Genomic DNA, 72,089 nt, shown 5'->3' on the forward strand with positions numbered 1-72,089 from the left:
TTCACTGTTAGATGAAAACCTGATTAGATTCAAGCTAATATCTTTCAACCGTTAGATCGAAAACTTAGCTTGTTACACACAAATGAAATGTACTATTTTGGGTTTACGTGACCGTACCCAAACATGAACATTTGTTAGTTAACAAAATGGTTAGCCAACTTTCATATCAACCATGTTCTTCTTCACCATAACTAGTTCAAATGACTCAAATGAACTAGTTAGAGAGTTGTTCAATTGCAAGGAAATCTTATGTAACTACGCAAGACACAATTGAAGCAAAAACGATTTAATTCACTCGAATCGGTTCATGAACTATATAGCCACGGTTTGCATTTAGCATTCCTTAGTTAATATGAATAAGTTCACAAACAATCGTTTTTAGATATAACCAACTCAAGTTTGCAAACTTAGTTCGCGGACTTAAGTTCCCGGAAGGAGTTCACAAACTCCAGCAGTCGAGAACTTCCGCCAGTTCGCGGAATGGGTTCGCGGACTTAGCTCACGCCACTATTCCGGTTCTCTTGATCAACAAAGTTCGCAAACTTCAGTTCAAGGAAAAATGACTTATACATATATGTGTTACCACACAATGCTTATATCCATCATTGGTTATATAATCTAAACTCTCATTTCAATCATTGAAACATTCTCAGAGGACGTTATATAGTTGTTATTCACAAACCATTTTTCGTCAGAGCAATTTTCAAAGTGATTGAAACATAACATGACTTTCGTCACTAGGTAAAGATGAACTTGGCCAAAGCAAAAGCTTACCAACACATATTTCGAGAAATAGATAGGCGAGATAAACTCGGCTCGAAATAGCAAATGTGTATAATCAAAGTCTATATAGCAAAACGACTTTTGTCTCAAAATAGGAGATAGAGTAGATAGACTTTTGAGTGACAGATAATTTTAAGTCTCCACATACCTTTTAGTCGATGAAGATCCACCAGTTCCTTGAGTAGTCCTTCGTCTTTTATAATGATTTCCATGGAGTTCTTGAGCTCAACTACACTTTCTATCGTAGTCCAAGACTTAGCTATAGTAGACTAGAAATCAAGACTTATAGTTTGATCACTAACATTGATAAACATGCTTGAGATAGCAACGCATGCGAGTTCGACCGAGCAATGCTCTAATAATTTTTGGGCATATGACCCATTTTCCGCAGCAACAAATTGAAGTACTTGAGTGAGTTTAAGTAGGCACTTACTTTCTCAATCGCGACATTTCTTCGGTTTTGGCAGTTTCAGGGATTTCTTCTTTGTCAGCTGTTGTTTTCTTCCTTTTGTATTTGTAGTTACCTAAAATCTGAGAGAGAGACTAGAAGTGGGATTCTAGGGTTTCTGAAAGTGAGTTACGGGAGGTTGAACACGGACAATATTCGCCTAAACCACGCACAATGGCTGTTCAAAGGCTGCTTCAGTCATGGAGAAGAGACTTAGTGCTGGTCTTATAAAGGGAAGCAGATGAAGAGAGTGATCAGAGAATTCTAGGGTTTGAAGAAGAATTGTTCTGAGAGTTTTATGAGAAAGATGATGATAGCTTGAAAAAATAGAGGACCTATTTATAGTTGAATTCTCTAATCTCAAGTCGATGAAGATACGGATTGCTTGTCTTGCCGTGCGGAGCAATTCTCCCATCTCTCCAGGAATAGATAGAGATAAACTAGGTTAAGTTTATCTCATTATTCCACCGCCTTTACTCTCTTATGCGGTGAGAAATAGGCCGGGTATTTCTCACACGTGCCGTAAACCGCCTGACCAAAATCCTAATCGATATCCCCCCATATGCGTGAAGCTGAGTCAGCCTTGGTGATGATGTGTTGAGAGAGAGAAATATTCTCTTTAGCCGAGTTGGCCAAGATAAAGAGATATTTTTTGATTTGTGAGAGTAACTAGGATAAGTCACGTTAAAAGACGTGGAATGTTTCAGAAATCGTGTGCAGAGTGTGAGAGGAGCTAAGGTTAAGCTCCATCTCTCCATGGCCGGTCACATATGTCACGTGGAGACCGTATTATTGCTTGTGGGTCCCTTTGTTGAGCATGGGGAGCTCAAGAGAGCTCATCCACGTTTTTGGATAGACATGTATAGTTCGGGCTCAATTTGCTAGCTGTGAGTGTGTTTGAGAGGCTGAGAAATAGGCTTGAGCCCTAGGTGAGGCATGTGCTTGAGTTTTATGCATGTATAAAACTCTTCAGACGAAATGGCTCAGTTCGGATGAGGCCACCTGAGATTTGGCTGACCCGACTGAGGCTGTCAGAGATTTGGCCGACGTGTTTGAGGCTGTTGCCTGTCAGGGATTTGGCTGAATTTGAGACCGTCGGATATTTAGCTGACGGGTTTAAGACCGTCTGATATTTAGCTGACGCAATGGAGTCTGTTAAAAACTTGGCCAACACAATGGAATCTCTCCGAGGTCAGCTAAGACATGTTTGAGAAAGAAAAAAAGGGAAAAGGAGAAGATGAATTAGGTAAGTTTTAATATAATGAAAAGGGTAGTTTTGTAACTTCACCAATTTTAGTACCTCCTAGCCTAACAAAAAAGTCCACTTGATACTGGGTATTACCCCAATCAAGTTGGGTATACGGCCAATTTTTTTTTTTTAAAAGATACAAATATCCCAAAAACATTTTAAAATCTATCCATAGACAAGCCTAATTAAACCGAACACAATAGGATTCGAGGCATAATTAAACCGTTGAGTGTATGGTAGGTATCACATGCGTATCCATTCCATTGTGATAAACTAGGTCCACTCTCATTTTTGTTTCTTTATGTTTGAGAGTTCAGACTTGAGAAGCTTCCATCAGTTTTTAATACTACTATGCCGTTTTATCTAATCTCAATCAATGCAACGACCACTCTCCATCAACATTAAATACCATTTCTATCCATAAAAGGCGTAATTTTTCCCCTAATTATTATATAACAGTAACTTCTAAAACCCGTTTCCCAAAGTTGCTTCCACTTCACTCTCTCTGCTTAAATTAGTTTCCCAACTACACCGAATGCCTTATCAACCAATTAATACTGTTTATCTCTTTCTTTAAAGACTGTGTGTTCTGTCAAATCTATTAGGGTTTCTAAGTTTCCCCCAATTTCTGTAATTTGATTTTTTTTAAGTTACAATGCAACAGTTCGATTCAGAGGATCCTGCTATGACTTTTGATGAGGCTTCCATGGAGAGAAGCAAGAACTTCGTTAAAGCATTGCAGGTTCATCTTCTTCTGATTTTGTCCTCCATTTCTTATTTTACCTCCATAGGTTCCGGATTAGTACTGTTTTCATTCTTAATTGATTAAATCCCCTTGTTCTTTGGTTGGTTATCTACTTAATTCTATATAGTTGTAGTTTTCATTTCTTTCTTTTGTATCGACAGTTACCAAAATTCTTGTTTGAATTAAGAAACACATGTGTAATATGTTCACCAAAGAGCAGTTATGGATCAGAGTAGTTATCTTATTAGTGTCACATAGCTCACAGTAGAACAATGTGTGTGCAGCTCTGAATTGCTTCAAGTTTGTGAAAAGGAATAAATTCCAATGCCTAGTCGAATTGTGCTGCTAATTTTATTTTCTTCTTGTTTGTTTATGTTGAATGTTCTATTGTTCGTGTTTGGTTGTTTTTCAGGAATTAAAGAACTTAAGGCCTCAACTCTACTCTGCTGCTGATTATTGTGAGAAGTCTTATCAACATAGTGATCAAAAACAGATGTAATAATATTTTCCTATTTAATTTTATCTTGAAATTATGTGACTTGGTTTTATTGCTGACATGAACATTTTCCTGTTTGGAAGCTCGAATTGTTTTTCCGAGCAGCAGCAGCAAACAAAAATACCGATTTTGGCTACTGTGTTTTCACTGGTTTTTCATTTTTATTACATATATTTGCTTCCACAAGTATCTTAAATTCAACAATACTATATCAGGGTATTGGACAACCTCAAAGACTATGCAGTACGAGCTCTTGTGAATGCTGTTGATCACCTGGGTACTGTTGCTTACAAATTAACTGACCTCTTTGAACAGCAAACATTAGATGTCTCGACCATGGAGATAAACATTTCTTGTCTTAATCAGGTAAACTTCCTGACGTTTCTCCTAAGCAATTTTTTTTTCTTTTTTTTTTTCCTGGCATTAATACTCAAAAGCTAAGAGGCTACCCATCTGACAATCAGAAACTTAATACTTGCCAAACATACTCGAAGGAAGAAGGCTTGAGACAGCATCAGTTGTATACAACCGTTCCTAGACATCACAAACACTATATCTTACCAAGTATGATCAGTAGCAGTTATTTTCCTTCATTTTCAATTGATATTGAATTCGAAGTTGCTTGTATTGGATGATTGTAACTCTAATTATTGGAAAAAAGATGAAAGACGTAGAAAAGTTCTGACTCCTTATTTGAAATTCCAACTAGATGCTGTCAACAAGAAGGTGCAATTTAGTCCACAGATACAGACCGATGCTGTGCAAAAAAATATTGCAGCAAGACCACGTGTTCACCCGTCAGGTATTTTATTTTTTAACTAGAGACTTGGAGCTACACATAGTTTCTTATATAGGTAGTTGCTGTTTGCTGTTTGCTGTTTTATTATGTAAGAATGAGTATATATTGATAACTCATTTGCACATGATAACTCATTGTTTAGTTTCTATCAGCCAATATTTCTGTGCATAAATATTCATGGGTCAAAACCAGGCTTGGAATTCGTAAAAGATATGTTTAGTATGGTGTAATACAGTTTGATTTTTTTTGTTTCTATTTTAAGGGTATGTTAGGACTAAACACCCCTTCTTTTTATATCTGATATCCTGGTCCCTGATTTGGAACCTAAACCTAACTAGTGTAGTTGATATATAGTAGAACAGAAAGAAATCTTTTGGCTTTGATGACTGATTAGCAGTTTTAGTTATATCAGATAGATCATAGATGTGTATGATATTAATCCTTCGTTGACACGTTCTAGGTACAAATGCATCACAAACTCTTTCTTGGCGTTTAGCATCGGAAACTGATTCTACCCTAAATGGCTCAAAACATGCGGTGATGCAGTAGTAAGTTTAAACACTTTTTTAAAAATAATTCCAGTGGATAAAGTCGCCTATAGTCGATATTTTAGAGCTCAAGAACTACTCTTTTTATTGCAGCCCTAAAGGCTCAAATGTTTCTGGAACAGCATGTGGAGCTTTCAATATGTTTGGTATCTACCAATTCTTCCATTGATCTTCTATTTGTTTTAATCAAGTGGTGTCTTAAGATCCTGTGTACTTTCACTTGACCACTAGTCCTATAGTGTACCTGAAGGAGTAATATGCAACAATCTTCTAATATGTTTCGTTTTATGTTTTTGTAGATGCTGAAGAAGCTGTATCATCAAAATCCTCATCTGCCCAGCTTCATGCAGGTGGTCGAAGTCCAGCTTATAGCCCCTTGCGGACATTTGGTGTCAAATGGAAGGTAATGTTAGTCCAAAGCTGACCAATTCAGATGATGCCCCATATGCTTTTACTAAAACAAAGACGTGTACTTTGTAATATATATCTTATTATGTTTAGGACCTTTAGGTTGTATTGGTTGCATATTTTCTCAAGTTCTATTGGTGTTGGCCACAAGCTACACAGAGATGAATGCGAGACTTAGTTTTGTACATGGTTTACCCAACGAGATAACAACCACTTGCCTATGTGCCTATTACTGTAGTAGCACATTTAGATATACATGATACAATTGTGTTGGGTTCCAACCACAAGCATGTTTTTCGCTAAATCTCATTTCACTGTATTATTTAAATTTAAATATTAGCGTTGCGCTAAGGAGTGTCAATCATCCATTTCAGCTGTTTAATCATCTCCCTTTTCGCCACTTTCTCTTCATATATATATCTGGAATCTGGATGGCATAATATGGTGATGATTGGAGTATATATCTTGAATCTGGATGGCACCGTCTGAACTGTTATTTTTGTAAATGATGTGGAAGCCCAAACATGTTGTTTGCTTACCTTGGTCAACCATGTTTCTCCAACTCCAATGCTGTATTTAAGATCCAAGTCTTTTTAACTTGAAAGTTTCAAGTTGAAACTGCTCACTTGTCTGTTTCTGCAGGATTCTTCAGAGGCATCCAAACCATTATCACCATTCAGGTCTTTCGATAATGTCGGTCGTCAAGAGCGTGGTCGCAGCCCTTCTCGAAGCAAAAGCATGCTTTCGTCCTTCTTTGCTAAAAGAAAGACATCAAAGATCTAGTCAAGCTATGTTTTGTGAAATTATTTTGTTCTTAAAACTGCTCATATTGCAAGTGCCTATAATCATCGTGGTGTTACATCTTGTCAATCTAGAGGGCATCTGTTGAATCACAATTAAAATTTAAAACAACATCAGTGTCTACCCCCCTAAATCAACTGAATGGCATCTTGTTTACTTAGATTTAAGGTGGCTGAGCAAAATCACAGGCAAAGAAGTTAAGTTGTTGGGTGTTGGACGGTCAAGCAAACTATCTGGTGGCCGGCTGACGTGCACTATTGCTCATCATGGTTAACATCATGGGTGGATACTTTAATCAGCTGGATGTGTAAACAGAGTACATTATACAAGCTATATGGAATTAAGCAATAGATGCAGCTGTATGGTCTATGACTATGAGCCTGGAGCAACTTGTGTAATACTGAAAGCTGAAAACGGAATTAGTTTATTCAGTTGTAAATTATAATACTCTAATTTCGTTAACTCTTTGCAATATTTTAATTTCGTAAATTGTACTCCCTCCGTTACTTTTTAATAGGCTGGTTTTTATAAATAAATGTTTCAAAAAAATAGGCTGGTTTCCGAATTGGGAAAGTCAAATGTTAATTTAATTTTCTGGGATCACTTTTCTCTTAACTTCTTTTGATGACAAGTGTCATGTGGACCATTTCACTTTACTTCTTTTGCTGACAAGTGTCATGGGGACCATTTCACTTCACTTCTTTTATTGACAAGTGTCATAAGGACCACTTTCAATGATTCGTTCTCTTAATTTCCTTAAATTTCTCTAAAAACAAAACCAGCCTATTAAAAAGGAACGGAGGGAGTAATATTCTAATTTTGTTGATCGACATCTCTTTGCATCCTGCGTTTCCGCAAAGTCTTTCACAGTTGAGAGATGACTGGCATAGAAAGGGGGAAAAAAACGGTTTAGTCCAAAACCGGCTCCAAAAATACGCTTTAGTCCAGACCTAGTTGACTAGGTACAGATTAATCCAAGAATTGTGTAAAGACGTTGCTATCCTTCACACGCGCTTAATAAAGCACATGTGCAGCGAATGGAATCAGTTTTAGCGTGGCTGCGACACGTTGGCTTGAAAAAGAAACTGAATTAAAAACTGCGGCGTAACGGACAAAACATTAAACCCATTTTGCTTTTGCAGACTAAAAGCAGAAGAAAAAAATCAAAAAAAACTGAGAAAACATTTTGCAGACACACCCTAGAAATTTCTTCAAATTATTGAAAACATTTAATCAAAACCCTAAAATTTTCATTATCAAAACACCTAGATGATTGCAGTATCAGTAACATCATGTTGAAAGGAAAAAAAGTAGTTTCAAAGAAAAACGCACCAGTGGAAGATTCAACATCAACTGAAGAAGAAAATCCATCAGTTGCGGTAGAAGAAATTCAAAAATCAACATCACGAAAGACGAGATCAAAGTCAGGATTAAAAGATTCAACATCAATTTCATCCCCAACTCCATCAGTTGTAGTAGAAGAAAGTCGAAAATCAACAGTACCAAGGACGAGATCTAAGAGAGCATTAGAAGATTCAACATCAATTTCAGTACTAGAAACTTCAAAAACATCGCCAGCTAAGAAGAAATCAAAGCCTTCAACATCTGTTACAAAAGCAAAAGGTAACAATTCATGTTCAGTTATGTCTATTTTTGAACAATTTTTATGAGATTTGTTGTTGGTGTGTACAGATCTGTACACCACCATGCTGTTGCAGGCTTTGATGTTCATTTATGTCTATTTTTGAACAATTTTTATGAGATTTGTTGTTGGTATGTACAGATATGTATACCACCGTGTTGTTGCAGGCTTTCATTTCCAGTTCTATCTATTTTTTTTGCAATTTTTATGAGATTCGTTGTTGGTGTGTAATATATGTACACCACCATGTTTGTTGCAGTGATTTGTGTTTAGGTTTGTTTGTTTCAGAACAATTTTTTTTTTCAGATTTCTTGTTCATGTGTATATACTACTACACTCACATGTTGTTATACTGATTGGTGTCATGTTTTGTATGTTGTTGTACTGATTGTTGTGTTTTGAAACTGTTTTTCATCACTTGTGGTACCAGTGTACATATAAGTACACCAGCATGCCAGCTCATCTTCATATTGCCTGACTGTTGTGTGTTTTGAAACTGTTTTTGTTAGATTTTTGTAAGAGTGTAAAGACTTTTACACCTGTATTGTTCTTATTTGATTAGTTCTCTGTTAAATAGTTGTACCCATATTTATGTAGACATTGTTGTACACCTATGTGACTGTTTTGTAGTTATCAGTATAATGTATGTATTATTCTTCTTGGTTCATTTTCGTAGATACCAACAAACCGTATAGATCAGGTTTGCGTGCAATCAGTGACTTTGTGAATAGAAACTTTGAGGAAAATAAAACAAAAAGAGGAAGAAAAGTATGGTTCACCGATTATTAATTAAAGAAGCAAAAGGAAGGACCATTCTGGTATGTTGTAGATATCTTTTTCCACAAAAAAGTAGATCAGAAAGATCCAAGTAAAAAGAGAGATGATATATGGACTAAGAATCCAAACTCAATCATGAAAATTGTGAGACAGTACCACCATGAAGTTTGTGACACAGGGGGACATTATTTCATGTTTGGATACTCCCAAGAAGAATAAGAAAGTGGCAGTAAAGAGTGAACCTGAGGATTTGTTTATAATTTATATGGACTTGAGATGGTGGAAACAAAACTTATTTAGGTGTGTACATAGTTGTACACCTATTTTGGGGTAAAAACTGATTCTGCTATTTTTGGTAAATTTGGGTGTGCTGATGAGAAACGAATTCAAACCCTAAACAAATGTACTGCACAAGAGTACTTTTAGATTCGAGAGATTAATCTGTAAGACCCTGGCCTAAACTTAGAAATGGCCGTTCCATATTCAATTAGGTCACAAAGTGAAGGAAAAGGGTTGATCTTAGGGAGGGAAGCGAATAAGGTGTTTGATATCATAATGTTGAATTATGAAGGTGTGGTTGTTTTATGACTTGTATCAGAATGTGGAACTGGCTTGCAGAACGTAAGCTATCAGTTCTTGGTGTTTTCTGGATACTTGTGTTGATAACACTTCTGTTGTTTTTTTAAATAGGTTGAAATCCTATTTATACAAGTCATGTTCGAGCACACCCTGATCTCGTAGGAAGTGGAGGTGATTAAGCAGTGGAGAAGTGGGGTTGTGTAAAAAGTGGTGATCACCACGTTTCCATTACGAGGGAAAACTGGTCACAATTTCACCCACTACTCTCATTGTTGTTAACCGTCCGTCCTTTCCTGAAACTTTCTCGTAATGGGCGCGTTGTACTCCGCATGCTTTAAACCGCCAGACCAATACCCCAGTGAGCATCCCCCAGTTTGTGACATGTTTGATGTCTCGAGTAAATAGGTCAAGTCGTGAGACTCGCCGCTAAAATCAGCACATAGTGCTTTTATGTCAAATAATAAAATTATTTGTGAAATCAATATTTATAAAACATCGCTTATAATCGATGTATATAAAGCATCGCTGTTTTAGAGCTCGTTCAAATTAGTCGTGAATTGGACGTCTCAAAAAGTAGCATGAACGGCCACCTTTGGACAATCGTTTGAGAACCCTATGGGTGAGATACCACTTGGTCGATCGTTCCCTGTGGAGGAGGGGTGGCCGATGATCACAACGTTACCCTGTTGGCCTCCTGAAAATAAATCTAAACCATCTGACTAGGCTAGCGAAGTTGGATGGACGAGATGATATGCGACAGTTGCCTACTGCCGTTGATTTAAATTAGGGTTTAGAAACCGTGTGGCCAACCCCATTTTGGCTGATCGATTGAAAAGCGTTGGGCGCTAATTTGAGCAGGCCGATCGGCCTTATGCAAAGGTGGGTTGCCAGTGAGCGCGCTGACATCTTTTAGGCCACCTGAAATTGAATCTAAGATGTAGCGCCTCCAAAGCTAGTAGCTGACTAATCCATGAGATTAACGAAATAAAGAGGCACTAAGGATCTAATTCATTTACTTAAACATTCAATTAAGAAATCTGATACAAAACTTAACCCAAAGACTAGCCCCTCTCTGCAATATATATATACAAGAACTCCTCTCAAATGATACACATACAATAGTCATTTGGTTTACAAATAAAACATACAACATAATAAACATATCAGAAGTTAACTAACTAACAGACTCAACTCCTCGATGCTTCCGCTGCGCAACTCTGATCTGTCTCTGAAACTGAAAGTGGGAATGTGTGAGCACATCATCTCTAAAAGGGGTGCCCAGTAGGAATAACATTTAACTTTCAAGTAATCACTGGAATGATCTATAAAACAATACATGTTTTTCCTAAACATTAAATGGCAACCAATTCACAGAAATAAACAACCATGTATATGGAACTAACTCCTTCATCAAACAATGTATAATATTTGTGCTAACCACACTCAATAATAATATTGCGGTGTATCGCCCTAGCCATGTGCATAAAAGCTGAATTCATGTAGGTATAAAAAAAGGAGCAGTATCATATATACCACAAATGGAAATTCTCATTTCCAAACATACAAATGGAAATTCTTATTTCTCAAACAATTCATAAAGACAAACAAAGCGTTATAATTCCTTTCCAAACAATGGAAAGATAAAAGAGATAACCGAACTTTCATAATTTAAAACTAAACAATGCAAGGAATACACAATCAGAAATTGCATGAATTTGTTAAACATAAACTTTTATAAAAGAAAACAACAATAATCACAAAAGAGTTAAATATAGATTCCCACCTATTTTGATGACAAGCCACGCCTACCTCGAGATCCACGATCCACCGGTTCATCCTTGAATTGATCGTTGTTAATATAGACTCATTGTTAATCACACAAGAACTCTAAGAATCTAGCCAAAATGACTCAAACAAGAATCATATAAATCTATCTAATGGTTCTAGGCCCATTTATGGTTCTACACCTTTTTATTAGCTATCTTTAGCATAACTAAGAGTTTACTAATCCAATTAGGTTGATTTCTATAGTCCATAGCTATGTCTTATGAATATCTACAACTTTATAGAAGAAACCAAAGACTAATTCGGACCATAAGGGTCCAATTCATGTTTATTAGGAAAGTTGGCCTCACCAAATTAGCCAATTAATCTAAGGCTTGGTCCAACTGATTCAACTAACGGTCAAACTGACGGTCACAGGTCAACTAACAATCAACGTCTAAGTCCAGGTCAGAGTCCAGGGTTCACTGAGTCAAATCGATCCAACTCAGTTAGGTCGGCTAAGTTAGATTGATGGAAAATCTCAAGGCATGAGCCGTTGCTCAGGCCTACACAAATGCAGCATCATTTCTCACTAATCTAATTCAAGCATGCATCTTAGTTCAACTTCAACATACTCTTCTTTACATAGCTACTCAAATTCTATTTCTACAATATTATCATAACACATTCATTCAAAACAATGATTCATAACTCATTTACAAAACTAAACTCAGTTTATCTGCAACTGCAGATACAAGCTTCTACTGAAAGGATTCAACTCAACTCTTTCCTGCAACTGACAATTCCATTCCCAATTCCTCATACATAATCACTTCACTATCAACAACAATATCATCAATAACTCAGGCAGACCACATCATTCACCACACTAACCACAACATGTAACCTCCCCTGTATCAATCTTCCTTATAATAAGGTTCCGCATTACTTAACTCATCATATTCATACCAATTAACCAAATCAATACATCGGCAACACCACTACCAATTTCAATACCACCACCAACACAAACAACTTCATTACCGCCTATCTAAACCACAGTTCATTCACATCCCTTGAGCTTCGGCATCACTGCCAACTGCATGAGCTGTAATATAATTCCTCCTCAAAACAGTTCCTAAACCTCCACCATCCACTCGTATCCATTGTAGCTTCAACCACACTACCATTACAACTTCAAATACACATCTTGGCTCATTCTCAGTTTCATAACCGTTTCAAAATCACCTCACCAAACCCATACTTCCTGCAACATCTCATTCATTCAGGCCATCCCATAACACCTACAATTTCATATACACAAACAACATCACCATTCTCTAGCTATCAACACCACCAATCTACAGTTCATACGTCTCATACAATCCTTTCATCTACAAGTCACTTATCCATCATAACTAACTCAACTTTGATTTCAGATAATAATCACACAACTTCAAAATAGAAATCATTTACTAAATTCACTGAGAAGAACAATTACCTCAAGATAAATCCATTCCAGCAAATATAATTCAATTCTTGTTCTTTCTTAACTGGATTCTGCAATTCTTTTCAAGGCTAAAACATCCCACCAAATTAGTTCATCCAACACAAAATACTCCCATCATCACCAATAGTTGTCAATCTTCATAACAAATCCTATCGAACCCTTCTCTCGGTTTCCTGACTTCAATCAACTCCAGCACCACCACCAATCTTCTTTAATCTTGAATTACTCTTCATTGTTTCCATCAATTCAACATTAACAACTTCTGCATACTCTTCTCATGTAACTGAAATCACCAACAAATCCTAATTCTTCGATTCATCTTCAGGACAGCTTCAATCAAACATCAATTAGAACAAACCCATCTTCTAACTTCTTCTTATTCATCCTCAAATTAAACTCTGATTCCATTTCTCAGAAACCCCAACTCAATTCCCAATTATTCTCCCAAAACTGCTTCGTCTCATAAATTCATCAACAACCCCTCTTTTCCTCATCCATTAACATCTCAATTCATTTCTCAATTTCATGCCAAACCCTAACTCTGATTTTATCAGATTAATCCCGAAATTGTATAATCTCTAATTGATCTTCTTCATAAACCTCAACCACACCATCTTCTTCAAAAATCATACCACCTCAACATCTGATGTACTTCGATATACATAACACACGACTCGCAGAGAGTCAGCAGAAAACAAACGGAGGATGAGAAGGAGAAGAAGAAAGAAGAACGAAGAAGAAAAGAAAAGAAGAGGAATGAATTCTTCTCGCTATCGGGCTTTGATGATAAGACCAAAAAAAATATTAGGACACCCACTTGCTTCGATAAGGCAGCCACAACGTGTCTAAGTTTCATTAAAAGTGTTTATCCGAGAAATAACGATTTTACCCTTTGTACTAATCCAGTGATATCTTCTTTGTCCGGTATCCTAATGACACGTTCAAGTAGTCCATCTTGCATAACTTTTCGAGATCTATCCAGCTGTACTAATTTCGTATCTAGAACAATGTTAGATTAATTTCTATTAAATAACATTCGAGTTAAACTAATCGACTTATTATCGGCTAATTCGTCATTTGACTAGTGTAATAGCGTTGACGAGCTCGAGGGTCTTTACATTTTCCCTACTTCTTTTACATTTTCGTCCTCGAAAATCAAACCATCCTTCTGGTCTTCAAAAACTCCCCACCTTATAGAATAAATTCATCTCTAGACTAAGTGCAAACAACATAAAACAAAGCACAAACTTATATGGCTTTCTACAACTAAAATTTGTGGCTCTAGGTTCAACTACGCTGATTTAAGTTCTATCCAAGAGGGAATTCTAAGTTTCTTAAATGAATCTCTGCAACGGAAACTATGAAATTTCTATTTAAATAACTTACTGGTTCTAAGTACTTTAGAAGATATCCTATAATAAAGTTTCTAATTAAAATTTGGGATCTATTAGTTCACTAATAGAAGCAAGTTTCCCTTCAATGCCTAGTGATACGAGAACGCAGTTGCCCTGTCTAGGTTCGCGACGCCTGACAATGCCTACCTACGTAACAAGTATCACCCAAACACATCAGAATTACCAACCTCACTATCTCCCAGTGCTGGATTAACTAAGTGCAAACTTATTACAATTAACTAAGTATTAATTTATTAAGATTAATTAGTCTCTAAACTTTTATCGTAACTGGTATAATTCTGATAAATTTAGTTCGTAAAATATATATAAGCAGTTCACATCATTTTAAGCAATTTAATTATTTGAACTATTTATTTTATTTATCATTATTATTATTTATTTATTTTAATAAATCGAATTTTAATTCCAAACGGAACTATATTATTATAACTAAATAGTTTTTAAATTCATATACTATTTAAGAATAACTTAATGTTATAATCATTATCCAAATGTTACTAGTATTACTTTATTTTATTCATTTTACGTATTATTTTCAACGTATCTATTTATTTATTTCATTATCTGACTTGATATAAGTAAATACCCGCTAAAATTTTCTCATGGTTGTTTGGTACTAATATTTTATTATTATTATTATTATTATCGCATTATTTCTTACTTCTTAGACCGATAAAAGTTAATTGTAATTAATCATAATGCGAAGTTTGATTTTATTATTAATAGTAGATTTAATTTGATCTAACTTTATTTCCTTAAATTTATATTATTGCTACGTTGTCCTTAAGTTGTATTGTTAATACAAGCTACATTTGCTATTACTATACTATAAAGTAATTAATATTATATAATATTATTATTTGCTCATCTTATCAGAATTTATTGTCTTAATTATATTATCATTTTCATTATTCTTAAGTTAATTAATTCTGTTGATACACTAAGCCTTAATCTTCCAAATATAACTCTTCATTTACGTAACGATTCATATAATAGATTTTATTAATTCGGATTGAATTCGTATATCTTGTTAAATATTAGCGTTGGTAATTTAATATGATTTATATCTAATTCTGCATAAATTTTAACAAGTCTTAGATTTTGGTATTAATAATAAGTATCTATTCATAGGAAAATTTATTGTCCTTTAAGTCTAATATTGTTCTAAGCATTCAAGTACTATAAATATCACTTTATGTGTATAATATAGTGTTTTAGTGAATCATTTACTGGACCAAAGATAACCTGGGTATAAGATTGTTAGCAAGTTTAATCTTTATGTTATGCATTATATGACCTCACGTTTCTAATCCTACCTAATATGTCTTATATTAACTATTTGGTTTAAACACAAAACATACAATTCTAATTTGTTATTAGTTAACTCGGCAAAACTTAACCGTAGATAAGCACTAATAATTTTCTATAATTAGATAATCCTAATCATTATTTTATCGCTATATATTTATTAATGAGATTTTAATTTAAGTTATGCTCAACATAATACTAATTTAAATTCTAATAGTTTAAGCTCGTCATACTAACCTATTTAAGTTATGCTCAACATAATACTAATTTTAATTCGTTGTATATTTGATCGATTTGCAACAGTAGCTCGTTGCCGCAAACACAATTTAGGGTTTCTAAAGCAGCGTGTTCACCCTACTTTGGGTAAGCGATTCTATACAGTCTTGGCTTTCCGTGGGCAAGTCGATCAACCATGGGTGTAGCTGGGTCGCCGGTGAACACACCAGCACTTCTTTGATCGTTCGAAGGAAAATCCAAAACGTCCAACTAGGATAGCTAAGTTGGGCGGATGTGATGAATTTTGAGGCCGTTATAATCGGTCTTAGCTCGTCTGAGCTTTTTTTCAATAGGGCGATCACCTTGGTTCTGGATAACGGTCAGGGGTGGTGTTGCGGATGAGGTAAATGGGTTCCGATCGTTTGGGATGCTAGTGGGCCCGTCGGTGGACATTATGGAGGTTGCCTAGTTCCGCTAGGAAAAGGCTAAGCTTGTTGAATTGCCTGGCCAAATCGTGCGGCCAAGATTGCTCTTTAATACTGACATGGACAGTCTAGGTTTTTCTTGGGGAATTTAAGCGCGTCGATTGTGCTAAATTTCAATTAAAAACGCATTGACACGAAAATCTCTTTATCAGAGAGTGGTGTAGCCTACGTGAGTGTTTTCATGCAAGTATCAATACTGACACTTCGGGAGATTCATGCTACTCTGCTGCGAGTGAACATTAACCGTCATGTCATGCCAATATTGAGAGTTCGGCTGGGAACATAGCATAGGAAAATACTAGGCAGGTCATGCATTAGTGAATAATGCCGGTGGAGAATAAAATTCATAGAATATTTGGGATCATTGCTATATCCACCATTCTGAGTGAATTTTTATATATCCAAATATATTGAATTGCTCAATACATCCGTGAGCGAAGGGATTTTTGCACTCATCACTTTCAGATGGCTTTTGTTCCTTTGCAGGATGACAGCGTATTAAATACATGGTTTTACAATTTCGACCCTGAACTGAAACCACCATCAACATTAAGTCCCATGCCTAGCACGTAACAGTGACATTATTGCGGGGTGGGCACTAGATGGTGACAATCAAGGAACTTCACGAGAAAAGTTCGACGTACATTACCAGGATATAGGTTAGCTCACTCTTGGAGAAGAATACGTTTTCTTTTAGTATACGTCAATTGTCTTCAGGTAGATAAGTATCTATTCGATCATTATCCCGCATATGAAGCCTTTAGACGCGGTAAGTAAAGACTCCTTTTCTTTCTGGGTCCTTGCTGATTTGTGGAATATAAAGAGAAGCATTTGAGCCTTCCTCCCCACACCGATCATCATAGAATTACATATTTCTTCGTTCCAGCTACCGCTCCATATGTCTCATGTAATTTAATTTTTGATTTTTTTAAGGCGATTGTTGATATAATCATGATGCCTCTTTGCAGTATATGATGGGAATTGCTGGTGCTGATTATTTTCTCCAGTGAAAATCTTTGAAGTCGACAAACCCATGGATAACGCATTCGAGGAGGTGATGGCCAAAATAGATTTTCTGTTTCGCGAAGCTGGTCGTGCTATACAGGGTATGTCCCTTGTGCACTTACAAATCGTCCGAGAGAGTGTTCAAGCTTTTCTGGCTTCAGTTAATATGGAGGAGAAGTGGAGACATGATGAAGTGTCTCAGCGTGATGAAGCGTCTCAGCCACCGAGTGCCAGGTCTGAAAGATTCGTGGCTCGATTGAAACGGCGGAGGATTGAGCATAAGCAATCTCCAGGTGGGAGTAAGTATGATTACCCTATTCATAACTGGATCGTAATTCTCGATTCTGATGTGGACGAATCGGAGCATCCTCAAAAGGCTATTGGGGCAGTTTCTGAAAAGGATGTCGGCGCAGCTTCCAAGGAAAAGGTTGAAGTAGCTTCTGTAGAGGATATTGAAGCGACTCTGGAGGGAACGCTGAAGTGGCTGCTGAGGAGAACATGGAAGAGACATCTGGAGAAGATGTTGAAGCAGCTTCCAAGGAAGATGTTGGAGTGTCTCCTGGAAGGAATATTGAAGCAGCTGCTGAGAGAGGTGTTGAAGCAGCGTCCGAAAGGGAAGTCGAGGCGACTTCTGGAGAGGATGTGGGGGCACCTTGTGAAAAGGATGTCGAAGCAGCTTCCAATGAAGACTCCAGTTAAGGCGTCATTGATCCATGTGTTAACACCGATAACTAGATTTCCCACTTTGTTATTTCTTTTCAGCATGTTTTTGTAGCTTGTAGACGTTTTTGGTATTCAATGGTTTTCTGTTTATATGACTGGAGCCTGAACCTTATCAAATAATAGTTCTTCTATTCATGTTATCTTGAAACTCTAGTTGTATCGCTCTCCAGTAGGGTTTCGATAGAATCTCCTCATTCTATCGAGGCGCGGCTGACAGAAATGCGACACACATAAGCGGTGATGTATTTTCCTTTTATGTGACTAGATACCACCTCCATGATAATCGTATGTAACCCTAATAAAAATAGCTTGAGGTAGGAGATGCAACGGTGAAAATTAAGGATTGGCCACGAACCTGTAACTTCCCTTTAACATTCTCTTCGTACATCACATGTATTGTGCTTCCGTGAACAAGAAACTCAGGTGTCATACGCGTGGTGATTGATAGGTCGTTTCGTCATTGAAGCAGGCTGCACTTTAGGGTACAAAAGACGCTTTCCTTAAAAATCACATGCTGGTTGCTTGACCATTCCCCTGCCCTTTCTCCTCCTTTATGTATTGCCTTCTTCGGTGTGAGATGTTTCTTTCATGGTTTTGTTTTTTGTGGTTTGAATCAATGGGTAATGATGAAGGTTCGGGTTTGCTCGAGACTTTTCCTCATGATTCAGGAGTAAAGATATTTCTTAAAAGGAAATGATATTTTGATTAACTGATAAATTGAAAACCTAATTATGAATGCAAGCAGTGCAATCATTTTGGAGGAATTACAAATATTGCATGAAAAGGGAAATTGCTAGAGAGAATACTAAAGAGAACGCTGGAGGAAAAAGGTAGCACAACGTTTTAGGTATTGAAAGGTTTGACCCATTATGAGTGTATTATCGCGCCTTCTAGTTTGTCGACATTGATGAGCTTGCAGTAACCTCCTAAGATAACTTCTGCCACTAGGTATGGATCGTTTTTCCCTTCTGCAGGCGGAGCAGGCTGAGCGGCAACTTTCACTACCGTATCTCCAACTTGAAATGGGTTTGGGTGTTGCACAGCTACTTGATTCTTAGACTCGTTGTCTTTGACCGAGACAGCTTCTAAAATTTTGATAAGGTATTTGAAAGGACTAGCATCCCATTCACATATCCTAGTGGCGGCTGGGTTGATGATCGGATCGAGTCCCCAAGCCTTGGCGGAAGGAGGAGTGACTGGTTGTAAAAAGGGTTGTTTAATAAGACTTACTTGGGTTCGGAATCTTCGAATGTACATCAATGGTCTCTTTACAAGTAGTTGCGTCACATTGGAAAGTTGTTGATACATCAACAAATGATCTCCGGGGTTGGACGGCTTGTTGGAAATCCTTTCAGGTATAGACACTGGCAAAAGACACACTCTTAGCTTTGCTTTGTTGTCATGCACCCACGAACGGCCCAGAATCATATCATAATTTGGGCATTCTTTAACAATATGAAACTTGCCGCATGTTAGAGCATCTCCCACCTTGATTTCGAGATTAATATACCCATAAGCATTTTTTAATTCCCCCTCTGTGCTTTCAATCACAGTTGGGCAGTGAACAACTTCTTGTTTTGAAATCCTTGCGGCTCTCAGAGTCTTGACGGTAACAATGTTGAAGTCAGAGGCCGCGTCAATCAACGTGCTGTCAAACTCGACGCCCTTAAGGTGGGCAGTGGTCAGCAGTCCTTAGTTGCATTTTCCAACAACGCCTTTTAAGAGAAGTTGGGGCTTGGGAGCGGCTTCTCCGACTGAAAACAGCCGCTTCCCCGACACAATGCGATTGAGAGCTGCAAATATATCTTGACGCTGTGCTTTGGAGAAATAAATAATTTCACATACACGCTTCATCATGGATTGCACGGCTTTGTGGACAGAGTCCCCAGAAAGTGTGCAACTTCTGACTGGAAGAGGGTCTCTGTGAACTCCCTCAGTGCCTAGTTGAAGTTCTCCAACATCTACTTTTTCCTTGAATATACGCTTCAATTTGTCGCATTCATTGGTTGGATGATTGACGAACCTATGGTATCGAAAATATTTGGGATTTTCTATCTCCTCTTCGGTTGGCGGACGTCTGAGAGGAGGTAGCTTGATGGCGTCATATTGAATCCATGCTTCCAGGAGTTCAATGACTTCATCCATTGGAAATGGGAAGTATGGAGCAGCGTCTCCAGTTCCTTGTTCTTGCACAGGGGTCTTAGCCGCGGCCTTCCGAGATGGAGTTGTCTGCATTGGTGCTACACTCTTGGGTTGTTGTTCCGCTGCTGGAGCTTTCCTTTTCCCTCCTTCACCTACTACGCTTACAGAAGGACCGGTGTTATATTTCTTGTTGATGAAGCGCCTGTTTCTTCGAGTTTCGCGTGCATCTTCACCCCTGGACGGTCCGGTTCTTTCTAATAGCGCTGGTGCAGTCGTAGCCGACCACTTAGCAGCTTCATGGAGTTTAGAAAACGTCTGGAAACGCAGGTTTTCCAGTCAAGCACGATAGATGGGAACCATACCGTCAATGCATGACTCCACCAACTGTTGTTCGGTCACATTTGGGTCGTGACAATCCAATGCTTGAATTCTGAATCTCTTGACATAATTGTTTGGATGTTCGTTTTTTCGTTGAAACATTCTTCATAAATCTGAGAAAGTGATTTGCTCAGACACGAAGAAATACTTCTTGTAGAAATCGGTGACCATCTCACACCAGTTGGATATGTTGTTTGGTGCGATGTTGTTGTACCGGGTATACGCTCTTCGGGTAAGCGACTTTGAAAATTCTTTCAGACGGGTGACATAATTGTATTCGTGTTCTTACAAGTATTCCAGAAAACGTGAGATGTGTTCACGAGCGTTACCAGTACCATCATAGAGGGAAAACTGAGGAGAGGAGTATCCTCTCGGGAGAGGAACTCTTTGCACATCAGGAGGATAAGGAGGTTGATGCTGGTGCTGGTGCAGGTCTACCGGGTTTTCCTTGCCTCGATTTTGGAGAAGTCGTTCCAGATCCTCACGCGTGATGAAATTGGATGGCTGATTTCTTTCCAATGGACATTCATGAATAAAACGAGCCTCTTCATCTGTAAAGGCGCGTCCTGCTGAGGTGCTTCCACCGGGAGTATTAAAAGTACCTCTTATTGGCTCCGTTTGTGGATGACGTGGTTCTTGTGGTAGACGCTCCATTAATGTCTTGAGGAAGGTAAGTACCTATTTATGAGTTGTAGCCATGTCTGTCTGAGCCTTAGCGCTGAGCCTTAGCGAGAACCTTTTGTATTTCCATCAAATCAACAATGGTAATAGGGGTTGGCCTCCTCTGGCTCCTCTAGTATCTCGTCCTGACGGGGGAGTGGCAATAGCTCTGGTAACGACCGGGGGCGTTACGCTCGAAGAAATATTGGGGGTGGCGGCAACGGCTCTGACTCTGGTGATTGGAGGTGTCACGCCTGAGGGAATGTTTCTTGCGTCGCTAGTGTTGGTGGTTGAGGATGTAGTGCCATGAAATGCATTGATCGTGCTAGTAGGCGGTATATTGGTGTCATCAGGGGTGGCCGATGATCACGGTGTTACCCTGTTGGCCTCCTGAAAATAAATCTAAACCATCCGACTAGGCTAGCGAAGTTGGATGGACGAGATGATTTGCGGCAGTTGCCTACTGCCGTTGATTTAAATTAGGGTTTAGAAACCGTGTGTCCAACCCCATTTTGGCTGATCGATTGAAAGCGTTGGTCGCTAGTTTGAGTAGACCGATCGGCCTTATGCAAAGGTGGGTTGCCGGTGAGCACGCTGACATCTTTTGGGCCGCCTGAAATTGAATCTAAGCCACCCGCTTTGGCCGGCGAAGATGGACGGTTTCGATCGATTTGCGACAGTAGCTCGTTGCCGCAAACACAATTTAGGGTTTCTAAAGCAGCGTGTTCACCCTACTTTGGGCAAGCGATTCTATACACTCTTGGCTTGGCGTGGTCAAGTCGATCGACCATGGGTGTAGTTGGGTCACCGGTGAACACGCCAGCACTTCTTTGATCGTTCGAAGGAAAATCCAAACCGTCCAACTAGGATAGCTAAGTTGGGTGGATGTGATAAATTTTGAGACCGTTATAATTGGTCTTAGCTCGTTTGAGCTCTTTTTCAATAGCGCGATCACCCTGGTTCTGACTAACGGTCAGAGGTGTTGCGGATGAGGTAAATGGGTTCCGATCGTTTGGGATGCTAGTGGGCCCGTCGGTGGACATTATGGAGGTTGCCTAGTTCCGCTAGGAAAAGGCTAAGCTTGTTGAATTGCCTGGCCAAATCGTGCGGCCAAGATTGCTCTTTAATACTGACATGGACAGTCTAGGTTTTTCTTGGGGAATTTAAGCGCGTCGATTGTGCTAAATTTCAATTAAAAACGCATTGACACGAAAATCTCTTTATCAGAGAGTGGTGTAGCCTACGTGAGTGTTTTCATGCAAGTATCAATACTGACACTTCGGGAGATTCATGCTACTCTGCTGCGAGTGAACATTAACCGTCATGTCATGCCAATATTGAGAGTTCGGCTGGGAACATAGCATAGGAAAATACTAGGCAAGTCATGCATTAGTGAATAATGCCGGTGGAGAATAAAATTCATAAAATATTTGGGATCGTTGCTATATGCACCATTCTGAGTGAATTTTATATATCCAAATATATTGAATTGCTCAATACATCCGTGAGCGAAGGGATTTTTGCACTCATCAGTTTCAGATGGCTTTTGTTCCTTTGCAGGATGACAGCGTATTAAATACATGGTTTTACAATTTATACCCTGAACTAAAAAACACTATCAACAACACCTATATCATTTGTCATGGATATACTGTCTGTTTTCAGGCCTAAAATGTTTGATTTATTAGTTTTCTATAGTAGTCTACATGCTTGTTAGATTTCTGGTCTGATTAAGGTGAACCTAATTTATTTTATTTTATTTCATTGATTGCAGTACTATGTCAAGTATAGTATCATGAGCGAGGTACAAAATCTTGTGGTTGATTTCGTACGGGACATGCCTGAGAATCTGGAAGTTCTTGTGATCCCCGTCAATCACTCTACAGAACAAATGATGGTAGGAATTCACTGGTTTCTTTTGAAGTTTGATTTTGAAGCTCTGATACAACTCGTTGCAGACAGAAAATGTTGAGGACTATAAAAAGATGCACAGTAAATGGCAGATGCGGTGCAATTGGAACTCAACAAGAAGATAACATTAATGGGTGATGCACCTATAGAAGCGCACACAATAAACGTCATGCCATGCCATGCACAAGGAATCAACCCTGATTGCCACCTATACACTTGTTACTTTATGAAACGAAGTCTGAAGAAAAGAAAGAGTATCGAAAAAGATCAGCAGACGACTAAAGACATTTGTCAGCAAATGAGATCAAAACTGGTGGCCAAGATGCTGAAAAAAGTCGGAAGTTATAAAAAAGTGTGGGATATAGCAGAGGATGAAGAGCACAAGGCGTGGCGTGAGAGCAAATGAATGCAACCATTAAAGAAGAAGAAGAGTTTTTAAGCTTCATATACGAGATCACTTTCTGAATTGATTCTAAACATTTTCTAACTTCAGACAACTTTTCAAATTTCAGTTTTTATCACTTTGTTTATGACTTATCACTACTATAAAGACCTTGAATTAATCTTTTTATTAGTTTCATTATTGATGTTACAAGTTTATGACTTATCACTACCATTAAGGTGTATATTACAGGTTAGGAAATATTAAGGTGTATTTGATTGTGCACAGTTACTGACATAGCAGAAAATTATCACAATAATGGTATAGGAAGGTGTACATAATGGTACACATGTACTGACATATTTTTATACTTATCCAGGCTTGCAGAACTGAAAACATAAAAATTGAATATAGCAAAAGTAATTACTAATTATACAGATCTGAAAACATAGAATATTACTAAATAAAATAAACTAGTAGCATCCATTGTACATCAAGGTGTACATAATGGTACACATGTAAAAAAACAGGTAAGAAAACTGAAGTGCACAGGAAGGTGTACATAATGGTACACATGTACTGGCACTAATTATCCAGCCAAAGAAAATTGAATAGACATTACCAAAAGTAAAAACCAAACACATAGAATCTTTTGAACAAATCAAACATATAAAAAAGCATCAAGGAATGGGGAAGGTACCTATGTTGTGGTGACCAAAGGTGAAGCACTTCGTGCACACCATAGGCCTCTTTTGCTTCTCCCAAGCATTCTTGATACGCTGTGTTCTTCGTCTACCAGGTGGAGGAACAGGAATAGGAACAATAACCATATCACTAGGATCATAAGCCTGCGGCTTGTCATAATTGGGGATTGGCAAGATGATCTCCTGGTATGTCCTGTTGTACCATTCAGTGGTGAAGTATGGCTCAACAAATGAATAGATGTCCTCCCTTGTATCTTGAATGGAAGCACAAGCATGTGCACAAGGAAAACCATTAACTCTCTACCTGTGACATGTACAAGTTTTCTGCAATAGATCTACAGAATGAGACCGGGGAGACGCGACTTCATACAATCTTTCCATGGACTCAGTAACAGTCCAAGTACGACCGATGTCGATGTTTTCCTTTAGTAAAGCCTCATACATGGGAGTGAGCCTAGTGTTGAATTTTTTTAGACCTTCCATCCTTCTCTCATAATTCTTCTTCATAAACTTCAAACTAATAAAATATAAACACAAAACATAAAATCAAAACATGATCTAAAAAGAATACAGATAAAACATGTGTACAACAATATACACATTAAGGAAATCCATGTGTACAACAATGTACACACAGTTGTAGAATCACAAACACAGTTGCAAATCCATGTGTACAACAATGTATACAGATAAACATGTGTACAAGGGAGGATGTACACATCAAAAAACATAAATGAAAAAGAAAAGAATAGGAGGAAATGTGGCCTTCAAGCTTGATATCTCTCAGGCTTATGATTCTGTAAGTTGGAAGTTCCTCTTTCAAGTTTTTCTAAAATATGGTTTTTCTTCATCATGGTGTGATTGGTTGTTAACATTATTTGAATCAGCAAAAATGTCAGTTCTTGTAAATGGTGTCCCTTGTGGATTTCTTTCAGTGAGAAAAGGTTTAAAGCAATGTGATCCATTATCACCTATACTTTTTGTTCTAATGGAAGATGTTCTAAGCAGGAATATTTCTCATTTAGTGAATCAAGGAAAAAAACTTCCAATGGTGGTTAAGAATGGTATCCATTCAACTCACCTCTTCTTTGCAGATGATGTGTTTATCTTTTGCAATGGTGAATCCTTAAACAATCTATTTACCTTACTTGATGAATACCAAGCTAGTTCAGGTCAGTTAATCAACAAAGATAAAAGTAAGTGTTTCATTGATGGTGTTACTTCAGCCAGGAAACAGCATATATGTGAGATGGTAAATATGGACTTATCAAAATTTCCTGATAAATACTTAGGAGTAATTTTATCTCCTGGAAGAGTTACTTCAGCAATGGTTTGGCCTGTAGTAGAAATGATTCAACACAGATTAGTAAAATGGAGAGGTAAACTGATATCTTTTGCTGAAATATTGGTACTTGTTATATCAGTGTTATGCAGTATTCCATTATACAATATGTCTGTTTATAGATGGCCTGCTTCAGTCATCAAAATTTGTGAAAAGATTATCAGAAACTTCTTATGGTCTGGCAACAGTGAAGTTAGAAAACACAAAACATTATCTTGGAAAAAGGTTTGTACACCTTACAATGAAGGGGGGCTTGGTATCAGAAGATTAGAAGTTATAAACAAGGCTTTCCTCATGAAAATAATGTGGAAGATGGTAAATTCTCAATATGAATGGGCTATATTCTTTGCTGCTAAATTCAAAAATAAACAAGGTCAATGGTTTGAGAACTGGAAACAATCCTCTGTTTATTCTGGTCTTAAATGGGCTTGGTCTACTTTAAAAGAAGATATAAAATGGAATGTAGGTTATGGTGCTAGTATCTCAGTTTGGTTTGATACATGGTATGAAACAGTTCCCATGATAAATGAAATTAGATACTCTGAAGTAGTCAAAAATAATCTGCAGATGAAATTAAAAGAGATGATAAAAAGTAATCAATGGGAAATTCCCTCTGAGCTGCAATATGTTTTTGTTTTTAGTAACATGCCTATAATTGATGGTGGAGCTGATAGTATGACATGGAATGGAAGTACAAATGGTGTCTTCACAACAGAAATAGCAGTGGAAAAACTAAGATTCAAACAACAACAATTGGTATGGCCTTCTTTTATTTGGAAACCTTTTTTACATCCCTCTATTGCTTGCAATATATGGAAACTATTACAGGGTGTTTATATTGATGATGAAACAATGAGAGATGAAGGTTATGAAATGCCTTCCAGATGCTATGTGTGTATTGCAGAACAAGATAACATGGATCATAACTTGTGGACTTGTGCTTTTAGTATTCAGATCTGGGATTGGTTATGTTCAGTCTTTGCATTCCCAAGACCATTATCATTTGCAGATATATGTAAGGCAGCATATAAGAAAAGTCCATTGATTAAAGAAATTTGGTTCACAGCTGCTTGTGTTACAATGAAAGAATTATGGTTCCAAAAGAACTCATTTCTGTTTGACAATGGAAAGGTTCACATACATCTCTTCAAAAGCAGAATTCTTCAAGTGGTCCATGAAGGGGGTATCAGAATAAAAGGTAAAAGGTGGGCTCATAACTATGACTCCCAAATAACACAATTCTTCAATTTGAATTCCAGAATAGCTTATCTCAGGCCATAGCTTTGTAATTTCTACTTAGCTTTTAATTCTGTAATATGTAGTTTTGCCTTTCTTGTTTTTCTTTTCTACTTTTGTTGTAAACTTGGTGTATTCCTTTTGTTATTCAATTCAATAAAAAAATGTGATTCAGCAAAAAAAAAAATGAATCAAACACTAAACATAAAACTCACCGTATCGCATCGAGAATAGCAAAAGCAGGCAACTTTTTAAAATCAAGAACCCTGTTGTTGAATGACTCGAAAAGAGTTGAAGAGTGAGCATTATATATGCATACAGGGAAAAATGCATTTGCCCATTTCTTCGTTGGAATAGTCCTGATATAATTAGCAACATGTCCACATCCAATTGCATGGATGCCCCGCAAAGCTTCTTCAAAGTTAGATGTTGTGTAAGAGTAAGTAGCTTTGTAAAACAAATCAATAACGAACTTCGATTTTGCATCATCTGATCCAATATGGAGATTGCACTTGATGCGATAAAAACAATAGTTGTGATATGAATTAGGAAATACTTTTGGAATGCCCTGCAAAAGTCCTTCTCCACGATCACTAAGGAAAACAATCTGACGACCATCAACAACTTGTTTAAGATTCTCCAGAAACCAAAACCAATTATCTTTGTTTTCAGCAGAAACAAGAGCAAAAGCAAATGGGTAAAAGCCATTGTTTCCATTGATACATGTTGCAGCCATCAAAGCACCCTGAATCTACCAGTAAGAAAAGTAGCGTCCAAGTAAATCATAGGCCTGAGATACCTATAGCTATGCTTGCGAGAACTGAAACAAATGAAAATCCTCTGAAATCTTTGGGTTGCATGATCAGCTTCAAACTTCACATAGCTATCAGGATTAGTTTCCTCAATGGCTTTGACATACCAAGTTAAATCACTATACGAATTCTTGTCATCACCAAATTGTTCTTCAAATACGGTTTCTTTCCCTCTACGGGCATGGAGATACTTAATATTGGACTCATAAGTCTTCTTAAAAAGTGACATGATCTGTCTGGGTTTCAAACTATCACCCTGTGTATTGTCAGCGATCAAATGCTTAACTAACTTGGTTGTCACCGCATGACTCTTCAACCTCAAACCAACACCACAACTACAAAAAAAAAAAAAAAACTGGAATAAGTATTGTGCACCACAATGTACACCTAATAAGATCTCAAAACCAACACCACATATGCAAAAAGAAAACACAGAGCAAGAAAGAATATGTAATTTACACCACAATGTGCCACCTAAAAGCCTACAACAAGTAATGTGCACCACAATGTACACATAAAACAAGTATACATATAAAAGCCTAAAAATTAATAACGTGGATCACAAAAAAAAGAATTAGTAATGTGGAGTAATATGAACACCACTAACATGTGAATAACATTAGAATCTTTCAGCACGAACCGAGAAATGTCACCATTCACAGGCCCTAAGTGAATCCTCCAACCACAACCATCTTCTTCACACTTTGCAGTAAAACGAGTCTTGTCATTTTTGAGAATAACAATCTTGTAACCAGTAGCCATCTTGTACTTATGAACAGAAATCCTAAAGCTTTAACACCACCCATAAATTCTCTACCAGTCTTGTCAAAAACATTAACTCATTCATCAATAATTAGAGGCTTGGCCTTGTCTACATCATGATCTACCAACCTTACAAGCTTAGGACTTTCAGTTACACAAGAATTTGCAGTACTAGAACCAGAACTAGTGCTACAACCAGACTTAGAACAAGAAGTATGATTCCGAATCACATCAACATTTAAATAGAAATCTTCATTCTTAATAAGAATAACAAGATAACTAGTTGTATATCACCTTGTACAAAAACTACTTGATAATTATCCATATAGCTGAAACGTATACTCCCAGGAGACAAAGACCTCCAATGCTTGCATGCAAAATGCTTCAATTCATCTACCGTTGTCGAAGTATTAACACGAAAAGTAGCAGAATGCTCACCATGATTCAAAACAACATGAATAAACTTCTCAGACATATTTGATACCCCTACATATTACAAAACAAATGATAATAAACATTTGAAGCTTCAAATCAGAATTTCAGATTTGAATAACCTAAAAGTAAACAGTGTACAGGAAAGTACACATTTAATCAAAGCCAAAACATCAAATAACAGTAAACCTAAATCAAATACTCCATCGATTAAATCGAGGATATAAGCTTCAGAATCTTACTGGGTCACATAATTAAATAAATCAGAAAGCCTACGATCTAATATCAGTTCGATTTCATATCATGCATCATAAAACTAAAATTGAAGCAAACAACAGTAAAGAAAAATCGTTTCACGAGAATCAAAAGCTAATATATAAAAAATATCAAATCAAGATCATACAAACAATAAGATGTAACAGATCGAATTCATATCATCAACTCATAAACTCAGAAAAACTAAAAATCAGAAACAAACCTAAAAATTAGATGTAACAGATCGGACAACCAAAAGAAAACTAACCTGAGGTTGAATTCTGCTGCAGAAACAATCAAATCCAACTTAACCTCTATGAATCTGTTAAATCACCTCCGAAATTTATATCTGGATCGATCTATCTCTCAATCTGTCGTGAATTCAAATGTCAGATCAAAAAATAGATTTCAGAACACTTTCAAAGTAACTTGAAGTTGAATTATGTTGAAGAAACGATTAAATCCTCTCTGAATCTGTTAAATCGCCTCCCAAAATTCATCTTTGGCTTGCTCCCTGTTTTGAATTCATGTTTGAGATCCAAAAAAATCGATTTCAAAACACTGATTATATATATGGAATCAGTTCAAGGGTAATTAGGGGATATTAAAAGTACACAAAATCGGGACTCGTCTTGCTTTTGGACTAACTCGTCCATGTTTGGATTAAACTGTTGCAAGCGAGGTTTATTTGGACTAGAGAGTACTGGGCTTCAGATGAGTGGACTAAAGTGTCCAAATCCCACTAACTTTGGGACTAAACGTCAATTTCTACATGGAAAGGACCGTGGAGAGGTTAATTCGTGAGTGTAAAAATAAATTCCACTATAGCTTATCGTTAGGTGTTACTAGTACTACTACCCACGCTTCGAGTTCAAATTCATGTGCATTCCTATTCCTACTCCTACTCATCGAATAGGAACTTGGTCTCTGGACGAGATTTGATACATCCTACAACTTTTGACCAAGTTGAACGAATTGAATATGGAATGGGATCCAGAATCTATTTAGGAAGAGGGATTTTCAAGTGGAATGATAGTGATGTCACTCCGATAATCAAATGGGAGGGTCATTCTACTGATTCGGCTACTTGGGAGGATATATATGACGTCCTTCTCCATTTTGCCAGAACTTCAGGCTTGAGGACAAGCCACGTTTTAAGGAGAGTGGGATGGTGGCACACCCATACTAGAGTTTTCTCTAGCGCTGCTACATCAAACTTGATCTTGCAGCATCACGGACGACCATTTGACTATTTTCTATGTCAATAAATTCTTAGCTGACGAAAGTTATATTCTTTTTCATTGTAGCCGATGAAATTGGTTGGTCGTATTTACAAGAACAAATCATCTAAAATCTTTTATCTTCTCCTTTAAAACACTAAGTCATACGAGCCCTCACGTTAAACGGTGACTTCACAAGTTTTTTCAACTGTGAACAAAACCTACCTTTCATATCGAGTCTCACAAATTTTACACTCTCTTACATTAAAACTTAAGTACCTCGCTTATACAAACTGATATACACACTTATGTGTCTTATTTGATCTCATATTGATATATTGTTAGTCTTTATATTGTACTTACAATGTTATTTTATGTGTTTGTAGGTATTTTTGAAGAATAAACTTTTTGTGGAAAAATTGGCTTAAAAAGTGTTAAAGGCATCCGAGAAAATTGATAAAGGCACCCTCAGTTGCTAAAGGCACCCACGTTTTTGATAAGTGGCACCCCTTCTTTTTCCCTTGGAAAACGAATTTTTATGAGAATTTTGTTTAAGCAGAGATAGATATCATGTGTAATAAGAGACAATATCATGTGTAATAAAAGAGATATTTGTGTAATAAGAGTGAATATCTTTCCAAGATTTGATTTATCAATTAACAAAGATTTTAAGTTGGAGAAGGAAATGTTGTGAAGAATAAAATAAAAATTATTCCCAAGATGTTTTCCATTAAAAAGAAGAAGATTTTGGAGTCATATAAGGAGATATTCGAGAAAATATGAGGTGTTGTTATAAATAGGAGTTGTGAGAGAGTCACTTGAAGGGGAAGCGGGGTTTTAATAAAAATAAGTTGAAGTTTCGTTGTCTTTTTTTTTTTTTTTTCTTCTTTGTAAGCACTTTTGATCTATGTTTTTATATTTTGAGAGAGTGTCTACTGTGAGGAGCAAAAACCCATTACTGGGACAATAGAGGAAGCCATATTTCACAATTGTTTGGTAACTACTATTGGTTCTTTATGATTTTTTGCACTTATTTTAATTGATTTATGATTTTCACTAATTAGTTGTATGCTTAGACTTATAGTTTTATGATGCGCCAAGCTTATAATTTACAACTAATATTTCAGAAATTTATTATTGGCAAAGAAATAGAGTCAATAAAAGAGTTAAAATTGTTAAGAATTGATATATGCATCACTTAAATATGATTTATGGTGGAATTCTGAATCCCAGTTTCTTTTAATATTGTTATTATATTTTACTTATTTGGTAGCTTAAATTAGAACCAGGTTTTAAATCAAATCTTAATATGTCCGAATGAATGAACTCTATTTACCACTGTAACAAAAACATCAATTTTTGGCGCCGCCGACGTGAACTTGTTTTTAGGTTTAGTTTTTGTTTTTAGTAGTAATTTTTTTTTAAAGATTTTATTCTATTGTTCTATTTTTACGTTTTTGGGTATTTGCTTACGTTTTAAGAAGAGAAGATTTTTGCTAATGTTGTTTATGATTTTCTTAAACAATTGAATAAGCAAAGATTAAGTTTGTCGCAACGTTGAAAAGTCAAGACATGGTAAGGACTGAGTTGGAAAAGGTTTTATCTGACCTTGTTCTCATGAAATCGCATGTTAATGATCTTCTCAATGAAGAGATTTTCCTGAAGAGTTCGTGGATGTTGTTGATGACAAACTCATAGGTCTCAGAACCAATGACATTTCCTCCGATATTTAATTAGTGTTTTTCTTCTTTTCTTTTACTAGTCAACTCCTTGTAGGAATTTTGTTCTTATTGTTTAAGGAGGAACACTAGTTTTTGGAGTAGTTTTTATGTGTTACGTTAGCTATTCCAAATATTATCATCTTGCATAGTCAAAGTTTATTAATCAAATTTTATTTTGGAAGATGACTTGCAGTGCCTAATCCTCATGGTTATATATATGTACAGTAAAAACTCCATATATTGCTACTCCGTATATTAATAAACTCTATATATTAATAGAAAATCATGGTCCCAACTTGGGCCAGTTATAAATAGTAATAAACTCCAAATTATAATATTAATAGATTTTTCTAGTCCCACCATAAGAAATTTACCTCCATATATTAATATAATCGACATAATCGGAAAATTATAGATCTTGTTACATCAAAATTTAAGATAAAGAAATATAAAGAAAAATATGTATCTATAATTATTTGAGAAAAGGATGTAATTTTTTGGATTGTTATCGTATCTTTTGATTTGCGTATGCGTAAGACCTCATTACTATGTGCACCTTTTTGTTGGAGCCAAAATATTTCCAACTTGTCGAGCATGTTTAAAGCTTCTCGTCGAGCAATTTTTTTTGGTATACCTCCCTATATTAATAAAATCCATATATTAACAATTTTGTGAAGTCGCAAGGCTATTAATATATGGAGTTTTTACTGTATTGCTTATTTTGTGAGATTTGTTCTTTGCCATCATTATTTGTGATTAGAACATATATCTCATATTTTCTCATAGGTTAAGCTCTTTCACTCTTGCAAAAGAAGAATAAACTATTTTAAGAATGACAATTTTTGATCTTTATACGATTATACAGGATTTTGTAAGATGTTCTTTTGGGATCGTCTTACTTCCTTGATGTGTCGCCACCAGGAAATAAGTGGTGAACATTAATCTCTACATTCATACATGGCTAGAAAAGTTATAATTCTTATGTTGAATCGTATCACACTAATTGTTCTCTTGTTCATAACTGGCATAGAGAATAATTTGTGTTGATGATTTTTCTCACGAAAATATTGTATCTTAGTGTATCTTTATCATTAAGATCGCCATTTTTAACTTCTTTTTTCGTAAGTGGCGAGAAGAGAGAAAAATATTGGATACAAATTTATTTTGTTCGTAACTGGCGAGTAAATTTAAAGTCCAAGAAAATCCTTCTCTTGTGATTAGAGTAAAGGTCACATTGTCGTTCTTTCGGGAATGATTTTAATGGGGGAGAGTTATTTTTGAACTTGTGCTTAATGATACATCTTTATGAGGAGTGCGGATGTGGAATTGTAGGAAATGCTTGCACCTTATGTCTCATTGATGCAAACCGAGATTTCTTGGTTGAAATCGTCTAAAGTAAAGGTTGATATGTATTTTATAGTCCTGAAACTCTTTTGATTAATTCATGATTATACCGATTTTTCACCTTTGCCAATTTGGTTGACAAAAGGGCGAGAATTATTAAGTAGTATCTTACTTTATTACACATGGCTTTACGAAGCATCATGTAAAGGGGAGTGAATTATTATCTACAGGTTTACCTATTTTGAAAAACTAGTATGTATTGACTAAGGGGGGGGGGGGGGGGGGGGGGGGGGGGGGACATATCACCTTAGTATTGCTTCAAAATTGTGGTGTAATTGAATTTTGAAGAAGGTAACAATACTATGTTTCTGTATAACGACTAATGAGTAGAGTGTGTTTACCTCATTCTATAAAATCTATAAACGAGTATTCTCATAAGTTTTTATCACTATGGATCTTCAACAACAAAGTTCTGAACGAACACATGCAGAACATTAGAAGAATTTGAAGTACGAGGAATTCAAGACGTGTGTTGAAGAATCAAGGAAATCAAGCATAGTGGATTGAGCTGAAAAGTTTATTTATTGTATCCATATGTACTGAATATTTTTCTCACTAAAATTGACAAAGAGGGAGATTGTTAGAGCATTGCTCGGTTGAACCCACAATTTTTGTTATCTCAAACTTGTTGTGAATGTTAGGTGATCAAAACTATATTTTTATTTCTAGTCTACGAAGTCAAGTTTCGGATAGGTTGGAATTGTAGTTGAGTATCAGCGATCACCCTTGAAGACTGAAGATCGAAGAAGTAATTTGGAAATTTTTTGTATCAGGTATGTGAAGACTGAACCATTCTATTTTACTCATTGTACCATCATTCTATCTATTGAGACTATGTCGTATGACTTATAGTAGATTCACAAAGAATATCTTTCGAGTCAAGTTTGCCTTGTGAAAAATCTCGAAATATGATTTAGCGATCAGATGTTCAAAGGTCTTTAACAATAATGGTTTTATGAATTAATTTGTGGATTAATTGAAAATTTCCCATGCAAATGATTATACCACTTGGGAATGTTTCGAACATCATGAGAGAGAAATATGAACTTACTGAAATTTCTACTCAGGGTAGGTTGGCGAACCAGTTCGCAAACCATACATATCTGAGATATAGAAATACAAGAAAGTTGGCGAACTAGTTCGCAAACCGCAAGTTCAGTTGAGAACAGTTCACGAACTCGGTTGGCGAACCGTGGTGAACTGAATTTACTAGTTGGATAAATTGGCTAGCATTTGGTGAACCCGGTTCACGAAATGTGGTCAACTGAGTTCGGTAGTCTAATAGGGTTGGCGAACTCGGTTCACGAACCGTAGCACCCTGACTCGTGAACAAGCCATACGGTTGGAAAACCGTTGTACTAACTGTCTTGACAATTTTTAACAGATGCTTAAAGACTTATTGATTAATATGTTTAACATTTCTAGAACTCTCTTAAACACTTCTAAGACTTCATTTATTACTTAAAACACTTATGTGTTTGTATCATGATTAATTTCTTAGGTGTTTTAATGAACATCAAATAGCTTTCAGTTCTTTGGCTAACTTGCTAAACCAAACATTCATTATACACGGTTCCGTAATTGAACCTATGTGTATAGTCTTCTATTGTATTCTGAAGACCTAATTTGTTTGCTTGATTATCAAGTTATCTTAGCTTGAATTCTAAGCTAACCCTGATCTTTGAAAACTATAAATTGAAACATCTCTGTCAACTGGGAAAATCAATCCCTGACACTTTGTGTCCTAGTTTATTCTAGAGTCGCCCTCTATTGACCTAGGTTTCCTTTTTGAAACGTTATTTGACTAAAAGACTTCGCTTGAGGATTCGTGAGTCCAGGTCCGACTATCTTTACCTTGATAGTTTGTGTATCCTGATCTTGCTTTTCTGTTGTCGACGTTCCCATTATCTCTTTCAGGCAAGATAGATAGTAATCGCAAAGTTCTCTTCGTCCCAGATTTCGTGATTCCTCAAGATAGATATCTAAAGACTGATCTTAGTTGATCTTTCGACGATTGTTCTTGAGAGGTGGTTAAGAATCTAGGATGCTCTTAGGGAGTCGTAAGTTCCGGATTTGTGAGGTTTGCTAGCTTTGTCTATTGAAAATAAATTTCCATACCTTGATCTTTAATTTAAACAGAAATCAAATAAGCTTATCTGTTAGAGGCCGATTGGTATTAAAAGTTTTCACTTCGGCTGAAGCAACTCTTAGGTTGTAAAGGTTGAGATATTAACTCTATATACATATTGTCAAGGATCATTAAGTTGGTCTACTTGCAATTGTATTGAGTTTTGTCTATACATGTTGCTGAATGAAAAAGTTGGGTGTATTTGGTATCCCCTGCGTTTTCAACCACCACCTAAGCCAAATTCCTCATTTGCACTTGTACCACCGGATTAACTATCTGTCAATCTTCTAGCATAACCACAAACAACTTCTTCATACAATTTATAAAAGTTTCAGTGTCGACTTGTATCAAATTATTTATGCCGCCATGATCACTCATTATTCCACCTTGTGTAAGACACTTCTTCTTTAACACATGTCTAATACTTGACTTCACCAACTCCAAGAACCAATAATCTTAAGTTATTCTTCATGTAGACAAAACCTGCTACAATCTTCATATGTTGTGTATGAAAGATTACCACTTAGCACCACCATGATTCAAAACATTCTCCTGACAATATTTGCAGACTCCAGTAAAGCCAACGAACGTTCTTCTCTTGTAGAGAAAAACGCATTCAACAAGAATCATAGTCACATCAAGCAAGATTGTCGAATCTTTCTTGATGTCGTCCAATTCTTTCTTCGACATTGATTGACTCGTCATCTTTACGAACTATATCCTTATGCTACAAACCAAGAATTTATCTCATTTGAAACCTCTTGTTCTACCGATTCACTGCCATCTTTATCCAAGCTCATCGCGCTACTTGTCAGGAAACCGAGGTTACGTTAATCTCGAACTGACATGTTCCCATAGAAGTAAATTCCATGAAGAATCCTAATTTAGATAACTTAGCTCGAATCCTTTAATTACATTTTTAGATTAATATGGTTAATAATACTAACATGAATATAACTGTAGATGGTGAAATTTGGATAAAGGGCAAAAACGTCATTTCAACCCTATAGACAGAATTCAACTCTCATGGGAGAGATTAAGCCCTTGGTCCTCAAGGCATCCTTAGCCACGATTTCTAGTATACGTCCCCACGAGACACTGCTGGTCGTGATGTCGTGACTCTTAGCGCACATCCTCAACGAGATACTGCTGGTCATGTAGGTTCTGTAGAGCGTAAAACGTCCCCGACAGACTTATGAACCAGAACAACCATAATTCCAGCATGTTTTCGCGAGACACAACTGATTGTGATGCCATGATTCTTAGTATACGTCCTCAACGAGATGCTTCTGGTCATGTAGGCTTTGTAGATGCGTAAATATGTCCCCGATGGACTTATGACCCAGAGGGAGATTTGCATATCTCCCGTAAGCAGGACTCACCCTATTTGAGACCAAAGACTGATTCCTAGTACATCATCGCGAGATACACTGGTCATGTCTGCTCTAGGCTCTGACTCGACTTACTGAGGTTTCCGGATAACTCATAGGACATCCCCGCGAGATACGATGGTTATTCTACCTCTGAGCCTTTTCGACGGACTCCTAGAACATCCTTTCGAGATACACTGGTCTTGTTGGCTCTTCATATGGACACACAGTTGATTCCTAGCACATCTCTGCAAGATACGCTGGTCAAAGACAAGTGAGCCAAAGTCTCGCGGAGACATTAAATCGGGTGCATTTTCTCTCTCTCTCTCTCCTCAGGCCGAGTCCCAGCTGACCGCAGAGAGATACGTATCTGTTAAGAAAATCTTCGGAGAGATTTTTGAGTTGTCAGCAAAACTCTCAAAGAGATTCAAACCTCTCTGCAAAACTCACAGAAAGATTTTTGAGCTGTCCGCAAAAATCTTAGAGAGATTCAAATCTCTCTGCAAAACTCACAAAGGGATTTTTGAGCCGTCTGTAAAAATCTCAAAGAGATTCAAATCTCTCTGCAAAAATCACAAAGGGATTTTTGAGCCGTCCGCAAAAATCTCTGAGAGATTCAAAATCTCTTTGAAAAAATCACAGAGAGATTTTTGAGCCGTCCGCAAAAATCTCTGAGAGATTCAAAATCTCTCTGCAAAAATCACAGAGGGATTTTTGAGCCGTCGGCAAAAATCTCTGAGAGATTCAGAATCTCTCTGCGAAAATCACAGAGAGATTTTTGAACCGTCCGCAAAAATCTTTGAGAGATTCAAAATCTCTCTGCGAAAATCATAGAGAGATTTTTGAGCCTTTCACAAAATCTTGAAGAGATTCGAATCTCTCCTCAAAATCTCGGATAGATTCACATGATAGGCACACGCCTTACCTAGTGCTCAAGCCTATTTATCAGCCTCTCAAATACACTCACGGCTAGTAAATTGAGTTTGAATCCAAAAACGTGGATAGGCTCTCTTGAGCACCGCATGCTCAACAAAGGGACCTACAAACAATAATATGGTTTTCACATGGCATGTGTGACCGGCCATGGAAAGAAGGAGATCATCCTCAGCTCCTCTCACACTCTGCACACGATTCCTAAGGAATTCCATTCCTTTTCACGTGACTCATCCTAGTCATTCTAACAAATCAGAGAATATCTCTCTATCTTGGCCAACTCGGCTAAAGAGAATATTTTTCTCTCAACACATCATCACAAAGGCTGATTCAGCTTCACACAAATGGGGGGGATATCAATTAGGATTTTGGTCTGGCGGTCTACGACACGTGTGAGAAATACCCGGCTTATTTCTCACCGCAAAAGAGAATAAAGGCGGTGGAATAATGAGACAAACTCAACCTAGTTTATCCCTATTCCTGAAGAGACGGGAGAATTATTTCGCACGGCACGGAAAGCAATCCTTATCTTCACCGACTTGAGATTAGAGAATCCATCTGTAAATAGGTCATCTATTTTCCAAGCTACGAGGATCTTTCTCATAACCTCTCAGAGCAATAACTTGTTCTCTGATCTCTCTCTTCATCTGCTTCCCTCTCTAAGACCATCCCTAATCCTTCTTCCGTGTGACTGAAGCAGCCTTTGAACGGACATTGTGCGTGGTTTAGGTGAAGGTTGTTCATGCTCAACCTCCCGTAACTCACTTTCAGAAACCCTAGAATCCCACTTCTAGCCTCTCTCAGATTTTAGGTAACTACATTTTGGCGACCACAGTGGGAGGTTGTTCACTCAGTTACAGATCTCAATCATGGCCACTAATAGGAAAGAAGCCGATTCCACCAATGCAAACATAAAAAAACGTTTCATTGATTCAGTCTCTGTAAACCCATATTTAGCCGAGAGAGTTATCCCTGTCTGTAGTTTCTCTTTCAGACGAATTGCTTGACCTTAGTGAATAGGTTAGTGCGTCCCGAATCACATGGATCTCTTCTTGCATAAAAAAACGCCCTAGTAACCTATTTTCATAAAAATCTACTGCTAATCCTTGAAAGCCTTGGATACAGACCAATGAGAACTCCCGGAGACTCAACAAAATCTTGCAAAATCTCAGATCGATATCCAGACTTATCTGAAAACGCATTTAGAATTACCAGTAGGGATAGATCCAACAAATCTAGATGGAGTACACGTTTCCTAAAGAAGGAGTACTAAAACTGTTGCTGAGAATAACACTGACTGGATCTTGCCTGTAATCGACCTCACCATAGAAGACAAAGCTCATTACGAACGCGACAGAGAAAAGGAGCAACCGTCCAACCTACCTTATCAATCTCAAGGGCCTCAAGGACCATATGACGCTCTAAACTTGGAGATTTTGACGAATATTTGTACCACAACTCGTTTAGGTCAAGCGCCCTCAACCTGATCACAGGGGACTCAGAAAGTTTACTTCATTTTACTATTTTACTTATAACTCTTTCATTCTGTATCTGATTGACCTAGTTCTTTTCCCGTCGGATTTGTCTTTCGTCGTCTATAGGATAAATTTAGAGAAAACTTGGAAATACTCCAAAAAATTCGTGACCTAGAAAAAAGCGTTGCAGATCCACATAGGGTCATAAACTACCAGCAAAGATACTTCTTGACGCCCTTCATGCTTCAGAGAATCATGACAACAACGCGACAAAGTATGAAGCGAAACTAGATCCCAATACGAGGTTCATCCGAAGTTCAGCCTTATCCAAAGACGCAAAGATGCTAGTCGATATGCTACCTAAACACCCGTTCTATCAGGAAGAGACAAACTAAACCTAAGAGTTACGGACAAGCCTCGATGAGCCTCCAGTTCAGCTTTACAAAAAAACTATCAGATTTTATTTTCTAAATGAAATCTCAGTTCACCCGAGACGGAGAAGGATAATATCTTTGCAGCCGAATCTATCAAGGGAAAATAAATCCAAAACGATACTCATGAGGCCAATAATTCAGATAGAACTTCATTACTCTTCATACAACCGCAACCAACTACTATCACTGAAGTAAACAAGGGAAGGATCCAAGTCCGTTGATCCAGGACACACGCTACTCATCCAGACGCCTACTAGTTCCCTTAGTCCAAGCCTCTTCTCTTAGAAAGACCAGTTCGATAAGATAACCCATGTGTCAGAGTTGGACGTGACTACCGAAGAACAAGACACGACGACCACTTATGGCTCCTCAAAGAAAAAATAACATTTCCTCAAGTTGGGATGAACCGTGGGTACTTTCAAATAACTCTATCATCAACAACCTTAACGCAAACCAGATTTCTATTTTCCTTAAAGCACGTCTCTTGCATTACTAGTCCTATAATGCGTTCACTGTTGTACTGGTCCTATGACGTGTCTACTTCTATTAATTTTGGTTTACCATCTCCTAGAAGAAAGTTATATTTCGATAGATGATTTAGATAAACGAGTTCACATGGATCCCTGTCAAGACACCTAGTAGAGGCGGAACAACAACTTCATCTTGTCCAGGAAGACACATGGGGCCGAATACTCTACACGACTCTCCACAGACGTCTCCAAACCACAGAGTATCGCTGGCCCGCCTTGAAGACTCAATCTCTTATGCTACATGGGTCTTACTTCATTTTTCAAGCTCCCGAGTCAATCAGAATCCTGATTTTGTATCAAACTGGGAAGTAACGAAGAACCGTGCATCATACATCTGTATGATTTACATGAAACTGTCCAAACATCCAAATCCCATGTGAAAAACTCTTACGCCGTCGACATGAAGATTCCGGAACACGTAAACAAATTGGTAGAATTTGGAATTTCCCAAGTCAGATACTTGTCACTAAAGCTATATGAGGAAGAATCAGATCTCTAGACCGAGCCTCAGGCACAATAGCCTTCTCCTATGACAACGTGCTTCAACCCTTATGTCTGTATTAATACTTACAAGATGTTATCCTATGGGGGCTGGAAATCAATCCCACAATAAAGAGGCCATAATACTTTCGCGAGACGAAGATGAGAAGAACTCACCCATCACACCTAATTTAGGTTTTCTGCCATAATCAAGCAAGATGGGATTTTTCAAACCCCTTTTAAAGATTTTCACAAATGGATACATGTACCAAATAAAATACGTGTTTGAATCCTCCCTCTGCTCTGGATCCACGCATGAGACAAATTAGGGTTCGCAATCGAGTTAAAGAAAAGTCTACAGTTTCTACTTTATTCACACGTGGCTCACACTTCATCCATCTAACTCAACGAGATGGAAAACTTATTAGAGAATTCGATGATGCCCCCCAAAGAAAAATGTATGTCTATACTACTGCATGATAAAAGAGCCTGACGTTCCGAAATACAATCTAAGAGTTGTGATCAAAACACTGGAATATATAGCTGCTGAAAAACCATATATTTCTGAGTTCAACTTCACGTGGACTTATCACCTGAAAACAATCTCCAAATCGTAATTTTTCTCTAATAGATGAAAGGCATGTCTTTTATGTTCGATAGTTGGGGTCAACCACCAAAATCGGACGTCAAACGAAGTTCCTACAACCTCCGGAGTGAAGATCGCGCAAGGAAGAACTTCCTATTACGAATTTTACTTAAGGTTTTTACCTACTCGCATACCCGACGGAGAAATCTAGGTTTTTCATCAAGTTCGAACTCATGAGGATCCGCTTCATTTACCAGACGCATACGGGAAAGGTTTAGAAAGACAAAATATCAACCCTGAAGAAAATCATCCGACATAGCTCCCTAGAGAAGATCTTTTACTTATGCATCTCAGGCCGCCTGCTTAGCATGTTACAACTCTTCATACACCATACACATCTCCAGATGAAGAAAATTTCTGAAAAGCGAGGACCTGAACTCAACTCACCTCTACGGACCCTGACAGAATCGAGTCACTCTCGCAACCACCTCATATTGAAAGCAGAGATTCTCACAGGTTGTCACCGAGTTCCAAGGTTTACCATATCATCAGAAGCAAGACCGTTCAGAATTATCATGATATTAAATCCGTCGGCAAGTGTCTCATTTGAAGTCAAGACATGGATCCCGGGAAATCACCCTCATCCCGGTCAGTTGTTTCTACACTCCGAATCTCTTTATGAAAGTCCTTTAAAATTGTCGAAGCTCGCCTCATCTCCATACTACCAAGGGCGAACTCTTTCTCACCATGAAGAGCATCTCTTGAAATGCGAGGGACAAAGTGCAACAACTTTTCAAATTCGGCTTGGATATTATTGACCCATTCTCGGAGCCATCTCACGTTAAAGCGAATATTTTCACAAGTGGTCACGAGATTTCCAAGATCCATGAAGTAACTAGAAGGAATTTTGTTCAGAGTCATGTCATGTACGACATCGAGGGTCTCCAGCAAGTCGTTAACTATTTCAATCATAGGATGAACAACATAATTTATTATCCTCATTGTAGCAATGTGTCCATATCTTTGCCAAATCGACCGGTACAGTTCGGCATATTTGGTAACAACACCGAATACCCCTAGGAGTATTTCATTTGAGACCAGGGTTGCACTAGGTCCAACAAAATCAAGACCTGCAGTAGGATATTCAGCGGTATTCGATGGCTGTGCTTCATCTCTTCAGGTTTCTTCGGCACGACAATCACCAGAACCCGGGGACTGATGGGTAGCTGAAGCATTGTCAAGAGAGGATGTTTATATTGTATTTCAGTAAGTTCATCTTGATTCGTTCCCACGTCATGAGTCTACGAAATAATATGGAATCAAACAAGGTATATTAAGATATGGAAGTAAAAAGGAAATTTAGGTTTGGCGACTAAATTTGCTTCATAGGTGGGATTAGGGTTCATAGAGACAAAGGCCACGTCTTATGCTAATATAAGGAATCTAGTAAAGTCATAATACCCCATGAGGCATACTCAAGGCGTCACAACATGCAAAGGATCAAGGAATATGGGAATCCTCTTACAATTAGGATTTTTGTACACTGCCATGAGAAAACGCGCTAACTGTCGAAAATTCGTAAGGAATTTTGGGGAACTGTCTTGATAAAATATGTTTATCTATATCTCTGATACAACATATCCTAAGGGAGTCTCAAACGGACAACCTATCTAGGAGATGTGTCCCCAACACCAAAGTAAGCGCAATCTGAAACGCTTCTGAAATTCTATACGGGATTCCTGATGACAAAAGTACGTGACTGGTTGGCTAACCTAAAAAACTCGGAATTGGGTCATTCTTTTTGTGTAGAATATATAATTATATTCTCTTTTCAATTTGGGTTTGGGAGCTCAAATCCGACATGGTAGGAAGATTTTACAACCATTCTGCACAAGTCTCTCAAAACTGAAGTTTTCTGACGAACATCAAATGAAGAGTCCTGATACAAACAGAAGAAGGGAAGAACGACCTCCATAAATAGGTCACGCCCAAAATGGGTTGAAAAGAGTCTTATTTTCAAGCCTAGCTCAAAAGGGAATCCATTAATAAAAAGGAAAAGGAGTTGGAGCTAAAAAAAGGAAATTAGAGGAATTTGAATCAAATAAGGAAATTGAGGGGTTTCTTTCTTCTAAATATTCCTCCAAACCATGGACAAGCCCTTTAATGCGTGAGGATGCTCTCCTAGGCCAGGGGGATGTGATCTATTCTCTCGGAATTATTTTCAGAGGGATTCAAAGACGAAGAGAATTATAGTTTTGTCAAAAAGCCCTAATTTCAAGAATTTTGTGAAAAAGAGATTTATTCTAAAAGAGAGGAGATCAAGCCTATCCCATTCTCTTATAAGGTTATCTAAGCCTCTCTCAATACCTTTTATCTCATTACTCTTCAACAAAAACGAGCTCATAAGGGATTCTGGCCAAAATACCCTTATATTGCAATTTTGAGTATTTTCAAAGAAGACAATCTTATTACAGCTAGAGACCGACCAAGCTCTCGTGTACTCATTCTAAAGGCCTCATACACGTGAATGTTGTGTTCTCTAAGCGTTCGAAGAAGAATGGGATTGAAACAGAACCCAGAAAAGCAGAATTACAGAGAAAATAAAGGGAATTTAGCTCAAAACGGGGAATTCAGGTTCATGATTTCCAAAACCAAGATCAGAGACGCGCCAATTCCTCTTTCAAGACGTGACTATGCTTAGGGAGGCTCCATATCTCTCTCATTCCAAATAAAAATCAGGCTCATATTGTTTTTTAACGAAAATAACCTTGGCTTCGAAATTAGGCATTTTCTCTCAAAAAAGGGGTGTCTGATTGGTACAAGGAATTCAACAAGTTCTCAACATGCAAAGCGCTGACCACATAAGGAATATGTACGCCTACCAAGCCTTTTCGAGCATCTCCGGAGTGTCTGAAGGAGTTAGACACGGAAAGAGAAATTAGGGTTTAGGTGAAGTACAAGCCTGAATTCAAAATTTGCCTGAGATAGGGATTCTGAAACTTCAAAGGGTAGATGCATGACTTTGCTCACAGATCTTCACCAACATCAAGGTCATCTAGGAAACCGTTTAGAAACTCTCTCTTCCCCACATACCCGCCTGTACATGTTCAGAAACTCAAGGATGCACAAAGAGAGAAAATTAGGGTTTTGGATGAGTAGACCCTAATTGACGAATTCTATTCTTCCAAGATGGAAATTTTGGCCCATCAAGGCTTCATTATTACTTATTTGATATTCAACACAAGTCCCAGAGAATTCCATGGTCCAGAATCGGTTTCAAGATCAAAGTCGCAACGATTGAAGGATAAACATCAATTAGAGGATTCTACACGTCTAAAAGAATGAATGAATTGTAATTGCGTACGAATGATTTGTTACCATCTATATACTCATCATAGAACAATCAAGGTTATACTATGAGTAGGGGACTTAATGTAGATGGTGAAATTTGGATAAAGGTCAAAACGTCATTTCAACCTTATACACAGAACTCAACTCTCACGGAGAGAGATTAAGCCCTTGGTCCTCAAGGCATCCTTAGCCACGATTTCTAGTATACGTCCCCGCGAGACACTGTTGGTCGTGATGCCGTGACTTCTAGCGCACATCCTCAACGAGATACTGCTAGTCACGTAGGTTATGTAGAGCGTAAAACGTCCCCGACAGACTTATGAACCAGAACATCCACAATTCCAGCATGTTTTCGCAACACGCAGCTGATTGTGAAAAAGCGGGGGTCTAACAACACCACCCAATATTTCTCTTAGCAATCTGTATGGACAAACTCGAATATTCTATTAAGAGAATCAACAAGACTCAATCAATTAAAAGTATATCAACGAGTTTATATCTCTTCTTGATTTGATTTCCTCAAACAGAAACTGCGAGTATTAATCAAATAAAAGGAATAACTTGGATGGTACCAAAGACCAATATCCAAGTGTCAATCAATATCAATCAACAACCGTTAGGTCGGATTCTCCAATTGACTGATCTAACGCACAACCTGTATTATTTCAATTATAAAGATAAAACAATATAATGCGGAAATTGAAATAACGCAGACACCAGAAATTTGGTTAACGAGGAACCGCAAATGCAGAAAAACCCCGGGACCTAGTCCAGATTGAACACACACTGTATTAAGCCGCTACAGACACTAGCCTACTCCAAGCTAACTTCGGACTGGACTGTAGTTGAACCCCAATCAGTCTCCCATTGATCCAAGGTACAGTTGTACTCTCTACGCCTCTGATCCCAGCAGGATACTGCGCACTTGATTCCCTTAGCTGATCTCACCCACAACTAAGAGTTGCTACGACCCAAAATCGCAGGCTTTGACAATAAACAAATCTGTCTCACACATACAAGTCTATCAAAGGATCAATCTGTCTCCCACAGAAAAACCCTAAAGTTTTTGTTTCGTCTTTTGATAATAATCAAGGTGAACAGGAACCAATTGATAATCCGGTCTTACATTCCCGAAGAACAACCTAGATTAATCAATCACCTCACAATAATCTTAATCGTATGGCAGCGAAACAAGATGTTGTGGAATCACAAACAATGAGACGAAGATGTTTGTGATTACTTTTTATATCTTGCCTATCGGAGATATCAAATCTCAAGACAATCAATACGATTGTACTCGTACGATAGAAGATGCAAGATCAGATCACACAACTACGATAAAAGTAGTATCGGTCTGGCTTCACAATCCCAATAAAGTCTTTAAGTCGTTAACCTAGTTTTAGAAGAAGAAAACCAAAGGTTAAAGGAGAATCGACTCTAGTACGCAAACTAGTATCACACGTAAGGTGTGGGGATTAGTTTTTCACAATACTAGATGTCTCCTTTATATAGTCTTTCAAGTCAGGGTTTTGTGTTGGTAACAAAGCAATCAATATTCACCGTTAGATGAAAACCTGATTTAGATTCAAGCTAATATTTCTCAACCGTTAGATCGAAATCTTAGCTTGTTATACACAAATGAACTGCACGCTTCTAGGTTTGTTAACCGTACCCAAACGAGTACATTGTTGGTTCAATAATAGTTAACCAAAAGGTTAGCCATATGAGCATTTCATATCAACCATGTTCTTGTTCACCATAACTAGTTCAAATGAGTCAAATGAACTAGTTAAAGAGTTGTTCAATTGCAAGGAAATATTATGTAACTACACAAGACATAATTGAATCAAAGATGATTTGATTCACTTGAATCGGTTCATGAACTTTTATAGCCACGGTTTGCAAACTGTATTCCTTAGTCTTTTTAAAGTTTAAGTTCAGAACTCATCTTCAAATATATAACCTTCTTAAGTTCGCACACTAGGTTCGCGGACTTAAACAACTGGCAGAGTTTACAAACTCCAGCAGAAAATCTCGGCAAGAGACCTTCCGCCAGGTCGCGGACTGGGTTTACGGACTGGTACTCACGCAACTAGTTTGTCAACTCCAGCAGAATTTCTCGGGATGAGAAGTTCGGCAGTTCGTGGACTGAATTCGTGAACTTGGCAACAAGCCATTCTTCTGGTTTCTCTTGATCAACAAAGTTCGCAAACTTCGGTTTAAGGAATATGACTTATACATAAATGTGTTTCAACAACAATGCTTATGTCCATCATTGGTTATGTAATCTAAACTCTCATTTAAATCATTGAAACATTCTTTGAGGACGTTATAAAGTTGTTACACCATTTCTCGTCAAAGCCATTTTCAAAGTGATTGAAATATCATGACTTTCGTCACTAGGAAAGATAAACTTGGTCGAAGCGAAAAGCTTACCAACACATATTTCGAGATATAGATAGGCGAGGTATACTCGGCTTGAAATACCAAATGTGTATAATCTAAGTCTATATATATAGCATACGAATTTTTGTCTCAAGAAGTAGGAGATAGAGTAGATAGACTTTTGAGTGACAGATAAGTTCAATTTTTCACATACTGTATTAAGCCGCTACAGACACTAGCCTACTCCAAGATAACTTCGGACTGGACTGTAGTTAAACCCCAATCAGTCTCCCACTGATCCAAGGTACAGTTGTACTCCCTACGCCTGTGATCCCAGCAGGATACTACGCACTTGATTCCCTTAGCTGATCTCACCCACAACTAAGAGTTGCTACGACCCAAAATCGCAGGCTTTGACAATAAACAAATATGTCTCACACAGACAAGTATATCAAAGGATCAATCTGTCTCCCACATAAAAACCCTAAAGTTTTTGTTTCGTCTTTTGATAATAATCAAGGTGAACAGGAACCAATTGATAATCCGGTCTTACATTCCCGAAGAACAGCCTAGATTAATCAATCACCTCACAATAATCTTAATCGTATGGCAGCGAAACAAGATGTTGTGGAATCACAAACAATGAGACGAAGATGTTTGTGATTACTTTTTATATCTTGCCTATCAGAGATATCAAATCTCAAGCCAATCAATTTGATTGTACTCGTACGATAGAAGATGCAAGAACAGATCACACAACTACGATAAAAGTAGTATCGGTCTGGCTTCACAATCCCAATGAAGTCTTTAAGTCGTTAACCTAGTTTTAGAAGAAGAAAACCAAAGGTTAAAGGAGAATCGACTCTAGTATGCAAAATAGTATCACACGTAAGGTGTGGGGATTAGTTTTTCACAATACTAGATGTCTCCTTTATATAGTCTTTCAAGTCAGGGTTTTGCCTTGGTAACAAAACAATCAATATTCACCATTAGATGAAAACCTGATTTTAGATTCAAGCTAATATTTCTCAACCGTTAGATCGAAAGCTTAGATTGTTATACACAAATGAACTGCACGCTTCTAGGTTTGTTAACCATACCCAAACGAGTACATTGTTGGTTCAACAATAGTTAACCAAAAGGTTAGCCATATGAGCATTTCATATCAACCATGCTCTTCTTCACCATCACTAGTTCAAATGACTCAAATGAACTAGATAGAGAGTTGTTCAATTGCAAGGAAATCTTATGTAACTACACAAGACACAATTGAAGTAAAGATGATTTGATTCACTGGAATCGGTTTATGAACTTTTATAGCCACGGTTTGCAAACTGCCTTCCTTAGTATTTTTAAAGTTTAAGTTCAGAACTCATATTCAGATATATAACCTTCTTATGTTCGCACACTAGGTTCGCGGACTTAAGCAACCGGCAGAGTTTACAAACTCCAGCATAAAATCTCGGCAAGAGACCTTCCGCCGGTTCGCGGACTGGTACTCACGCAACTAGTTTGTCAACTCCAGCAGAATTTCTCGGGATGAGAAGTTCGGAAGTTCGCGGACTGAGTTCGCGAACTTGGCAACAAGCCATTCTTCCGGTTTCTCTTGATCAACAAAGTTCGCAAACTTTGGTTCAAGGAATAGGACTTATACATAAATGTGTTTCCACAACAATGCTTATGTCCATCGTTGGTTATGTAATCTAAACTCTCATTTCAATCATTGAAACATTTCTTAGAGGATGTTATATAGTTGTTACACCATTTCTCGTCAAAGCCATTTTCAAAGTGATTGAAATATATCATGACTTTCGTCACTAGGTAAAGATAAACTTGGTCGAAGCGAAAAGCTTACCAACACATATTTCGAGATATAGATAGGCGAGGTATACTCGGCTCGAAATACCAAGTGTGTATAATCTAAGTCTATATATATAGCATACGACTTTTTGTCTCAAGAAGTAGGAGATAAAGTAGATAGACTTTTGAGTGACAGATAAGTTCAAGTCTTCACATACCTTTTTGTCGAGAAGTTCCACCGGTTCCTTGAGTATCTCTTCTACTTGTATAATGAATCGCCATGAAGTCCTTGAGCTCAAGTACACTTTCTATCCTAGTCCGAGACTTAGCTATAATAGATTAGAAATAAAGACTTATAGTTTTGATCAGTAACATTGACAAACATGCTTGAGATAGCAACGCATGCGAGTTCGACCGAGCAATGCTCTAACAATCTCTCCCTTTGTCAATTTTAGTGACAAAACTATCAATACATATGGAATACAAAAAAGATAAAGAAACTTAAGTAGCTCCTATTCCACATGTCTAATCTTCAACATTCCTCGAAATCTTCGTCACTTCCAAGTATTTCAATGATCCCAAAGGTTGTAAGTTTAGCATCACCGCTGTTGAAGATCCGTAGCTATAACAATGAGAAAGCATCGGTCTCGATCATTGTTATACAGTGTCATAATATTATTACACAGCGTCAAAGTTCAATTGTATCACAACTTCAACAATAATACTATGGTGATATGTATCACCCCCCCCCCCCCCCCCCCCACAGTCAATACTCCATCTCACATGAAAACCACTCCCCCTTACATAATGACCCGAAGACCATATGTATTTGTAGTGTGAACTACATATTAATTCTCCCGCTTTTTGTCAATAAAACTGGCAAAGGTACAAGAACAGGATCATAATGAAATTTCTGTAAGAGACATTTCATGACTAAAAAAGAAAGAACACACATCATCTTATTTAGATGTAATCATATAGCCAAAGCTAATAGCATTCATCAAGGAGTTTAAATATACAAGATAACCCCTCTAAAATTCCACAGCCGCACACCCCTCAAGATATGACCATTAAGCACAAGTTCAAAAGAACTCTCCCCCATTTGATGTCATTCTCGAAAGAACAACAAGAGCGACCTTAATTTTGAAAGAAAAGAAGGATTTTATTGGACACCAAAAACCATAAGAATGATAAGTAAAACCCGTGATTAATTTAATCGGTATACGCAATCAAATTAAACACAAAAAGTGATCAATTCAATTGTTTGTGCTCAACATAAGAAAACTCATGGAGACACAAAAATACTCAACTAGATTAATTACAAGAGAACCCATAATTAATCTAATTGGAATACAAAAACAAACTAATTACGAAAGTAATCAATTTAATTGTTAATTGTTTTGCTCGACATAAGAAAACTTACGGAGAAATAACTAAATAACCAAACAAGATGATTAATTTAGTTCAAAATGCTCATCATAAAGTACCTTACGGAACAACCAACAAATCTAATCAAAAATAATCAACTTGGTTGTATCGTGCTCAACATAAGACACGTTACAGAGCCTCACAGTAATACATACGAATATGGATCAGGGATGATCAATACTGCGGAATACACAAGGATTCATTCTATATTCAATCATTATTTGCATAAAAACAATAATAGACATAATCCTTGAAAACAAAAGATTTTAACCTATCTTCCATTAAAATAATTGACAATATATGCTTAACTTTTATATTTATAGTCAAGATTTCATCGATCTTGTATCAATATTTGCATATTGAGAGGTGAAAGAGTTAACATTAGACAACATATGGGCATTTTATGTAGCAAGTTTTAATTTGAAAGATAAACATTGAAAAGCTAAACATAAGAGTTGTTACAGCCATAATGTATAAGTTCAAACTAACAAGAGAAGAAAAGATAGTAAATAACAAAACAAGTTCAGGTACTAATCACTCAAACCATAGTGATCTCTTTCAATCTCATAAAATTTTTCCAAGAGTATTATCAGAATCAAGGTATTAAAGATCCGATATCCCTTTCTCCATCCTATTAGAAATTGTTCTTGAAAATAGTTTTGACTGAAACTGTCTTGACAACAATTATCAAGAATAAGGATATGACAAAATTTAATTGTAACGAGGTGTTCATGTGACTGGGAATTAAACTCCTCTTGAACCGAAACTTGCAGGTAGCTAGAAAATTCCAGAGGAGGAGCACAACTCTCATTGATAATTGAATCAATGCCAACCTCTACATAAATATTATTTGCCATAGCTTGGTTTAGCATTTCAAGGGAATCTTTCTCATTCTGGAGAAACATATCAACATCAGAAGACACACTTTCAAGTTTCTTTTCAATTTCAGAACAAATTTCAAGGGATTTTGTACCTGGTGGAGGTAGAGATAGAATTTCTCCTACAGATTTTAAAAATCAGACATGGAAGAAAATTTTGAAATCCCTGGATCTGGTGGTGCATTTATTGAGATATCACTACTGTTCATAGAGTGAGATCGCTACAAACACAGACTTGTAAGGTCTTAAACGTGTTTGCCTGCTCTGATACCAATTGAAAAAGCGGGGGTCTAACAACACCACCCAATTTTCTCTTAGCAATCTGTATGGACAAACTCGAATATACTTTTAAGATAATCAACAAGACTCAATCAATTAAGACCAATATCCAAGTGTCAATCAATATCAATCAACAACCGTTAGGTCGGATTCTCCAATTGACTGATCTAATGCACAACCTGTATTATTTCAATTATAAAGATAAAACAATATAATGCGGAAATTGAAATAACACAGACACCAGAAATTTGGTTAACGAGGAAATCGCAAATGTAGAAAAACCCCGGGACCTAGTCCAGATTGAACACACACTGTACTAAGCCGCTACAGACACTAGCCTACTCCAAGCTAACTTCGGACTGGACTGTAGTTGAACCCCAATCAGTCTCCCACTGATCCAAGGTACAGTTGTACTCTCTACGCCTCTGATCCCAGCAGGATACTGCGCACTTGATTCCCTTAGCTGATCTCACCCACAACTAAGAGTTGCTACGACCCAAAATCGCAGGCTTTGACAATAAACAAATCTGTCTCACACATACAAGTCTATCAAAGGATCAATCTGTCTCCCACAGAAAAACCCTAAAGTTTTTGTTTCGTCTTTTGATAATAATCAAGGTGAACAGGAACCAATTGATAATCCGGTCTTACATTCCCGAAGAACAGCCTAGATTAATCAATCACCTCACAATAATCTTAATCGTATGGCAGCGAAACAAGATGTTGTGGAATCACAAACAATGAGACGAAGATGTTTGTGATTACTTTTTATATCTTGCCTATCGGAGATATCAAATCTCAAGACAATCAATACGATTGTACTCGTACGATAGAAGATGCAAGATCAGATCACACAACTACGATAAAAGTAGTATCGGTCTGGCTTCACAATCCCAATAAAGTCTTTAAGTCGTTAACCTAGTTTTAGAAGAAGAAAACCAAAGGTTAAAGGAGAATCGACTCTAGTACGCAAACTAGTATCACACGTAAGGTGTGGGGATTAGTTTTTCACAATACTAGATGTCTCCTTTATATAGTCTTTCAAGTCAGGGTTTTGTGTTGGTAACAAAGCAATCAATATTCACCGTTAGATGAAAACCTGATTTAGATTCAAGCTAATATTTCTCAACCGTTAGATCGAAATCTTAGCTTGTTATACACAAATGAACTGCACGCTTCTAGGTTTGTTAACCGTACCCAAACGAGTACATTGTTGGTTCAATAATAGTTAACCAAAAGGTTAGCCATATGAGCATTTCATATCAACCATGTTCTTGTTCACCATAACTAGTTCAAATGAGTCAAATGAACTAGTTAAAGAGTTGTTCAATTGCAAGGAAATCTTATGTAACTACACAAGACATAATTGAATCAAAGATGATTTGATTCACTTGAATCGGTTCATGAACTTTTATAGCCACGGTTTGCAAACTGTATTCCTTAGTCTTTTTAAAGTTTAAGTTCAGAACTCATCTTCAAATATATAACCTTCTTAAGTTCGCACACTAGGTTCGCGGACTTAAACAACTGGCAGAGTTTACAAACTCCAGCAGAAAATCTCGGCAAGAGACCTTCCGCCAGGTCGCGGACTGGGTTTACGGACTGGTACTCACGCAACTAGTTTGTCAACTCCAGCAGAATTTCTCGGGATGAGAAGTTCGGCAGTTCGTGGACTGAATTCGTGAACTTGGAAACAAGCCATTCTTATGGTTTCTCTTGATCAACAAAGTTCGCAAACTTCGGTTTAAGGAATATGACTTATACATAAATGTGTTTCCACAACAATGCTTATGTCCATCATTGGTTATGTAATCTAAACTCTCATTTAAATCTTCGTCACTTCCACAACAATGCTTATGTCCATCATTGGTTACAAAAAAGATAAAGAAACTTAAGTAGCTCCTATTCCACATGTCTAATCTTCAACATTCCTCGAAATCTTCGTCACTTCCAAGTACTTCAATGATCCCAAAGGTTGTAAGTTTAGCATCACCGTTGTTGAAGATCCGTCGTTATAACAATGAGAAAGCATCGGTCTCGATCATTGTTATACAGTGTCATAGTATTATTACACAACGTCAAAGTTCAATTGTATCACACCTTCCACAATAATACTTGTAGATGGTAGATTTTCGACAAAGGCTAAAATCGTAAACCCATAATTATACGAAATTCTGATCCAGCAATCAGACGCGAGTATTGAGACATGGGTGTCTCATCGAATCCTCTGAGTGAGAATACTTTCTCTCGGAGTACATGCAGATATGTAGTCTCTCGGCTGGACAACTATATATCTCATGAATACTGAACACTTCAGTAATTATTTCTATATAGAATCACGAGATTGACGGCTCCTGGACAGCTTGCTCTGCTAGTATAGAGCGATAACGTCTTCAGGATACAAATAACAAGTTTTCCCTGACTATATAAAGGATATGAAGCTCCAGCACGCTCATGTCAGAATAATTAATGCTCCTAGACAGCTTGCTCTGCTAGTATAGAGCCATAAGTTAATTATTCCTAAATTCTTGGATTAATCCACTGAATTTCCGAAAATATTCAAATATTTTCGCATTATTTCGTTACTTCAATCTATGGTTCTTCCCAGCAGAATTCCATGGGTTAGTAATAAATATTCAACGCACGGGGGTCTGAGCTACCTCCGAGTAAGCCCCGACTCAAATGGTGTAAGTGTACTCAACAATGATGCATTAACAATCACCGCACGAACGAGTATTTCAAAATACGACGAAACGATGAACCTATGCAAAATATGAAGGAAAATAATAAATAATTAAATATTGACCAAGGTACTGAGGCATTGGGCTCACCGGCCGGCCGTCCGTGCCGTGGCCAATCCCACGCCAGTTTTATATTTTATCATATTTTTTGTTATTTTCCTTGATCTTATGAAAATCCTTTTATTTGAACAAATATCCTTCGTTTTGAGGAAACTCCTCAGTTTCATGGTGTTTCCTTCGCACCAAGGAAATAATATAAAATTGGGAAAAACATTGTGGGGCCGTGATTATTGGCCAACCGGCCTTGCCTTGATCCCGGCCGGCCCCACACCTTATGGTTCCTCATTATTTTATTATTATTTTCCTAATCTCATGAAAACTCCTTAATCTCATGGTATTTTCATAAATCCATGAAAAATATAATATAAAATTAGAAAAACCCGTGGGTCCGGGCCCAAGCCGGCCGACCATGCCCTAGCCGGTCCCACACGTCCCATTATTTTATTATTATTATTTTAAGGTTTCCTTGATCCCATGAAATTCCTTGATTTCATGGTATTTCTCTCAAATTATGAAAATTCCTTCAAATCATGGAAAAAATACATAAAAATACATAAAATTAAGGAAAACGCACGGGACCGTGCCCCAGCCGGCCGGCCATGCCTCAGGCGGTCCCGCACGCCCTTATTTTATTATTTTTAATAATATTTGCTTCCTTGATCCCATGGAAACTCTTTCAATTCAAGGAAACTCCTTAATTTCAACAAATTTCTTTATTTCATGATATTTTCATGAATTCATGAAAAATAATATAAAATTAGAAAAAGCACCACGGGACCGTGGTCACTGTCCGGCCGGACATGCCTTGTCCTCAGCGGTCCCACGCTTCAACATTCCTTCATTTTATAATTATTTTCCTTCATCTCATGAAGTTTCCTCAGTTTCAGCAAAACCCTGATTTTGTCATATTTTCTCGAATGGTTGCTCAAACGCATGCCAGAAAATATCAAAATTCTCAGGACTGAGACACGGACGTGTTGGCGACGTGAGCATGTTACCTTGACCGACCAAGGTTGGATCTTTGGCTTGTAAGAAGCTGGTCCCACGTATTTTCACGATTTGACCTAATTTGCGCAATTGCACGTATTAGGTCCAAAACTCCTCCAAATAATTTTGGAATTTCATGGAGTGATCGTCACTCGATCTCGTGATAACCCAGGTCCGGTTTCATGACCCCTTGGTCGGTCCCTCACCTCTTCAGAATTAATTAGGTTTTATCACCTAAGGCTCAGACGAGTATTTTTCGAATAAATGATTAAACCAACATTTAATCATTCTTTCATCAACAAATGACCAACTCTTCAAGAGACCTTGGTATTTGCTCACATGAGCATATGGAAGCTATATGGTCGATCCATGATCCCATGTAGCTGATCCCTCCTTCATTCCATGGTTGATTTTGAAATAAACCATCAATTGGTCATCAATTGATAAAATTAGGGTTTCTGAGTCCAAGGATCATAATTCCAGATTCGAACACTAATAACTTTACGATGATCTCATGATCAGTATTCTTATTAATTATGCTCGGTTCAACTACCAGTATTTTAATTAATATTTTATTTTGGTCACGCTACCAATAATTCATCAGACGAGCAACACTTGCTCAGATAAGCAATATTTGCTCAAATCAAGGAATATTGGTTCAACTATCAATATTCAACAATTCATCGAATGAGCAATACTTGCTCGCCTCAACTATCAACGTGAGAATTATACCTATGTCTCAATAGACACGTTCAATTCATGAGTTTCAGAAAATTTTGCAAAATCATGTTCAACTCAGCAAATACATGGACTCATCGTCCCATAAAGTCATGAAGTCAACAACTGACTAATTAACCACGAGACGTCAATCCTGTCACATGGGGGGATATTAACTAGGGTTTTGGTCTGGCGGTCTACGGCACATGTGTTCGTACACACGATGGAATGTGAGCAAGTCGTGCAATCAGTTGAAGGAGTTAACAAAGTAGTGGATGGAAAATCAACCAAGTCTCCGCACGATGAGCAACTGGTTTCAAACACGATTTCCATTTCCCCACTCTTTGATTCCATCAACAGTCACACTTCATGGGATCATGGTGTCTACAATTCCAGCAATATAAATAAGTCTCTGAAATCATGATTGAATATATAAGAATCTCACGTCTCATAGACAACACGAGATCAACACCTCATCAATTGAGCAATTACTCTCAACTGAGCAACTTCAATCATTCAGAACTTATCTTATTCAGAATTCACAACACACCCACAATCTTTGATTACCATTGATTCCACACATTCTCAGCTTCCCTCCTACAGATCAACCCATTCTCTCTTGTGACCGAATTTACTTTGGAACGACCATTGTCTTGGTTTAGTCCGGAGTACTACAGATTGATCTCTCGAATTCAAAGCACTCCCTTCTTGCAGTGCATCTGTGTGAGGTTGAATATTTCGCTCGGTTCAAGGAGTCTCCTCCATATGGTCGTCTCCTCAATTCCGTGAAAACCAGCAAATCGTTTTACCCCATCCACAGATTGGCCATCACAGTGGGAGATTAATCTCTCGGTTGCAATCTCAAGCTTTCACAAGATGGTTGATCTTAGGTCACGTACGATCGCAGATCCTAACACAAACAATGGTAACACCAGCAACAACAACAATGAGGATATCCCGGAAACAATTCCGGCCTCTAACACCGGCGGTGATGATATTACTCCTTCTCATGCTAACACGGAAGGTCATCCTCTGTTCGACCGACACCCTGAGGAAGTCAGAGGAAACCCACCACCTACCATTGATGATCTCATAAAAGCGCAAGAGGCCCTTGCACATAATCAAACCGATATGGCTGCTACACAGAAAGAGCTTTTTAATTATCTGAAGACTCTCCCTGACAAGATGTCATAGAAAACTCAAGAAAAGGGAGAAGAGAAGGAAAAATCCTCAGATGCTGATCCTGAGGTAATCCCGATTCATACAGTGGATGATGAAGAAGTCCGCAAAGCTGCAGATGATCCGTCAGCGAAGGAGTCGTCAAACTTCATCACTCTGGAGGATTTGGAACGCCTTCTGGAGAATCGTGGAAAGGACAAGACCCCGCATGTCCATCGTCACCAACCTCCATACCCTGCCGCTACTCAAAGGAATCCTCTTCCCAAAGGTTACATCTCTCCAACTTTTACTTTGCACGATGTAACCGGCAATGCTCGAGAACATGTTTCTCGGTTCCTGGAATCTTTGGGTGAACATGAGCATAACCATGTTGTTCGCCTCAAAGAATTTTCAAAATCCTTGAAAGGCAGAACATACACCTGGTACAACAACATCGCACCAGGAACTATCAACAGTTGGGGAGAAATGGTTAATGCTTTCTATAGGAAGTACTTCTTCGTTTCAGAGCAAGTCACTCTCTCTGATCTCGGAAGGATGTTTCAAAAGAACACCCAACATCTTAATGACTACGTGAAGAAGTTCAGAGTTCAAGTGTTGGATTTCCATGATCCGAATGTCACAGAACAGCAACTTGTGGACCTATGCATCAATGGAATGATTCCAGTCTACAGAGCCTTATTGGAGAATCTCAGGTTCCATACTTTCTCAGAACTCCATGAAGCATCCAAGAGGTCGGCAACTACTGCACCTGCTCTACTAGAAAGGACTAAGACTGAAAAAGCTGAAGAACCACGAGAGGCCAGGAGAAGCAACAGACGTTTGATCAACAAACAATACAACCTTCAAACTTCCACCAATGCTGTTGCGGAAGGGAGCAAATGGAAAGCTGAACCACAACGTAAGCATACTTCCCCAACCCCTTCAAAGGCGCAAAAGAAGGATAATATGCAAGATCCTCCTCAACACATGGAAGATCCAGAAGCACCTGATTTCACCTGCTACATTGAAGAAGTTACCGAATTGCTGGACGCCTGGATTCAAGACGGTGCAATCTAGTTTCCATATGTCAAGAAGGAACCAACTGAAGAGGCCATGGAAAATCCTCGCTATTGTCGCTTTCATAGATTTGTCAGCCATCCCACAAGTGATTGCAAAACTTTGAAGCGTATATTTAAGGAAAAGGTCGAATCGTGAGAACTCAACTTGGGGACTGAAGGAGTACACAGAGATCCCCTTCCCGTCAGAACCTTCACTCTTTCTGAAACTCCCGTCAAAGAGGCAGTTCAATCCTTAATTGAGCACATCTGTGAACTGCTATACTTATCAAAAGCTCAAAGGAAAGACATGTTTGCTGCATTAAACCACATCGTTTCAGGAAAGCGTCTACTGATTCAAGAGACATTCACCGAGCCTCCAGCAACGGACAAAGAAATGTATGACTGGGGACTGCTCACCACAGTGCACATCAAAGGAAACGAGTTCAAGAGAGCATTTGTTGATGTCGGCACTGCCGTCAACATCATCCCTCTGAAAACTCTCAGAGATGCTGGCATTACTCGACAAGAAGCTACTCATGCCCCCATGGCAATCAGAGATCACGAAGGAGTTTCCAGAGACGCGTACGGCTACCTCGTACTCAAAGTCAAAGAAAATTTGGTCTGCACCGAGACCAAGTTTTACATAATCCGAGAAGATCCAGGATATGACATGATTCTTGTACACACATGGATTCATGATGGGAAGGTGACACTGACACCTTCAATCACACATCTCTCCGCTGAAGGAACCTCTGACTCAGAGGAAAAAGAAAATATCTCACCATTCGAGTATCTGGAGGAGGTCAAAGCCTTGACGGAACTTAAACAAAGGCCTGAGAAACATCCAAACACTTTCGTTAAGAGATTTCACACTCAGGAAAGTCTTATTCCTTCTCATGTGCCCATATCGTCATTTTTCAAATATGCTTATCTGGTTCAAGGTCTTCACTCCACAAACAATTTAGCAATCGCAAGATGCTATGAGTGGATAATCTCGCCTCAGAGGGAACGCTGAATCCACCAACTAGTTCATGATTCGGGAGTGAAGCATCAAATAGAGGATCCAAAGCAAATCCCGAACTTTGATATTCATGCACCACTATACGGTTCTCAATTACTGGGGCAGCTTCTACAATCAGGGCAACAATATTCTCTACCGGTGTTTCAGTTTCTTATATCACTGAAGCAGCAACAATCTGGGTTTCCACAACTTCAGTGACAAACTTCTCATGGCCTTGAAGTGCAGGGATGGTTGTTTCTTCATCAATAACTCCAGGACAATTCAATTTATCCTCGTTGGATTCAATATCCTCAACTTCGGTATTTGACACCTAATACGAAGATTACATGAGGTTAGAGTCATTTGAGCATGAAACCAAGTGAGATTACAAAATATAGTATACAATCAATGCAAAATCATCAAAGTTCATCATTATTCACCCAAGACACTAGCAAATAGCATGAAAGTCATGAAGATACGTTTTACGGTAACCTCGTCTGAAGAAACTGTACTCTGACCTGTACTAGAAGACAAACTGGGAGAAATATATAAGGAATCTGAAGATGGGTTATATACCATTCTCTTCGTATGGATGTCCTCTACAACATGTCAAAATTTCATAACAATCCGATGAACGATCAAGGATATGTGGCTAAAACATTGAGCAACATACCATCTGAAAAAGTTCTGAAAGTCTCCTGGAAGTTTACTATTTCGCCTTTTTCAGGCCCTGAACGTGCTCAAAACTTAAAAAGCTTCTATGTTAAAGCTTGGAAATTTTCCGGGATTGAATATGCATATGAAGATCATGAAAATCCGACAGATAAGGGTTTTACGACGTTTTTGCTAAAAAAACTGAGTTCTGAATTTTCTGACGACGAATTTCGACTAAGTTTTTCATGTATACACATGGATTCTCATTCATTCGTTCACAAATCAGCACTTTCATACTTCTATGAAGAGGATTCAAGACATGTACTTACTTGGGGAGTCTCCGAAGTGTTCGAGGAATTGGGATTATCCGTGTTAACGACAAGGGCTCATTACTTCTATTCGGCTCCGATTCTTTGGAAGTGCCTTCGTCTCTATTCTCAGAGGATGGTAGAGCATCAACACTCTCCGTATCCATGACAACATCCTCCTGGACACATCCTCAACAATCAACATTTTATCTAAAAAGCATCATAATTGAATATGCGAAGGGATACTTACGGCTTCTTCTTCATCGCTCAGATCAGGAATTATTGCAGGAAACCGAAGACCATCGATACTTGATGGAGTAAAATTATGCAACAGAATAACAACATTGGTTTCATGATCCTAATAATTTGGGTGAGAAAAAAGTCACAACAAGGAGAATACCGAGAACTCACCAAAGAACCAACTGGGGACTTTATGGTATTAGGTAACAGCTTATAACTTTTGTTCCTTCCTTCTCCACCGTGAACAATCGCTTCAGTTTCTGAGAAATCTACATGGATTCGCGGTCTTACATTACGACCGTCCTGTGGTAAAATTCAGTAACATAATTAGAATACAGTTCTCATAACTTCATGAAGATTATACGAAGAAACATACCTGAGAATACCCTGGAGACGATTTTCGTTTATCACCAGAGAGATACTTCAATCTTGGTCGTCCAGAAATCATCTCAGTAGAAGGAGGATCCTTCACTGGAGGCTGACCAGCCATCACGTAATCACGCAATCACTGAAGTTGTTGATCCCAAAAGTCTATATAACCTGGAGTTGCATATGCAAATCTCTCGGAGCAAGGGAACCAGTAATTACTTCCTTCCACATGAGTATGGTCTAAATGGGTTCTAAGCTGTTCAACTGATGGCTTCCTCCTTCGAAAAGTTGGAATACACTGATCCATACCCATTTGTCGAGCTGCTCTGTCAATATTATATTCCTCCACTGAGATTCCTCGGTATATAGCCGATATCAAATGACCAGGGATGCAACTCAACATGAAAGATCTTTCGTCATCACTCAGATTTGCACCAGACATCAACATCACACTCTCTCCAGTATTGAAAGTTGTTGGCTGGGAAACATACGCAGGAAATGACACCCACGGGCAGAAGTTGAACTCAGATTCATCATCTAACACACCAATGAGGCATGATTTAGACCGAGGCTGCTTTGTAGACCAACGCATGATCCTGGCGTTATCTTTTTCAGAGAAAATGTGACGAGCATCATCATTTGGTCCTTGCAAAATATTACGTGGAATAGGCGCATAATTCTTGAAGTGCTCCCACATCAAATCTTGAAGAAACATCATATTGGCATAGCACTCAATCTTCATAAAGTCATTCGATACACTGGAGTCTATAACCAAGGAGTCTAAGTTAGAATACAAAGAACCCAAGAACAGGCTTCCTATTGGGAGTTGATCACCTTGAGCCATCTTGATATCAAAGGGGATCACGAATGGCTTCAACAAGTTTCCACTGTCTTCAAATATGTCTCTCGACAGCCATAAACATAAGAAAGCAGCAATGGGTAACATACCGTCGATGGGTTTATCAGAAATCTCGTCCTTTGGCCACCAGCGTGTCAACCAATGAGCATAGCACCCTTTACTGCCAGATGCCTTATTCACTTCCTCCATTGCAGCTGCCAAAATGTTAGAAACCGCAGCCTCCTTATCTGAAAGATCCCCAGGGAGATTGCCCGTGATTGGGAGATGCACCAAAGCAGCCACGTCCTCTAAGGTAACGTTAAACTCTCCCCATCCGCATATAAAGGTGTGAGTGGGAATACACCAACGAGAAAGTAGAGCCACAATACCTCTCGCATCATGAAAAATGAATAAGTCTCCAGAAGCCTGAATAGCTCTCGTCACTTGCGCCTGATCGAGCATGGCCCTGACATGAGGTAAACCCAGCATATGTCTCGCCCATCCAGAGGACTTTTCCAAAGGTCGTCGAGAAAGCTTAAACTCTATGATTGATTCAAGGAAGATACCTCGTTCAAGAAAAAACCGGATCACTATCTTAGGAGTCACCAATTTCTTCTGAGTAACATTTCTGGGATTTATCAGAAGACGATACACTGGAAATTTGAGATGATTATCAGTTTCCTGCTCAACCTCCGCAAAAAATGCATCATCTATATTCGGGACATTCTTAATTCCAGGGGTTTCATCCTCTTCTTCTCCAATGGAAGTCTCATCCATACATGTCTCATCTCTGGAGATATCATCATCAATGCACATTTCATCTCTCGAAGCATCATTCGCCTGGGAGTTGGACATTTTACGGAGTAGCTGTAAAATTCACACTACATTCTACTTCAGTATGTCTCCCAGATATAAATCAAGGAAGTACAAGCATATAATGGTAACTCTTAACTCTTACCTTTTACGCTTCCACTAACGATAGTGATAGTAATGCTAGAGTTAACACCTCAAAATCGTTCGTTTCTTCGAAACCTACAAAAGACGAACGAAACTCAGATTTTTCATAAAATCATGAACATCTCCATTGCGTGAACATTTACCATGAAATTATGAAAACGAAAACATTATTTCATCATAAATAATTGTTTACTTTGAACATTATTCAAAAAATCAGTTTTGAAAATATATGTTTACAAAACATGAAATAATAACTCACGTTTTATTTTTAGTGAGTAACAACTCACGCAAAAAAAAAAGTACACTATTTTCCATGAAAGAATGCCACGGTCTTGTATGCAAATATATTTTTCATGGACATACCATGATTTTATATATAAAAAAAAACTTTTCCTTCGTACTATCGTCATCCATCTTTAAAACGAAGGTTTATTTCAAATTTGTGAAAGCTCACACATTATAGGATAAAGTTTTGATTTACATGAAAGCTCATAAACAAAATTTTATCACTGGACACAAGTCCACATATAAAAAAAACTTTTTCCTTTGTATTATCGTTATTCTTTAAAACGAGGGTTTATTTCGATTTTTTATGAAAATTCACTCCTTTTACGATAAAACCTTGGTTCACATGAAAGATCATAAACTAAGTTTTATCACTGGACCTAGGTCTATACATAAAAAAAAATCTCTTTTAAATCAGGGATTATTATTAGTTTTCAAAACTAACGATCAAACGAACATACGTTTTCAAAAAACAAGGGTTTTTCGACAAAAAATCCTACTCACATACATGCACATGTGTACATAACTCAAACATGATCAATTCATGAAACTCATAACATAAGCAAAAAAAAAATTTATCTGGTCGGCGCCGGCCGGGCAGTGGCGGCGGCGGTCGGTGCTCCGGCGACCAGCGTGAAAATTTTCTCCTCCTGTTGCTGGCGTGAAGGTGGTGTAGAGGTGATGAGGGTGCTGGTCGTGGAAAATATAAAAAGAAAGAAAGAGATTAATCCCTTTTTATATCAAATTTTATTTCCCAAAACCTAATTCCACAAGGATTTCCTTATTGGGCCCGACCCGCGAATCCTAAACGACCAAGGTCCCGTCATCCAAATCAGCGGTTCAACACCAATTTACGCTCATCAAACGATGCTCTATCATGCCACTGGGATCCTCATTCAAGTCATGGTTTGCTCGTACTATCGAAATCCGGTAACGTCTTAACTTACGACTAAGTTCAATTACTTGTACTGTTTATGACTGGAAAATCACCATTCAATGTTGACTGAGGAACACGGCTTTCCTCACTAAGCAGGGGACTTAATGTAGATGGTGGATTTTCGACAAAGGCTAAAATCGTAAACCCATAATTATACGAACTTCTGATCCAGCAATCAGACGCGAGTATTGAGACACGGGTCTCTCATCGAATCCTCTGACTGAGAATACTTTCTCTCGGAGTACATGCAGATATGTAGTCTCTCCGCTGGACAACAACATATCTCATGAATACTGAACACCTCAGTAATTATTTCTATATATAATCACGAGATTGACGGCTCCTAGACAGCTTGCTCTGCTAGTATAGAGCGATAACGTCTTCAGGATACAAACAACAAGTTTTCCCTGACTATATAAAGGATATGAAGCTCCATCAAGCTCATGTCAGAATAATTAATGCTCCTAGACAGCTTGCTCTGCTAGTATAGAGTCATAAGTTAATTATTTCTAAATTCTTGGATTCATCCACTGAATTTCCGAAAATATTCAAATATTTTCGCATTATTTCGTTACTTCAATCTATGGTTCTTCCCAACAGAATTCCATGGGTTAGTAATAAATATTCAACGCACGGGCTTCTGAGCTACCTCCGAGTAAGCCCCGGCTCAAATGGTGTAAGTGTACTCAACGATTATGCATTAACAATCACCGCACGAACGAGTATTTCAAAATACGACGAAACGATGAACCTATGCAAAATAGGAAGAAAAATAATAAATAATTAAATATTGACCAAGGTGCTGAAGGATTGGGCTCACCGGCCGGCCGTCCGTGCCGTGGCCAATCCAACGCCAGTTTTATATTTTATCATATTTTTTGTTATTTTCCTTGATCTTATGAAAATCCTTTCACTTGAACAAATATCCTTCGTTTTGAGGAAATTCCTCAGTTTCATGGTGTTTTCTTCGCACCAAGGAAATAATATAAAATTGGGAAAAACATTGTGGGGCCGTGATTATTGGCCAACCGGCCATGCCTTGATCCCGGCAGGCCCCACACCTCATGGTTCCTCATTATTTTATTATTATTTTCCTAATCTCATTAAAACTGCTTAATCTCATGGTATTTTCATAAATCTATGAAAAATATAATATAAAATTAGGGAAACCCGTGGGACCAGGCCCAAGCCGGCCGGCCATGCCCTAGCCGGTCCCACATGTCCCTTTATTTTATTATTATTATTTTAAGGTTTCCTTGATCCCATGAAATTCCTTGATTTCATGGTATTTCTCTCAAATTATGAAAATTCCTTCAAATCATGGAAAATATACATAAAATTAGGGAAAACGCACGGGACCGGGACCCAGCCGGTCGGCCATGCCTCAGCCGGTACCACACGCCCTTATTTTATTATTTTTTAATAGTATTTGCTTCCTTGATCCCATGGAAACTCTTTCACTTCAAGGAAACTCCTTAATTTCAACAAATTCCTTTATTTCATGATATTTTAATAAATTAATGAAAAATAATATAAAATTAGGAAAAGCACCACGGGACTGTGGTCACTGGCTGGCCGGCCATGCCTTGGCCTCAGCGGTCCCACACTTCAACATTCCTTCATTTTATAATTATTTTCCTTCATCTCATGAAGTTTCTTCAGTTTCAGCAAAATCCTGATTTTGTCATATTTTCTCGAATGGTTGCTCAAACGCACGCCAGAAAATATCAAAATTCTCAGGATTGATGGACGTGTTGGCGACGTGAGCATGTTACCTTGACCGACCAAGGTTGGCTCTTTGTCTTGTAAGAAGCCGGTCCCACGTATTTTCACGATTTGACCTAATTTGCGTGCACGTATTAGGTCCAAAACTCTTCCAAATAATTTTGGAATTTCATGGAGTGATCGTCAGTCGATCCTGTGATGACCCAGGGCCGGTTTCGTGACCCCTTGGTCGGTCCCTCACCTCTTCAGAATTAATTTGGTTTTATCACCTAAGGCTCAGACGAGTATTTTTTGAATAAATGATTAAACCAGCATTTAATCATTCTTTCATCAACAAATCACCAACTCTTCAAGAGACCTTGGTATTTGCTCACATGAGCATATGGGCGCTACATGGTCGATCCATGATCCCATGTAGCCGATCCCTCATTCATTCCATGGTTGATTTTGAAATAAACCATCAATTGGTCATCAATTGATAAAATTAGGGTTTCTGAGTCCAAGGATCATAATTCCAGATTCGAACACTAATAACTTTACGATGATCTCATGATCAGTAATCTTATTAATTATGCTCGGTTCAACTACCAATATTCTAATCAATATTTTATTTTGGTCACGCTACCAATAATTCATCAGACGAGCAACACTTGCTCAGATAAGAAATATTTTCTCAAATCAAGGAATATTGGTTCAACTATCAATATTCAACAATTCATCGAATGAGCAATACTTGCTCGCCTCAACTATCAGAGAATTATACCTCTGTCTAAACAGACACGTTCAATTCATGAGTTTCAGAACATTTTTCAAAATCATGTTCAACTCAGCAAATACATGGACTCATCGTCCCATAAAGTCATGAAGTCAACAACTGACTAATTAACCACGAGACGTAAATCGTGTCACATGGGGGGATATTAACTAGGGTTTTGGTCTGGCGCTCTACGACACGTGTGTTCGTACACATGATGGAATGTGAGCAAGTCATGCAATCAATTGAAGGAGTTAACAAAGTAGTGGATGGAAAATCAACCAAGTTTCCGCACGATGGGCAACTGGTTTCAAACACGATTTTCATTTCCCCACTCTTTGATTCCATAAACTGTCACACTTCATGGGATCATGGTGTCTACAATTCCAGCAATATAAATAAATTTCTGAAATCATGATTGAATATATAAGAATCTCACGTCTCATAGACAACACGAGATCAACACCTCATCAATTGAGCAATTACTCTCAACTGAGCAACTTCAATCATTCAGAACTTATCTTATTCAGAATTCACAACACCCACAATCTTTGATTACCATTGATTCCACACATTTCTCAGCTTCCCTCCTACAGATCAACCCATTCTCTCTTGTGACCGAATTTACTCTGGAACGACCATTGTCTTCGTTTAGGCCGGAGTACTACAAATTGATCTCTCGAATCCAAAGCACTCCCTTCTTGCAGTGCATCTGTGTGAGGTTGAACATTACGTTCAGTTCAAGGAGTCTCCTCCGTACGGTCGTCTCCTCAATTCCGTGAAAACCAGCAAATCGTTTTGCCCCATATACAATACTATGGTGATATGTATCACCCCCACATAGTCAATACTCCATCTCACATGAAAACCACTCCCCCTTACATAATGACCCGAAGACCATATGTATTTGTAGTGTGAACTACATATTAATTCTCCCCCTTTTTGTCAATAAAATTGGCAAAGGTACAAGAACGGGATCATAGTGAAATTTCTGTAAGATACATTTCATGACTAAAAAACAAAGAACACACATCATCTTATTTAGATGCAATCATATAGCCGAAGCTAATAACATTCATCAAGGAGTTTAAAGATAAAAGATAACCCCTCTAAAATTCCACAGCCGCACACCCCTCAAGATATGACCATTAAGCACAAGTTCAAAAGAATTCTCCCCCATTTGATGTCATTCTCGAAAGAATAACAAGAGCGACCTTAATTTCGAAAGAAAAGAAGGATTTTATTGGACACCAAAAACCATAAGAATGATTTTCTTTTTATATCCAAAAACTCAATCAAATTAATCACAAGTAAAACCCGTGATTAATTTAATCGGTATACGCAATAAAATTAAACACAAAAAGTGATCAATTCAATTGTTTGTGCTCAACATAAGAAAACTCATGGAGACACAAAAATACTCAACTAGATTAATTACAAGAGAACCCATAATTAATCTAATTGGAATACACAATCAAACTAATTACGAAAGTAATCAATTTAATTGTCAATTGTTTTGCTAGACATAAGAAAACTTACGGAGCAATAACTAAATAACCAAACAAGATGATTAATTTAGTTCAAAATGCTCATCATAAAGTACCTTACGGAACAACCAACAAATCTAATCAAAAATAATCAACTTGGTTGTATCGTGCTCAACATAAGATACGTTACAGAGCCTCACAGTAATACATACGAATATGGATCAGGGATGATCAATACTGCGGAATACACAAGGATTCATTCTATATTCAATCATTATTTGCATAAAAACAATAATAGACATAATCCTTGAAAACAAAAGATTTTAACCTATCTTCCATCAAAATAATTGACAATATATGCTTAACTTTTGTTTTTATAGTCAAGATTTCATCGATCTTGTGTCAATATTTGCATATCGAGAGGTGAAAGAGTTAACATTAGACAACATATGGGCATTTTATGTAGCAAGTTTTAATTTGAGAGATAAACATTGAAAATCTAAACATAAGAGTTGTTACAGCCATAATGTATATGTTCGAACTAACAAGAGAAAAAAAGATAGTAAATAACAAAACAAGTTCAGGTACTAATCACTCAAACCATAGTGATCTCTTTCAATCTCATAAAATTTTTCCAAGAGTATTATCAGAATCAAGGTATTAAAGATCCGATATCCCTTTCTCCATCATATTAGAAATTGTTCTTGAAAATAGTTTTGACTGAAACTGTCTTGACAACAATTATCAAGAATAAGGATATGACAAAATTTAATTGTAACGAGGTGTTCATGTGACTGGGAATTAAACTCCTCTTGAACCGGAACTTGCAGGTAGCTAGAAGATTCCATAGGAGGAGCACAACTCTAATTGATAATTGAATCAATGCCAACCTCTACATAAATATTATTTGCCATAGCTTGGTTTAGCCTTTCAAGGGAATCTTTCTCATTCTGGAGAAACATATCAACATCAGAAGACAGGATTTCAAGTTTCTTTTCAATTTCAGAAAAAATTTCAAGGGATTTTGTACCGGTGGAGGTAGAGATAGAATTTCTCCTACATATTTTAAAAAATCAGACATGGAAGAAAATTCTGAAATCCCTGGATCTGGTGGTGCATTTATTGAGATATCACTACTGTTCATAGAGTGAGATCGCTACAAACACAGACTTGTAAGGTCTTAAACGTGTTTGCCTGCTCTGATACCAATTGAAACACCCAATATTTTTCTTAGCAATCTGTATGGACAAACTCGAATATACTTTTAAGAGAATCAACAAGACTCAATCAATTAAAAGTATATCAACGAGTTTATATCTCTCTCTTGATTTGATTTCCTCAAACAGAAACTGCGAGTACTAATCAAATACAAGGAATAACTTGGATGGTACCAAAGACCAATATCTAAGTGTCAATCAATATCAATCAACAACCGTTAGGTCGGATTCTCCAATTGATTGATCTAACGCACAACCTGTTGGTGGGCCCGGGAAAGCGTATAAAATTGAAGTGAAATGAAAACGGGCCTACAGTAATACCGCAAGTGCACGGTCGTCAGTTGTAGCTCGTGCAAGTACGGGTCGATCCACAGAGACTGGGGGTGTTTGGAGTTTCTAGCTATTTGGGCTCTAAATTGCTATTGGGCTTCTAATTGTGCTTTGGGCTTAGTGGGTTTTTGGATTGACTGTGAACTTATGGGCTTTTGGTCTTTTGAGTTGCACTGGGCTTTGGGCTAACAGTGAATTGGGCTCAATGTAACAGTGAGCTTTGGAGCAGCAGCAGACAAGGCTGGGCTGGAGAAGAAGCAGCAGCAGCAGTGGTGGCTTCAGCAGCAGCAGAAGCAGTGCACAGCAGCAGCAAAAGCAGTGCACAGCAGCAGCACAACAACAGCAAGTAGTAGCAGCAGCAGAACAAGGCAGTGAATGCAGTAACAAGAACAGGAGAAACAAAAGAGAAGAAAGAGCAAATAGTGGCAGTGAAACTGTGATATTTACAAAGCAATGAAGATGGTAGTGAAATAATGAGACAATGGATGATAAAACAATAAACACAAGAAAACAGATACAAATACAAAACACAAAACAGGTGACAGTGACAGTGGAGAGTGATAGTGCAGAAAAGCAAAGGAAATGGTGAAAATGGCAGTGAGGATGGCAATGAGGTAACAGTGGTAGTGAAACAAAGCAAAGTAAGTTACAAAAGAAAATGGTAAAAGAAAGGTGGCAGTGAAGATGATGTGAAGCAATGGTATTGAAGTAAACCAAGGCTATGAGCCAAGGGCAGAGAGGAGGTTGCAGTTGTGGCTAAGTTAAGGCTTAGAATCCACCTTGTGTACTAGCTAAACAATGCAAAAACTTAAGCATCCAACTAGAATGGGAAGAGAATCAGCTTGCTCACTGATTTGCCCCTAGCATTGACTGTCTTTTGAAAGCACAGTCAATCACAGGCATATCAGAGCACCAACTTCTTCCCATTACTCAAGCAAAACAGGCCTTCCTAGCAATTCATCATTCATTAGTGCACTAAGGTTTCATCTGAGCCTCAACAGTGAACTCAGAACATAATTAACACTACAATGGAACTAAACATGATTAACAGGAACAACACACATTTAAACTACAATGGCAAAACAGTAACACACATTTAAACAACACACATTAACAGGAACAACACACATTTAACAGGAACAACACAACATTTAAACTACTAAACAGTGAATGAAAATTGCAAAACAAGAACCCTAAAAATTAACAGTGAAATCAAATTGACATTGAGAATTAAATTAACCCAATTAGAGGGTATCTCGGCTAACCAAGAACACCCTTTAACATCCTACATCAGTTCCTACTTATAGTTTACAACAAAATCCCTAATTTTGAGAAACCCTAAAATTTGAAAACCCTAAATTGATTTGGGGAAAATCAAATTCTCTCACCCATGTGTGAATTCTGCTCGACCCATGCCCTGTTGATGTTCCCTCTGCTCCTCCTCAGCTCGAACTGCTCCCAATTGCGTCTACTGATGCCCTAGCTTTTCTCTTTCTTATCTGTAGCACCTAGGGTTGATGCTAAGAACAAGAAAGGGAAATACTAGGGAGCTGGATGATGGTGATGGCTCTGATTTGGTCGAGAGAATGGAGATGGTGAAGCTCGAGGTGGTGATGGAAGAGATGGTGGTGGCAGTGGAGTTGCAGGCGGTATGGTGGTGGAGAAGAAGTTTTGGGGAAAGAAAATGATTTGGGAAGAAGAGGGTGTTTGGCTTGAGGTCGATGGGTTCGATGGCTAAGGTGTTGAGCGGGTTCATCAAACTTTGATGTCCAGCGAGGAGACGCGTTGGATGTGAAGATGGTTGGTAGATCTAACGGTGGTATGAGAGATGAATCACTTCGACCGTTGGATTGTGAAATACAACAAAGTTAACGGCGAAGATCGAGGTTAGGTGCTGTAGTGTTAAGCGGAAGTATCGAGATTTGATGAGCAGGCAAAGAAGCGACCGTAGGATCTAAATGTGATCTAATCTGAAGGCTTGGAATTTAGGTACTATGGTGTTTTGCAGGGACTTCAGATTTTGATGAACGATGAAGAAGCGACCATTGGATGATGAGATGGATCCGATCTAACGGCTGAGAATGGAGGCGGGTATGGATATAGAAAATGGGTTTGGGTAAGGGTTTTGGGCCTTGGGTATGCCAAGCCCATATCTTCTTTAAGAACAATTCTTCCTTCTTGCGCCCATTCCTAGCTTTTTGGATGTGCGCTCCATTCTTTGCGTCTTCCTTGCGTAATTTCTTCCGGATTTTCACTACTTTTCTGCTCCGCAAATCATCCAGACTTTATTTGGTACCTAAAAATGCAAAATTAATTAAGAAAAATATTTATTCTTGAAAACAATGAAAATACAGAATATGGGATAAAATGTAGAATTAATGCACAAAAGATGAGTTAAATGCCAACAAAAAGGGATAAATATATACATTATTTGGCACTCATCAAATACCCCCAAACCTGAATTTTACTTGTCCTCAAGTAAAACAAAACTAAGGAAATCCTACCTATACCACTGTCGCTGGTCTCTCGAATGCATTTAGCGTATGCACTAAGCCTTTTAAACCACTAAGTGTCCCTAGTGGACGAGTTGAAGTCTCGTGAAGGTTTGCTTAGAACGTACCTACAAAGTTCTAGGTCAAAATATAAGCTCAGATTCCATCAAATGTGACATGTGCAAGTCAGTTAAGCTCACAGCAAAATGGAGATGTCAATCTAGCTATCGAAGGCACAATCCTAGCACTGATAACAAATAAGGACATGTGATAAGAGTGTAAAGTGTATCTACACATGTGTAAAGAAAGATCGGATGTGATCGGATGTTATGACTACTAATCACCAAGAGATAGTTTCTCAGGCTAAGAACCAAGGTCGAAATCTAGCTAGCTGTCCGGACTTTACGAGAATTGTGAATGAGTTGGAGGTATTTCACAATTACTCGCGTTGTACATCAATGGCATACACCCTCCTTGCTTATTACAATGAAACAACAAAATGACTCTTTACATGACTCTTATTTACATTGACTACTCTCTTTTATTTTTGGAACAAGAGAGGATGGAATTGATAAATACTTGATTGATTTTTTCATTTTTTTTTTTTTTGATTTTTTTTTCTGAATATATACATCATTTTTTTTTTTTTTAAATTG

At 37.8% G+C, this 72,089-nt stretch overlaps 2 protein-coding genes across 3 annotated transcripts; one reads left to right on the forward strand and one right to left on the reverse strand.

Moving 5' to 3' along the window:
• Positions 1-2,819: 2,819 nt before the first annotated feature.
• LOC113299181 (protein ABIL1-like) lies at positions 2,820-6,739 on the forward strand. 2 transcript variants are annotated; one of them, XM_026548143.1, is made up of 9 exons: positions 2,822-3,222; positions 3,638-3,720; positions 3,937-4,087; positions 4,186-4,285; positions 4,431-4,523; positions 4,981-5,068; positions 5,162-5,214; positions 5,368-5,471; positions 6,119-6,739. In XM_026548143.1, exons 1-9 carry the CDS (start codon positions 3,136-3,138, stop codon positions 6,257-6,259), a joined length of 900 nt encoding a protein of 299 aa, XP_026403928.1. In that variant the 5' UTR covers positions 2,822-3,135; the 3' UTR covers positions 6,260-6,739. The 2 variants fall into 2 exon arrangements, with proteins under 2 accessions (XP_026403930.1, XP_026403928.1); XM_026548145.1 differs by lacking the exons at positions 4,981-5,068; positions 5,162-5,214 and having other exon boundaries at positions 2,820-3,222.
• A 19,928-nt stretch (positions 6,740-26,667) lies between these two features.
• On the reverse strand, positions 26,668-28,030 carry LOC113295691. Its single transcript, XM_026544018.1, has 3 exons — positions 27,887-28,030; positions 27,315-27,524; positions 26,668-27,207 (listed from the first exon to the last, which is right to left on the reverse strand). Exons 1-3 carry the CDS (start codon positions 28,028-28,030, stop codon positions 26,668-26,670), a joined length of 894 nt encoding a protein of 297 aa, XP_026399803.1.
• Between the last annotated feature and the right edge of the window lie 44,059 nt (positions 28,031-72,089).

The sequence above is a fragment of the Papaver somniferum genome, chromosome 7 (assembly GCF_003573695.1).
Source record: "Papaver somniferum cultivar HN1 chromosome 7, ASM357369v1, whole genome shotgun sequence".
Taxonomy (NCBI): Eukaryota; Viridiplantae; Streptophyta; class Magnoliopsida; order Ranunculales; family Papaveraceae; genus Papaver; species Papaver somniferum.

Bases quoted from the DNA above. Each gene is read 5' to 3' on its own strand.
- LOC113299181 (XM_026548143.1), top strand. From the start codon at position 3,136: ATGCAACAGTTCGATTCAGAGGATCCTGCTATGACTTTTGATGAGGCT. The intron at 4,088-4,185 runs GTAAACTTCCTG...TCTGACAATCAG, and splicing joins ACATTTCTTGTCTTAATCAG to AAACTTAATACTTGCCAAAC. The intron at 5,472-6,118 runs GTAATGTTAGTC...CTGTTTCTGCAG, and splicing joins CATTTGGTGTCAAATGGAAG to GATTCTTCAGAGGCATCCAA.
- LOC113295691 (XM_026544018.1), bottom strand. From the start codon at position 28,030: ATGGCTACTGGTTACAAGATTGTTATTCTCAAAAATGACAAGACTCGT. The intron at 27,525-27,886 runs GTTATTCACATG...GACAATACACAG, and splicing joins TCGTGCTGAAAGATTCTAAT to GGTGATAGTTTGAAACCCAG. The intron at 27,208-27,314 runs GCAACCCAAAGA...TCTTACTGGTAG, and splicing joins TGAAGTTTGAAGCTGATCAT to ATTCAGGGTGCTTTGATGGC.